Source organism: Lotus japonicus, chromosome 6, assembly GCF_012489685.1.
Source record: "Lotus japonicus ecotype B-129 chromosome 6, LjGifu_v1.2".
Lineage (NCBI taxonomy): Eukaryota > Viridiplantae > Streptophyta > Magnoliopsida > Fabales > Fabaceae > Lotus > Lotus japonicus.
Genome location: NC_080046.1, coordinates 43,400,438 through 43,472,160, shown reverse-complemented (window position 1 = coordinate 43,472,160; position 71,723 = coordinate 43,400,438). Strand labels below are relative to the sequence as shown.

Genomic DNA, 71,723 nt, shown 5'->3' with positions numbered 1-71,723 from the left:
ATAGGCGTCGATAAATTCGACTTGTACATTGCTTTGATATTGAATATGATGATGAATTATTGCTATGCTGTTTTCATAACTTATGATATTGATGTTGTATTAAATTGTGCGCCTTGACGCGATTTCGGAGCGAAGAATCACTGAACTGATTCCTTTTAATCTTTCGGGTTGGATGAACAACCCTAGGCAAGTCCAAACCCGAGGTTTGAGACCTATCCATCGTTTGTATACTTAGACTTTCCCCGGGGTTACAATTGGTGGGATTTTGGCAAACTTAGAATGAATAGAATCTTAAAACTAGAGACCCTAGAGAACTTAGTCTTCAAGAATTAAACTCATAACCTGACTAATTCAATTTGAAACGTTTTCATTAACGAATAAACCGTAGGGAACTTGAATGGATTATGATTGCGAAAGACGGGGAAATGTCGACAAGTCTTGTAGCTATTTGGGAATTGGTGGAAGCCACGGAGGCGATCCACGGTGACGAGAGAAGGCCACCGAGTACTCTAGTACTCTTCCGTTGGGGTTTATGTCGTCTTGGTCGACCTTAAACACTTGGGTTTTTACATTGGGATCTTCTCTTAGTTAAACATGTACGTGCGAGGACGATTCGTTGTTTGGCTAACCATATTGCATCATGCATACATTCGAGGTTGGTACGATCGAAAGATTGGGCCTCGGTGAAGTTGGGACGGCTTCACGAAGGTTGGGACGGCCTTCATCGAAGAACACTTGGGTGTATCTTCGGCATAGCGGGCAGAGTGGTACGACCTAGGGTGGTTGGGACTGATCTGACTATGCATGGGTTGTAAGCGACACCCGAGCAGAGTTGTCGACACTAGGCCGGTGTAGGGCAGACTCGTTGGTGCCCATCCCAAACAACTATCCGAATCATATTGAACTGCATTTCACGCATACATTCACCCTGACTGGAATTGTATGTTGTTTGCATTATCGAATTATTGTTAGAGCCGATAACATGCTAGGAATATATTTATATATATAATAACATATATATATATATATCCCCCAATCACATGTTGTTTGTATATCTACTCTATTCCGTGAGTTGACCCTAGCGCCTTGGCTTTGGTTTCATGTTTGTGTTTGGGCGGTCGTCCTACTGCCAGATGGCGATGGCGGATTGGTTTTCGATGGTCTCTCCCTCGGGGGGGATCAGGTTTGAGCTGGGTGACCGACATACCCCCACTGCTTGGGTGATCGATCCTGTGGATCATCGGGCGACGTACCGGGGAAGGGTCATGGAGGTCCGTACTGACGAGCGTGGACGTCTGACGAGGGGAGTTCTATGACGCATGGAGCTGAGCTTCAACTTGCCGCCTTCAGTTCGTTGTGGACCGGGCACTGGTCGAGGACCACCTGCACCACCTTCATCTTCATCGGACGAGGAGGACCCATCCGAGATCGAGGCTGGTATTGACGCACATGTCGCGCCACTTCCTGCTACTGTTGTCGATCCTACCGACGCTGCGTCGTCCTCGAGGCTCGTGGAGCCGAAGAGGGAGCCTGTTGTTCCATCTGCCTCTCGTCGTTTTCCGTTTACTCCATCACGCGGCTACCGTGTGGAACCCCTGGTTCGTATGGTGGAGGAGGATGTCCTTTCTGAGGAGGTAGATGTTGAGATGAGCTCGACTAGGTTTGTTCGCATTTTAGTTAGGAAGGAGGTCGTGGACTTGGATACTGAGATGATCACGGTGGACTCTGACTCCAACACCGACGTTGACAGCTACTCGCCGAGCGACAAGGAGGAGGAGGAGCTTTGAGCGGTACTGGGAGGGTAGGTTTAGGCAAGCGTCATATTTTGTGTAGAGCTCTGATTCGTTTGTTTTGGGACAGGGTAGGTTTCTGACGCATGGCTTTTGTGTGGTTCTCTTGCTGGAGGATCACAGAGAGTCAGTCGGACCATAGGGGTCTTTGCTTAGGCCATTTTGAGGCCGACTTTCTCGTGGAGGATTGTATTTATAACTTTTTCACTCACGTTTCTGGATCTGTACATATTTGCCTACGGGCACACTACTTGGGAGTCACTGCGAGTGCGCGTGACGCTGGAGTGCAGCTGAGGCTGTACCTGTTTATATGATGTACATCGGTTAGTTTTAGTTTGCTGGGTTATGTCTTTATTTTCTATATCTTTATTAAAAAGAGGAAAAAGAATCAAACGAAAAAAAAAATACATATTTTCCTCTTAAGGTTTATTTTTGAGTTACTAAAGTGACACCTGGAAATCGGGGTGTTACACGCCACATTCAAGAAGGTGAGAACGTCGCAAATAAATGGAGAGAAGGGAAGTTTCATGAAGATGTCAATGAAAAGGATGTCATGAACATAAAAGAAGTCAGGCGACCCGTCCGATTCGGATTTTCGAAGAGTAATAAAATCTTCGTCGTCGCAACGTTTAGTAAAAGGTCATCATTATGGTCAGTATCAGCGTTCAATTTGGTGAACCCTTGGGCGTTAAGGCGATGATTACTTAAAGCTTCAACGCTTGCCCAAATGGAGTGGAGAAGACATTTTTCATCTACCCACTCGTCGTGAGTAGGCCAGTCCGGCGACGGAGGATGAGTGTTATTGGAAATACGGGAAGTGATGGAACAAGTTTGACTCGAAGCCGGGCTTGGACCAGAGAGTGACTCGGAAGAGGAAGAAATAACAACGACGCCTTGGGTAGATGAAGTGTCGTTGTCTAGAGAAGGAGAGGAAAATTAAAAACTCGAAATACTCTCGTCCTTAGTGGACATTCTGGATAATTTCATGAATTGCTTAAACGAGGGAAGATGAACTTACAGAAGATAAAGAGAGAAGAAAAACTGACCAGTGAACGGAGGACTTGAGGGCTGACCGGAGTAGTGTGAGGAGTAGGGTAAGCACCGAGCAATGGCGGATGATCGAAGAAAAGGAGATGCTGGAAGGAAAGAGAGAAGAGGCTTGGGTAGTCACCGAAGATGCAGCGGTAGGGTTTTTGGCAGTGGAGGAAAAGTTCAAATGATGAAAGAGAGGGAAGCTTTTATAGGCAAGAGAAAAGAGAGAGATAGAGTGGGTTTCATGGGGTGACGCGTGGGTTGGAAGAAAGAGAATGAGTGGGGAAGTGCGAAACGACACCCCCAAACCCTAGGGCTTTCACCAAATGAGGCAATCCCTCAAAGAGCGCGTGAAAAGACAGCTGCTTTGAATGCCAATGATGGCAACTTTTTGAAATCCGTGAAGCATGTGTCAGTAAGCAAAAAGTGACGTTTGATTGATGGCGGCGATGAGCTTGCCGCTTGACTTTCTACATTCCCAGGCTGTTTCAAATTTTGATCACGTAGGCGAGGTAGGCAACGTATAAGGGGAGCACAGTGAAATTTAAAGCTAGGCAAGCGCCTAGAGACTTCGAAATCAGGAAAATATCATCTTAAGTCAGCATCAGAAGACATATTCGCTCCCAAACCTCAAGCCTCATGTCTTGTGGGATTGTGGGCTAGGCGAGCGCCTAGAGACTTCGAAGCCAATGAATTCATCTTAACTTGGAAGACATTTCAGCTCTCTAAACCTCAAGCCTCATATCTTGTGGGCTTGTGGGCTGGGCGGGCTTCGCACAAGCCTATGCCCGCCCAAGCGTTAGACAGAGGAACAGTTAAGGCTCCAGATAGGGCAGGGTGACCATCAGGGCAGCGAATAGACGCTCGCCCGATACGTGGACTTGTGCCTATCTTGTCTTATTTGCATTGGGAGTTGGGCCTCGTTTTTTAGGCCCAATCCTATAAACTTCTAGATAAGGACAACACCCACTATAAAAGGGGGTCCCTCATTGTATTAGACACATTTTTTATCATTAATAAAAGAACATTCTTATTTTACATCATGTATCCTTTAATGCTCTGCTAGGGTTTACTAGAATATTCAAATATTCCCTAAAGTAGGCCTTGGTACGGAACAATTATATTTAAAATTTAATAATTAAATGACACAAAAGCCCATCTGCAACTTCCTTCATCCTCCCTCTGCAACACAAGATGCAGATACAGAATGCGAGAGAGAGAGAGAGAGAGAGAAAGAGAGAGAGAGGTGTTGGAGCATCAGAGGTAAGCCATCATCGATCTCGCCACCACCACCGCCGAACCACTGTGTCGCTCGTAGAAAGCTCGTCGCCACCAGCCAGGGTCATGGAGGATATCTTTTCTAGGAGAAGAGAGTAGCGCCGTCGTGGAGTAGAGGAGGAAGAAGGTGGGTAGTGCAGGATTGTGTTTTGGAGAGAAGGGATTTTGATAGTGAAAGAAAGGTCAATTTGTTGATGGTGGTGGATTTGTCTTGAGGGAACAAGACTAGTAGTAGTAGCATACTCATTCTAGTATTGGAATCAGTGGTGGTGGAGGATTTTGGTTTGAGACTGAGACCAAACATGTATTGTTGATAAATTGGTTTGGTGAATGGTGTGTGAGATTCACAACAGTGGTGGAAGTTACGTGTGGTGGTGGTAGTGGGAGTGAGGGGGTTGAGTATCTAACTATCTCCACTCCAAGATCTAGCTTACAGGTGAATGAGATCTGGGTTTAAATGAGGATAGTGGGAAGGAGATCTGTGTTTGGAGGAGGGTATTTTTGTAATCAAATGTTTTTTTTCTCTCAGCAGGTAACCTTGCCTGTTATAACAGGTCAAATGTGCTCTTGTATGGTGTAAGTCCTATAATGCACTTACACCTTAACAACACCCACTTATTTTCTACTAACTTATACAGCAACCTTTTAATAGTCTCTTCAAGCTTTCTCTCTTGACAAGGTCTATATCCAGTGTTCACTCACTCTCTCTCTCTCTCTCCCTCCCTCCCTCCCTCTCCGTCTCTCTCTCTCTCTCTCTCTCACACACACACACACACACACACACACACACAATGTTGACCTTAGAGATTTGACCTTGTTGGAATCAAGTGTTAGAGTCAAGTCCCACATCTGAGAAGTCAAGGAAAGAGGGAGAGTTTATAAGGAGATGTGACCCATAAACCTAATGCCTTAAGATTTTGGATTAAGATGTGGTGTCCAAGATCTCCTTGGTGTCTCCTCTCGGCCTTGGCCCATGGGTCCTCGCCGTGACTCTCCCAACAAGTGGTATCAGAGCCGATGGTTCGTGGGACCATGACGGCTCATTGTGTCGAAAGTCTTCCTAGCAGTGTGGCTAGGCAGCGAGTTCTGTTGGCAGCGAACGGTGGTGCAAGGGTGGATAGCTTCCGTAGACGGGAGGATCATGGTTGATGTGGTTGAGGGACTCACACTTGAGGGGGAGATTGTTGGAATCAAGTGTTAGAGTCAAGTCTCACATCAGAGAAGTCAAGGCAAGATGGAGAGTTTATAAGGAGATGTGACTCATAAACCTAATGTCTTAAGGTTTTGGGTTAAGATGTGGTGTCCAAGATCTCCTTGGTGTCTCCCCTAGGCCTTGACTCATGGGTACTCGCCGTGACTCTCCCCAACAAACCTTACTCCTTTGACATTAGCGACATCCTTGTCATTGTCGGAGTCTTCATTCACCCTCATCCCTTATTGCAATACAAAATCTCTCTATTTGCACTGATATCTGTGAGCACCGAAGTCTCCCGGTGACAGACACCGGTGTGAAACCAACATTGTACCAACAACTCACACCCTACGATACATGTCCGACACTCATAGGTGTCCAAATAAAAATTTGTTCTTTTACGGCTCAAACACAACTCAACATGGTTCAAACACTTCTAATGAGATAAGACTCTTTCATGACTAGAGACACCTTTAAATAGGGGTGAACATGGGTCGGGTAGATACAATGAACCCGTCCAACACAATCCGATCCAATAGAAAAAATGCGGGTTGGATCAGACAATCGGGTTAATCAGATGGATTTTACTACAATTCAACCAAGTTCGGATCGGATTTCGGATTCAGTTCAAATCCATCCAACCCAATCCAGAATCCATACATATAATAATATTTTTTTATAATTTTACTCATACTTGGAGTGCTAGTGTCGGAGTGATGGCTTTTGAAACTTTGAGACTTAAGTATTTGTAGTTATTTGTCATATTTGAACTTAGAGTATTTGTTCGTAGTTATTTGTTACATGTTTATATATAGTTATTTGACATTTTGGAGATATCTAAATTTTAAGTGTCATGCCATGACATTTAGTGTTGTTTTTCACTTTTTAGGTACTATTTATGTTAGATTGTTTCATGTCATTTGGTAATGAAGTTTTATGTTTTCATGATATTTGGCTATATGTCATTTATGTGGTATTATTTCATGCTAGATTTTTTAATATTTCAGATATATTATTATTTTAATATAGTAACCCATCAATCCATCCAACCTAATCCGAACTTCGTCGGGTTGGTTCGGATCGGGTCCGAAGAAGAAATTCGTGAAATCTAACCCAACCCAACCCATACAATTTTGATCGGTTCGGATTTTATTTTGACCAAAATTCATCCAACCAAACTCATGTGCACCCCTACCTTTAAGACCCCGACATCATTAAAAAAAAAAATACTAAATTTTTAATAATATCTTAAAGTTAAAATCTTTCTTTGAAAGGTTAAACCCCCACGTGAAAACCAGCCGATTTCAATTTTCGCCTCTATGACTAACTTTGATTTCCATGGATAGTATTCGAAAACAAGCTAAAGGTGTGGTGAGGCGAAATCGATTCAACACAAAACAAATCAGCAACCACCACCACCATCCTTCCACCGTCGACGGCGCCGCCACCCGGTGGCATCAACAGTTGGGTGTCTCTGTTCAGTGTTCACTCACGACGACACCACCACCTTCTTTCTCTCCGTGTCGACACCTTCGGGACTGAGGTTTTGCAAAAACCCCACGATGAGAGGTTGGCAAAGTTGAAAACTTTTCTTGGTTTCAATGGAGGACGCTGAATTGGGTACCTCAAAATCCTCCTCCCAGTTCCGAATGCCTTTCCCTCCTTACCGTCGATCACACTTACGCAGCCAAACTGTGCACACCCTCCATCACATTCTCTCCCACCTTTCTGCTGCTTCCACCGCCCCTACTAGCTCCCTCAATACTCCTGGTACGTCTTTTTTCTTGTGCTATTTTTATTATACTGTTTTGGATTGGAAGTTCAAGTTTAAGCTTTGGTTATGGTTATGTCTATGGATTAACTTGATGTTTGTTTTGAATTTTATTGCCCATTTTTCATATTATTTGTTTATCTGTTGTATTAGTCCAGTTAATCTGAATTATTGGTAAATTGAAATAAAAAGGCACCCCCTTGTTTTGCAACAAAGTTATTGGATTTGGAATTGAAGTTTATGATTAGGTTGTGGTTATGGATCAATTTGCTGTTAGTTTTAATTTACTTGTGCACTTCTCATTTGTTTGCCACTTAAAAGAAAAATTTATATATTTTTGTTCCTGTTTTAAGAGAATGGCGACGGTAGAATGGGGCAAGAAAACGAGGAAAGGGAGCGTGAGTGCGCTGAATTTGTTGCTTCTGATTTAACGGATCCCAAGGCTTCTGTATCCCAGAAGGAAATATTGGAGGTTCATGAGAACATTGAAGGGAATGGAGATAGGGGAAAGGATTTTAGTGCTAATGAGATGGTCCTAGATGATATAGAACTTCTGTTGGGAATGGAGGAAACTTCCACACAAGCAAATGATTTTAATGACGAACAGAAGGTAATGGCTGAGTTGGAGATGGTTGTGAATGGCATTGATGATCTTGTTCAGGATATTGGTTTAATCCCCTTGAACTCGGGGTTAGGTGAGAAACAGAATGATAGCAATGAAGTTGAGCTGATGGATTACCAAGTAGAGCATGTTGAATTTCTACATCCTGATGTGGACACATCTGGAAATGCAAGTAAGTTGCAAGTATCAGGTGATAATAATCAACTTACCTCAGAAGGCTTTCATCCACCTTTGATTTTTCATGCACCTGCATCAACAGTTGTACAAGCCTCGCCAATTAGTACATCACGTTTCAATAATGGAAGTCAACAACAGGAAACAGAATTGGTGGAATCAGTTTGTGCTGTAGTGAACTCTCTCCCCAGTACTGAAGAGGGTGGTCAGTTTGAGAAGGAAGAACATGATGGTCTAGAGGTTGCTGAAGCAACACACATTTCTTTAGATCTAGATATGAACAACGAAGAACTGAATATCAGTGAAGATGGTGGATTAATGGATTCTACTATTTTGGAGGGTAAACACGAAGTGCAGAATGAAGGAGAGAAATTAGATGTATTAACTAGTGTGAACAATGTGACAAACTCTTCCAATGTTCTTATTGAAAAGGGAAATGTAGAACAGGGAGAAATTTATGGGGAACAAGAAATGCAGAATGAAGGAGAGACATTAGAAAGATTAATGAGTATGAAAAATGCCACAAGTCCTTCCAATATTCTGATTGAAAATGGAGATATGGAAGAGGGAGAAATTTCAGGAGACTTTGAAATGGATGGCAATTCATTTGATATTTCTTCTGCTGACATGCCGACTGATTTAACTCAAAATAAAGTCTTTCTCAAAGGTTTCTTGGAAGAAAGTCAAGAAACCACTGCCAAAGAACATGGGAACTCATCTGCAGTGAAGGTATGATTTCCACCTAAACGTTGTAGCAAAATATTCAAAAAACGTTTTTCATCTTCTCCTGGTTAAGGAAGTAATGATATGATTTTATCTTTTTTATGTTAGTCATTTTCAAATTTTTTTACTATGCACCACCAATGATGAATGGAAGACTTTGATTCCATTACAGTTCTTCCTTTTGTTATTTTTAGGTACATTTTAAGTTACTTTAGGCTTAGGTTGTGATATTTTACAGTCTTCCATCCTCCTCCGAAACAATAAAAATAAGTGCGTTCTCATTTGTGTTTGACCTATACCTGGTAGTCTTTATGTGGTTTTTGGCTCCCTCTTATTTTGCCAATTTTTTTGACCTACTTGAGTAAAAGAAGTTAAAGATCTAAATTTGTGAAGAATTATTTTATTGTCAACCTTATCTTTTGGCATCCAAAGTAGAGTGCCCTAATGTGAACCAACTATTGAATAGTATGTTGATTTGTCTTCGGTTGATTATTGATCATCTGTAACAGATAGTCGGTGCTAGTAGAAAGAGAGAAGGTAGTTCTGATTCTGAAGAGAAGAAAGATAAAAAGAAGGTATTCATCTGATGTTGTAACTTTTTTTCTTGAAGTGTGTGTTCTTAACTTTTGATATGGATTTTGAAGCTAGTTTGTTCAACATGCTTTGAAGTCATTATTTATATATCTTTTATTTGTTAAGATTATTCCAGAAATCTATATGTTTTCAATGAACCTGGTTTCTCTGTTTTACAAACTTTATTTTGTAGATAAGTCATTATCTGGTTTTCTGTTCCATTTATTTGCCCTATTTGAGTTTCTTGGAAAATTAATGAAAGATCGGAATCATGTTAAGAATTGTTTTATGGTCAACCTTTGGGCATCATATGTGTAAAGTATCATAAAATGGACCAACTACTTATGATTTTAAGATTAGTGATGTTGATTTTTCTTTGATTAATTATTGACCACCTCCAGCAGATGCCTGGTCCCGATAGTAAGGAGAAGTGTGGCCCTGGTGCTGATGAGGAGAAGAAAGATAAAGAGAAGGTACTTTCTTATGGTATTTGTATGAAATTTTCTTTCTTGATGTTATGTTATTGTTCTTCAGTTGTGATATGAATTCTCAAGCTAGTTAATTCAACATTTTTTGAGGTGATTTCAAGATTAGTTAATTATTTATCTGTTATTTGTAAAGAATAATCCATCAGTTCATTTGTTTTCAACATGTGACTGCTTATTTTGTGTACAAGTTTTCATATGGTTTTCAATTCCCATTTATACTGCCCTATATGAGTTCTTTTAGTGAAAAATGATTAAACATATGGGTTATGTTGATAATTATCTTATGGTTGACCGTATCTTTGGGCATGGTATGTAGAGTTCCACCCCATAGTGGGGGCCAACTATATAATGATTGTAAGACTAGTGTGTTGATTTTTCTTTGGTTAATTGTCAATCATCTGCAGCAGCTGAGTGATGCTAGTACGAATAAAAAACGCGGTCCTAGTTCCAAGGAGAAGAAAGTTAGAAAAAAGGTATTCGTCTGATGTTGCAGTTCTCTCTTGACTATGTATTATGATTTATGATTCTAAGCTTGTAATATGGATCTTGAAGCTAGTTTATTCGATCTACTATGAAGTTATTTCAACATCATTTTATTTTATTATTGATTTTCTATTTGCAAAGAATAACTCAGTGATTTCTTTATTTCATAAACTTCATTTTGTAGAGAAAGAGGCAAGCAAAAAAGAACAGAGAACTAGGTGTGAAAAGGTTGAAGTTGCTTCCAGTACAGAAAGAGAAAGCTATCTCATATTGCCGCCATTATCTCAACGGAAGGTGCAATGAGGTTGTCATATAGCTCAATCATATTAAACCATAAAATATTTTTCACGTTATACATATATGGAACATGTCATCTTTATTCTGATTGTATTTTAAATTTTGTGATTATTTTACATTGGATCTTTACACAATGCTCAAAGACAAATGGTTATTCTGGTGTTGATGCTTCATTAAACTATGCAATTTAAGAAGGTAACTGATATATTAGTTTATTCTAGCTTAGAACCTACATAAAGATCATTTATATGTGGATTGATTGTACAACTCATCTCTTCGAAAAAACATGATAGTGAAATCCAGAGGTTGATATATGATTGTAATGCAAGAAAAATTCATCTGAAAGTTCGATTAAGAATCAGTTCTTCATTCTAAAGTTAGATTACCTGAAACCTTTTTTGTGTGGTTGTGTGAAAAGTAGCCCATCCAAGTCATCATTGTAAGACCAATGCATTTTTGCAATTTGTGAGTTAAATATATATATAGTATCCAAAAATCAAAAATATCATATCATTGTTACTTCCTTTTCTCTTGTCTCATCCAAAATAAATTTTGTAGGGCGACAAATGCCATTTTTCACATGATACGGTCCCGAAGACAAAATCCAAGGTATCTTTCATTTTAAAAATTTACTCCCTATTATTTGTATAGCAGGTTGTAACAAGAACCAATAGAAATTTACTGAACCTTGTATTGATTTTGAAATTGCAGGCATGTCATCACTTTGCTCGTCACTCTTGCATGAAAGGAGATGATTGCCCATATGATCATGAGCTCTCCAAGTATCCTTGTAACAATTTTGTTTCCAGCGGCTCTTGTTCGAGAGGTGATACTTGTATGTTTTCACACCAGGTATGCCATCAACTAGTTGTAAATGACTTTGTTTCACTGAACCTAGTACAAAATCAGTATCAACCCTAATGTTTATATCCATGTATCTATATTGTCTAATTACTCACTTAGGTTAAACTGGGCTTTCCTGATTCAGGTACCTACCAACCAAGATATACCTACACCTTCAAATGTTTGCAAACCACAGCCGGCATCTCTGCTTAACAATCACGGGTTTAAGTCTATCCAGCAAAACCACTTGAAAAGAATCAATTCTCTCATCAATCCAGTCCATCATATGGTGGCAGATACGTCACAGAAACAGCCTACCCCAGCACCAAAAGGAATTAGGTTCATCAATGCTGCAAAATTATCACCCAGCCCTAGCACACTGAAACAAGGCATGTTGACACCAAACACGGAAAGTCTTGTTCAACATGGGACCCTTGCAGATCGAAGTGCATCTGGCACTAGCACTACTCAAAGCATAGTGGAAATTTCTAAGAAATTGCCTGCTGTGGCACCTAAGGGAATTAATTTTCTTTCATTTGGCAAAGGTCCTGTCTGCAGTTTTAAAAGTTCCATGAGCTTCCATGTAAATCGTGAAAATGGTATCAAGTTGCCTCAGGTTTTCAATTTTGGTTTGCCCTACCAAGCAAGTCCGTCTATAGATAAGGATGGCTCTGGCAAAGTTAGTGATGGAACCAAAAATGTACCACAAACTGATCTGTCCTCAAATGAGATTTTAAACAAAGTTCTATCTGTGGCAGAAGAAATGAAATCCAAGTTTCCAGGGAAAGCTTCAAAAGATGATTCTGCAAAGGATAACAGCCGTAGTAAATCAGTTCAAGAGGGAAAGAAGGTATCTAATAATTCTTCAGAATGCCTTGTATCCGGGTATCATAAACTTGCATCAAGGTCAAGTAAAAAGGCACTGTCATCAACTTTAGCTTTTGCAGCGGAGCATGAATCAGATATTAAAATGAAATTAATAGTTGGTGGTTCATCTGTATGATTAAAGGAGAATAGATAAAACAGTAGCAGTTCGGACTTCAGTGTTTGAAAGAATATTCTGTGTTAAACTTAGAGGTTTCAGACCGTGAAGCTCTTGGTGATTGGAATCAAGCAATAACCAGAGGGGTGTTAGTGCTTTGTTGTGCTGTATAGTCTTTCAACAGCTATCTTCTTTTTGTTTTCTTACAAGATGATTGCCAGGTATAATAGCACTTGTTGCTAATGTCAGTTGTTTCTCATTTGACATCTGAAGTTATTACATTTTGCCTCAGGCTGTCAGTGTGTTTGGTTTACCAATAGAAAGTACGCAAATAGGAAAATAACACATCCCGAGGCACTTGCTACTTAAACAAAAAGTGGCTCGGGACGTGTTATTTTTCCGTTTTCATACTTTCTAACAGTAAATCGAACGGGCTCAAGTGGATTTGCTGGTGTAGTGGTGTTACAACTCAACTTTATTGCTGACATTGTAGGTAATGCATTCATGCTGGTCTACATGACAACAAAATTGCATAGGTGTTCATAAAGTGGATTTCTCCCTCTACATTGCCACTCCTGCAATATCCGCATTATTTCTGAAAGTGATTCAAAGTGATTTGTTGAATTTAATTCTATGGACCTATCATTAATATGCCTATCCAATCTTATCCTCTGCTGCTTCCGCAGGTAAACTTGAGTGAAATTGGTTGTACCCTGAAATGTTTTGCATGAGAAGCTGTTGAAAGTGGTTGCTTAATTTTTGTTCTTTTAATTCTGCAGGCATTTAAAACAATGATAGACTTCAATATAAGTATGGAAGAAATCCTGATAAAGTTTGAAGCTTTATACTGCAGAAAGAGGCATTGGTCTTTCTGCTTCATCCCCTGTAATTAATATGAATTTCGCATTTTGTACCGCATCTATTGTGGTTTACAATTGTTTATCGATCTTGATTCATTAATTGTGCATGCTTAGCATCTTAGTTTTTTTTTTCCTTCTTTGCAAACCCATAAAATGAAGAATCTCATATTGGTATCAGCTCAAGGGTGATTTTTTTTTTATCATTTTTTTGGACCTACGATGATGAAATTCATTTTCACTTGACTAATTTATCCAATATATTTACTTTCAAAATAAAATGTATCAATCATATTTCACACTTTAGCATTTTATAAATTTTATTAAATTAAAGGTTATAAAATAATTTTTTGATAACCTTTAATTTAATAAAATAGATAAAATAATGTGATATTTATTTGCTTGTATTTTCCTTTTTTATTGGATAATACAAAAAATAATCACTTTTTCTTTTCCTCTGTTATACCCACCAAAGCCTAGTGGTATTCAAGTTTTTTTTTTTTTGTCAACAGTGGTATTCAAGTTTGTGTTAGAAGGGGATTGAGATGCTCTCAAGTGAATTGAAAATGTTAGGTGAAATATTGTGTCTATCGCATTCTTTATATGGAGAGAGTGTGATAGATATAAAGTTTCAACGAAGGAAAGATCCGGATGCTATAGAAAGAGAGGAAAGCTAGCTTGGAAATTATTGATATTTTTGGTACGATAATAAATAACCGAATTGGATGACAATGAAATAGAAAATGAAAGCGAATAAATATGATAAAAAAAAATAAAAGAAAGAATACAAATATGGTCCATTTGCGAATACAAATATGGTCCATTTGCTCTGTATCATACTATCATAGTATCATTCATAAACAAGGAATTGATACTTCACTTTTTTATTTTACTTTAATAAAAAATGCTTGTAATTTTATATGGTGAGTCCACCGAATTTTACTTTTCTTTTCACTCCTTTGTCTTTCTTTCTATCATCCCAAGAGGAAGCTGATGAGAAAGTAGCGATACCATCGAAAAAAGTATTCCTTCAATGCTCAAATTAACTATAGCATCTCTAATGCAAGGTTCTTAGTTCTTAGCACTATTTATGTTGACTCGTACTATCACATGTGCTTAAGTAACTCTTTGCAGATTTTACTCTAACCATGAGTTATTAGTTCTTAGCACTATTCATTTAGTCTCACAATACCATTATATTAATATTTTTTATTTCAATATAATTTTGATTTAAATTTAAATGTTAATTCAATTAAACTAAATATAACCACAAGTGGTGAATGTGCATTTTCTTAAGGGATTTTGCTTAGGTTTCTGGCTCGGGTTCGATCCCCTCTGAGGTAAAAAATAATACATTTGTGACCAGGGACATCACTATCGTATCCCGAGCCAGATTAGTCACGTGGGGCCCCTTTCCCCCGTGGAGACGGGTGGCCAAAGGACAAAAAAAAAATTTAAATATTAGTTGATGAATGAGAGAGAAAGAATTAACTTTTAATACTAAAAACTCAAGAAGTAAAACTTATTATATAAGAACTAGTTCTTATTTTTAAGAACTAAGAACTCCGTGTCAGCTCCCTCCAATGGTTAAGAACTCAGTTCTTAGTTCTTAACTAAGAAATAAGAACTAAGAACCTTGCATTGGAGATGCTCTTAGAATGACTAATTAAATTTAATGAATATTACGAAATTAAATAAGTAGATTTTTACCTTTTTTTCTCCAGTTATTGTCAAAGCCTGCCATGAGACTCCTTCGAGACTCAAAGATCACATTAAGTGAGTAAATCTCTTCCAACAAATGGTTCTTCATACGCATCATCCAGAGATCAAATACTGAACTGAACTGAATTTTTACCCTTTAAATACGTGCGAATTCAAAATATGAGTAATTGGGAGAATAAAATTTGAATATTGGCTCGCCAAATTTTAATTCAATTTTTTAGTGAAAATGTTTTTTATCTTTAATCCTTATAATTTTTTTTATTTGTCTACTTACAATTCCCAAAAACAATTTATGTTTTTTCCAAATAATGTTATTGTTATAAGAATAAATGTGAGATACATTTTTAAAGGGTAAAATAGAAAAAGAAAAATAATACTTTTATAAAAGCTAACAATATCAATTGCATTTTTAAATATATGTGTTTCTTCTCTTTTTGGACAATTAATAAGTAATGAATGCTAACAAATTATTTATATATATATATTGGATTTAAAATAGAGCATGTGTAAACAATTTTACACATGCATCCATGTAAAATCTCTCCATTTTTATTTTAAATATTTTTTACTTCAAATTTAGGTATGACATGATATACCAACGGGTGATTGGTTCAAGTGGTACATTCTTTTGAGATTCAAGTGGTACGTTCTTGATTTCCCTTAAGCAAGGTTTCGGGTTTGAGTCTTGTTGATGGAAAAAACCCTGCTGAGAGAATTAGCTTCACCATTATGTGGATGTTTCCGGCTCAAACAGGATTGCCTCTGAAAGAAAGAGGGCATCTATCTCAAACAAAAAAGGCATACATATGGATTTTACTTGGATGACCTTATAAATTTTTATACACAGTTTCGTGCATAAACTCATTTTTTTCCTAGTCTAAACGGATAAACACAATAAAAGACAAATATTTTCAAAATCCATATATCCTAAACCCTAAACATTCACATTATAATGGAACAAGCTCTCATAACATATTGTTCTTTACATCTATGAACTTAAGAAGTTCCGTCAGCATGAACAAATCACCTATTGATTTCCTCGTAAAAATATAATACACACACTAATTAATATCAATCAATATATATTAGAAAAGAAGAACTTCTATAGTGACGTGTCAGCACCAGATTAATTCTTAGTGACGTGTCAGCACCAGATTAATTCTCATAAAAATTATTCCACGTGTCAATTTGTTAGAAGATATAATTTTCAATTGATATATGTTTTAATTTTATATATTCTAACCTAATTAATTGATATTATTTTAGAAGATATAATTTTCTATTGATATATGTTTTAATTTTATATATTCTAAAATAATTGATTGATATTATTTTAAAAGATAAGATTTGGTCTTTTAATTTATTTTAAGAATATATTGATTAATTTTTATTTAATTTTCGAATTTTTTATTAATTCGGGATTTTATGAGTGTTTATTGTGATTTGCTATATTTTGTTAGTTTTTATCTATCTTTATTTAATATCATTTTTAATATTAGATTTGATTAAGATTTAGGTTGTTTATTTCTTAATTTTATTTTAATTTATCTTATTATTTATTTTTAATCCAGAAAATACTTTATTTTATTTTAGATTTACTTTTAGAGTATATTCATTAAATTTTCGGATTTTTAATTAATTCAGGATTTTATGAGTTTTTATTGTGATTTGCTAGACTTGGTAGTTTTTATCTATCTTTATTTAGTACTTTTTTAAATTTTAGATTTGATTAGAATTTAGGTTGTTTATTTCTTAATTTTATCTTATTATTTATTTAATTTTACTTCCAGGAAATATTTTACTTTATTTTACATTTATTTATAGAGTATAATAATTAATTTTTATTGAATTTTCGGATTTTTAATTAATGCAGGATTTTATGAGTTTTTATTGTGATTTGCTAGATTTTGATAGTTTTTATCTATCCTTATTTATTATTTATTTAATTTTAATTTCATGAAATATTTTATTTTATTTTTGAGTTACATTTAGAGTATAAATGAATTTTTATGGTATTTTTATTGAATTTTCATATTTTTATTTAATTCAGGATTTTATGAGTTTTTTATTGTGATTTGCTAGATTTTGGTAGTTTTTATCTATCTTTATTTAGTACTTTTTTAAAGTTTAGATTTGATTAAGATTTATGCTGTTTATTTCTTGATTTTATCTTAATTTATCTTATTATTTATTTAATGCTAATTCTAAGAAAAGGGAGTTGATTTGGTGCTGAGGGTCCACAAAGCTACCATGGACACGCAGAGATTTGATAGCTGCTATTTCTACCTCTGCCACGTGTCGCGATCAGGATAGAGGTATGTCGTAAGATGATGTTACGTGAAGAAGAGTTTATCATGTTGTGATTGATTGTTTGTGTCATTTCAGTTTATCCTTTGTTCGTAATTCAATCATGGATTCTTAAATTTCACATATTTTGTGTGTTTTGATCCAAAAGTTTACAAATTTTTGCATAGACCCTTTAACGAATCATTGTTGAAGACGTAATGTTTTGATTCTGATGTAATGTTTTTTTTTATTGTTCTTCTTCAGCTTTTGTATTTTTTAAAACTAGATTTTAGTATAGTTTGTAGAAATTCATGCGTGTGAAGCCATTCTAAACCAGATTTTGGTATAACTTATAGAAATTTACGAAACTTAGGATAACCTGAATTTATATTCATTTCTCAAATTTTGCACGTTTTTATTCATCATGTTTGACCTGTGTGTATAAGCATACTATTTGCACTGTATGTGAATGATGCACAACTTACTAATTTTTTTTTTAATGATGCACATGTCAGTCAAATTGATGAAAGCATATGAAGAGCTCACATTTAATCTTCATGAGTATGTTTAGCCCATTCTTAATTAAGGTTGGTTCATGTTTTCCTCAAACTTATTAGTTTTGCATATACTCATGTTTTATTATGCCAATTGGGTGACTTATCTTACTTTGCTCTATATATTTCCTTAAGTTCAATTTAAATCGATTGTTAGTATAAGTTTATTGGTGAAGTAACCACAATTATTTTGGGTGGGAGAATTATTTTGTTTTTTTCTCACATATATAGATAATTTGCTGGGGTGCGCACATATGGGGCAATACACCATTTTTTGTTTCTCTTGACTGAAATGTTCCTTTGATTTTTTGTTTCACAAGGGTTCCACCCCAAGATTCACAAATACACTAAATACAATTCTTTCACCACAGTCCTTTCAAATTGGTGAAGGAGGGTATTTTGTTCTTCAAGACTTCATTTTGAGTTTTTGTTTCAATCTTCTTCATGAATTGATTTTGTTCTTCAACTAATTGTAAGATGTCATATGCTTCAAGGATTCCTGCTTTTCTCTTCTTAATCAAAAGTAAAAGGATTGAGGAAAAGAAAATCTCCTAGGGTGCAGAATATGCACTAATTGGAAAAAAAATAACATGTGTCATTCTCAGATTAATTCTCATAAAAAAATACATTTTAAAATTTTATATTTGATTAGGATTTATGTTGTTTATTTCTTGATTTTATCTTAATTTATTTTTGATTTATTTTTAGAGTAAAAAAATACATTTTTAAATTTTAGATTTGATTAGGATTTAGGTGGTTTATTTCTTGATTTTATCTTAATTTATTTATTATTTATTTTTAGAGTATTAATTAATATATCCCAAACTTTTTTTAAAAAAGAGTGAGTTTGAAAGCTATAGCTTAAGTTAATTTGTTAATATATTCCCAAATAATAATAATAATAATAATAATAATAATATAATAATAATAATAATAATAATAATAATAATAATAATAACATGTGTGTGCGGATATAGGCCGGTTGGGTACTATAGTGCCCATACCCGCACCCATACCCTCTATTTTTTGGGGGTAATTATCTATACTCAACCTCATACCCATTTAGCAGTTTTTTACCCTACCCATAGTGGGTATTGTTTGCGGATACCCTATGATTTTGAGACCCATTGTCATTCATAGATTTAGATTTTGGCAAAGATGGATAGCTTCCTGTAATGACATTGAATTGTCTAAAGGTCTCAGCTTCGAGTTGCTACCCACGTGAGTATGGAGACGGGTACATGTAATTTTTAAAAACGCGGGTATGGAGATGGTACTATAGTACCTACCCATTGTCATCCCTACTTAGTTGAAATAAACACAATAATATTATACTTTATGATATATCTTACACAATCCTGATTTGTGCTACTATCACATTAATTTTTTTTAAGATTAATATGTTAATAATTCCTTATATCTATGATTTGTGTTATCGTCTTCATATTTACGAAGAATGTGCGAGTTACTCTTGGTCTCAATCGGGCTTAGAAGAGAAGTCTTTATGTCCACTTTACTCATCAATTCTGACTTTTCTATTTCATTTGTTGTTTAATATATTTTTAATAATCAAAGTATTAATTAATGTATCAAATACAATAGACATATTTCCCGTGCAAAGCGCGGGTAAAAAACACTAGTTTATTGATAATTTACATTAGTGTGATGGATTTTTTTTTCTTGGTATATCGGAAAGATAAATTACACCCGTCATGAATTGAACCCTGAACCTCTCCATTCCCAACCCATATGTCTCCAAGCTCCTACCACTTGAGTTATTTTAAATTTTTAGGTGAAGTATCTACATGAAAAAATCATCATCCATATCCTCTTAACTAAATATTTCACATTTATGTTTATCTAAAGTCCAACCATCACGATTGATCATTAATGTAGCAACACTCATTTTAATAATTTCTTTTCAGCAGTTAAATTCACTTGATCTCATTAAAGATATGAGACCCTCTCCTAATTTATCTAAACTCACAAGATGTTAATCAATCAATGATAGAAGTTTGAAGATAAGTCTAATCGGCCGTGTGCAAGTTTGTCTTAGGGTTGAATGACGTGTAGCCGGTCAAGGAAACCACGTGCCTATAACTACCTTCCACCTGGTGACACGTCCCCACTCTCCCAAATGCAGTGATTCCATAGTTATAGCCTCATCCTTCTCAAACTAACATTTTGCCTTTGCCTTTTCAGAGGCACTGAACCACTTAATACTATGGCTGGTCCCAAATTCCTAACCCTTCTTCATGCCTCCTCAAGATCTTCCTTGGTCAAGCCCTCTAGGCCATTTTTTTACAACCCTATCAAGGTACCCTTCACCTATCATTAATGGTCTTTTATATTTTTTTATGATGTTTTTATTTTCTCTAAATTTTGTGCCAAAAAATGTATGACTATTTGCTTATTTGTTGTGGAGTTTCTAATTTTGTATAAGGTAATTGCTGTGAAAGTTTTTTCTTGTATAAAAATGATCCCAGTAGGAAAATTTATTTGGAGAAAGCAAATGTGGGAATTTGATTGTTTTAGGTTTATCCTGGTTCAAATTTTGATTTAATTGGAAAATTTTCTGTGATCCTGTTGTTGGAAGTGGAAATTTAAGGGCTAGTGAAGTGGATCTAAAACCCCACTTTGAAAGTACAGATTTTTCGTTGTTGGATTTAAGAATGCAATCTCCTCTCAGATGGGTTTGCAACAAAAGTAATCAAATTGTTCAAATTTTGTGTCATGATTCATAAAATTTGAAACTTTACAATTTGTTATTGAATTCATCATCAATGAATGAACTGTGAACATGCATAATATTATCAGAATTACGGGCAAGAAAACAAGGGGAAAAATGGGCGTTTGATGGAAGAGAGGGCACCTTCCACTGCTGAAGAATTCCTGAGAGTTGCAGAGGAGAAGGCCAAGGAAAGCCAACAAGGGGTGGCAAGTCAGACTGTGGAAAAGGCTGTTGATGGAGCTGAAGAGGCTATTTTGGGTGACTCAAAGGTTGAATCAGCTAAGAACAGGAACAAAGAGCATGAACCTGGCTCTGATTACCACAAAAAGGTTGATTAGGAACCTTCTGAGTGTATGCAGCCAGAATAAGGGACATGTCTTGTGTTTTGTTTTGCAGCAGAAAGAGACCAAACAATTGAGAAACTTTGAATTGAGTCTATATTTAGTTAAAATCATGTCAGCTATTGTATCTTAAAAAGTATCGTAATTTAATGGGATGGGAACTCATGAGTCATGAATATGCATTTAATTGAAATTCTGGATTTGGAAGGCTAGACTCCATTGTTTGGTTGATTGATAGAGGTCATCTTTGTATTTCTGTCAGGCACACACTAAATGTTGTTTTAGTAAATACATGTCTCTTTGTGTTATTGGAGTGAAGATTTAAGTACTTCTTGATTCGTTAACCATTTATTTATGTGTTTGGTGCAATTATTTTTACTACTCCTATTTTATAAAAGAAAAGGACACTATGGTGGAAGGTTTGACTTTGTCTCTTAGATTATCGTTTGCTTGTTTGGTTGCGTATGTTATGTTGTATGTCACTCATGTCTAAATTAAGCGACCAAATACATCAACCGAGTTCTTGCCTTAATGCAGTTAACTTTTTCTTTTTGTGTTTGTGTTATTGGGATCAACCAGTGTCGGCCGGATTGAGTGGTCAAGAAATGTTTTAAATACTCGTCTTATAAATCAAAGCAGCTTCTTCGAGTGAACCACTTGCCTAAAATTGATTATGATAAAATTGATTCGGGCCCCGTTTGAAAGAGCTTATTTGAGCTTATCTAATAGCATAAGCGCTTATGCCAGTGTTTGGGAGAGCTTATGCAAACTGCTTATGACCTACCATAAGCTGTTATGAGCTTATTTTCATAAGCTATTCAGAATAGCTTATGAAAAAGAGCTTATGCTTATATATAGCTTATTATCAATTTCTTTCAATAAACATTATAAAAAAGCTTATGAATAAGCGCTTATGATCATAAGCGCTTAATTAAGCTGTTTTTCCAAATGTGGCCTGATTTATCAGAAAAGTGGATTTTGTAGAGTGATGTGAAATTCATTTGTAAAACATGAAAATTATTAGGTCCAAGACAAAAGCCAAAAGCCACTATCTCTGGCTTTCAGTAAAATTGATTTTGGGCTTGAATCTAATTGAATAAAATGACTCCCAATTGATTTTACCCCATTTAAATTGAGCTTGAATCTAATTGAATAAAATGACTCCCAATTGATTTTACCCCATTTAAATTGATTTAAAGGTTCGCCAACACAAAACCAAACAAACACATTATGTGAACAAATCCTGTTAAATGGAATTTTTTTCTCAATTACCAATCCTGATAGGTGAGAGACTAATTTTTCGGGTGTTATCAAACACTAAAGTATGTGAAGGAAATTAATTATGTACTCATTATTGATAATAGACATGTTATTTATATAAAATACAGTTGACTAAATAATAATGACTAAACTTAATTACACGCGTAATTACAGTAAAGAGAATAAATAAATTATTCCTATTATTCTATTCTATCATACTCCTGCAGTCGAAGCGGGGAGTTCATTGACGCTGAGACTGGAACGAAAATCATCAAAGAGGACCCGAGGAAGGCCCTTGGTAAAAATGTCCGCAAACTGATGACGGGAAGGAACATGAAGGATGCGAGCCTGGCCACGCGCGACCTTTTTCTGAACAAAGTGGATATCCATCTCTATATGTTTGGTACGCTGATGGTGCACTCGATTTCCAGAGAGGTAGATGACACTAACATTGTCACAGTGGACGAATGTTGCCTGAGAGCGAGGAAAGTGAAGCTCCATAAGTAAATTGCGGATCCAATAGGACTCGGAGACAACATTAGCAACACCCCGGTATTCAGCTTCAGCACTAGAGCGAGATAGGTTGGGTTGCCGCTTAGATGACCAAGAAATAAGATTGTCACCGAGGAAAAAACAGTAGCCAGAAGTAGAGCGTCTGGTGTCAGGACATCCCCCCAGTCAGCATCCGTATAAGAAACAGTTTTCTCAATAGGGGAGGAATACAAGTGAAGAGCGTAAGTCAGAGTGCCACGAACATAGCGTAAGACACGCTTGAGAGAAGCATATGCCCGGTGTGGGGAGCATGTATGTGTAAGCACACCTGCTGAACAACATAGGAAATGTCAAGACGAGTGAAGGTGAGGTACTGTAAGGCACAAGCAAGACTCTGATACAAAGTGGCATCCTCACAAGGAGTCCTAGAAGAAGAACCGAGCTTCTGCTTGGTGTCAACCGGTGTAGCAAAATGGTTGCACGACACCATGCCGACGCGAGCAATGATCTCATTAGCATAAGTGCTCTAACTGAGGAAAAGGCCACCGACATGCCGAGTGACAGCGATGCCAAGGAAATAACTCAGAGGACCCAGATCCTTCATATCAAATTCAGATGCAAGAAGTGCCATAAAGGATTTGCGGAGATCATGAGATGAAGCAACGAGGATGATGTCATCAACATATAGTAGAATATAGGCAATGTCAGTACCCCGCCGGAAGATAAAAAGGGAATGATCTGAACTGATGTGTTGGAAGCCAATAGAGGAAACATAGTCAGCAAACCGCTGATACCAAGCACGAGGCGCCTGTTTCAGACCATAAAGAGACTTCTTTAGACGACAGACGTACTCCGGGTGCTGAGAGACGCGGAAACCCAATGGCTGATGCATGTAGACAGTCTCGGCGGGGTACTGACATTACCAAGCACGAGGCGCCTGTTCTTTACTTCGCATATGTTTGTGTTTGTTTTGTTGTTAGAATTTTTTTTATAAGTCAATGGATTGTATTCAACCTTAGCACAAGGGGTGTCAAACCCAAATACAAAGAGGAATAAAAAATAATAAATAATACAAATAACATGGTCAAAAGCCACCTTTACAACACAACAAACGGATGAAACCAAGGCCACAAAACTATACCACAAACATGACAAAATTCAATAAAATCACAACACCCACCCCACAAGCTTTCAGACAAAGTTACAAAACTTGAGACACGCCATTGGATTCCTCCCCCATTCAAATAATGAGTTGTGAAAGCCTCACACCTTTGCCTTAATTCAATGCCAGGAATGAGTCTGAATTAATTCTATTTTGGCTGCATTTGGAGAAACAATCACCTAATTTTAGAACTTAAGGAATTTGAACTAAAAGCTTATCTTTTTGCCAGCTTGTTTAAAATTTATACACTGGATGTGTTTAGCTCTTAAATGGTTTTATTTATGTTGCCAAAGATATGTCAAAAAATACTTAATTTGATTAAACAAAATTCAAGGGATTCAATTTGTTGCGAAAATTTTTTAGAGACCCAATTTGATTCACTTTACAATTTCAAGGACCAAAATCTTATTTAAGCCTAAAAAAATTGGGTGAAATATGCACCCATAGTAATGTATATATTGTTATCAACCCAATGTTCCTCACAGACTGAACCATATACTATCTCACAAAATCCAACTCAAACAAAACCGAAATTCCATTGATTCTCCTCAGCCATCAATTTCTCATAATGACACACAAAAACAAGAAGATGATGGCCAAGGAGAGGAAGACTCGTAAGGAGAGTCAACCCTCCAAGGAGCAAACAGAACCTCATATATAAATGCACGACATGCAACAATCGTGCAAGATGGTTCTCTACTTACATGGAGTTACGGGATCATAATGAAACCTTCCACAAGGTAAAGAAGGAGGAGAAGAAGAAGGTGGGTGGAGATGAAGGTTCTCCATCCTCGGGTTATGGTGTTGAGTCTAATTCCTTTCATGTGTTTCATTGTTGAGTCTTTTTTCTTGAATTAGTCTAAATCGTGAGTGTATATTCCTCGGGTTAGGGTGTTGAGTCTAAGTCCTTTCATGCGTTTCACTGTAGTCTTTTTTCTTGAATTTGTCTAAGTCATGAGTGTATATTCATCAGGTTAGGGTGTTAAGTCTAAGTCCTTTCATGTGTTTCATTGCTGAGTCTTTTTTCTTTAATTTGTTTAAGTCATGAGTGTATATTCTTTACTGTGTGTCTTGTTACATGATTGATGTGACTCTCCTATGAGAGTTTGAGTCTATTCTTGTGTCAGTGTCATTACTTCTTTTTTACATTGTTTTCTTGGGGTTCGTGGGGTGTATTGTGAATTTGTGATGTTCATAGCGGTAACAATGTCAATGTGATCAATGAATAAAGATTGATTAGAATAATATTCATGTATTTTGCCTTTGTTAGTTCAATTTTGCAAGAAAGAATAAAATATTCAATGTTTTCTATTTATTTATTTTTTAATTATTATGCGTTCGATTGATAATGCGGTAGAAAAAAAAGAATTTATTATCAAAAAAATCAAAAAGAGTTTATCTCACTATTTAAGTGTTTCCAAATTTCTGCTTGTTAGCTTATTTCTGAACGTTTTAAGGTTTGTTTTGTTGATGAATAGTTCAAGAAATTTAGGGATCAAGTCGAAGTTTTCAAATTTGAAGAGATTTATGTGATATTCATGGTGGGTAAGGTGCAGAAAGATGAAGGCTGAGAGGTTTTGCTTTTGTGAGAACAAAGAAGACTAGGCTAAGTTGGAACCTGTGATGGGTGCTGAAGCTGTTACATTGTTGAGGTTTCCAGTGTAATTATGCCATTTGGTGGCAGGTTGCTGGCTTGAAATTCGGTGGCTATGTCTTGAAATGGGGTGAAGGGCACTATCAGGATCGAAAACCGGGTCAGGGGAGTGAGCTGGAGGAGGAGGAGAAGGATGGTGCCAAGAAGCAGGTGTTGCATAAGGTCAATGCTTGTTGTGGTGGGTCATATGAATTAAGCAAGTGTTCCATGCTTACAAAAATGCTTAGCTTAACTAAAGTGATTGATAATATAAGCGTTGTGCATTTCACTTTCAGTTTTCAAGTTTAGGTTTCACAAAGCTTAGGTTTAAAAATCAAAGGCTTAATTGAACATTTGGTCCCCCAACTTTGCCCTTCCTGCGAAAATCGTCCCCCAACTATGAAATTAGCAAAAACCGTCCTGGAAATTTACACCCCACCGTTATCTTTCTGCGAAAGTCGTCCCCCAAAAGGACGGTTTTTGCTAATTTCGTAGTTGGGGGACGATTTTCACAGGAAGGACAAAGTTGGGGATCAAATGTGCAATTAAGCCAAAATCAAATGATTTTAGAAGATATCGTGCTTTCTTTTAACTCAGACAGTCTTCCTCCAATCTCTCTATTTTGGCTGCATTTGGAGAAACAATCACCTAATTTTAGAACTTAAGGAATTTGAGCTAAGAGCTTATCTTTTTGCCAGCTTGTTTAAAATTTACACACTGGATGTGTTTATCTCTTAAATTGTTTTATTTATTGTTCTGTACTAGAGCAGCTTACGTAAGAAGAAGTAATAAAGCTAACCCTAGCAGAGCATTAAAAATGGTAAGATGTCATAAAAGGTAAATTCTCATTAATGTTGAAAAGTTGTCTCGTACAAGCTGATGACTTCCCCTTTTATAGAGGGTGTGGTCATGACATGGACTTTTCCTATATTTGGGCCTGACAATCAGGGCCCAAATCCCTATACATATAAGACAAATCCAAAGGAATCTTCCAGCTGGCTCGTGGGTCCACCTAAGGAAGGACAAAGATGCTCGTTGTGTCATTGTTCCCGCCATGGCTGTCTTCGGTCGGTTGATTGTTCATTTTGGGCGGGCATAATCATCCTTTATGTCCCGCCCAGTCCACATGCCCCCAAGACATGAGGCTTGGGTAACTTGAGTCGAAATGTCTTTAATATGCTACTTCGTCGCCCGCCTTTATTGTTTATTCATTCATCGCCATTTCGTTGTTCGTTGATATGGCGCCACTTTTATGTTTCGCCATCTTCATTTCCATTTTCGTAGATATATCGCCACTGTCATAACCGTCAATCACGTCTTTTCAACTGACGCACGTAATCCTTGTTTTCCGGGATTTCGTCATCATTTGCCATGAATGCGGTTGTGCGTCTCGAGGAGTTACATCTTTTCAGTTCATACCTTTTCAAATTTCAAATCCCACGACTCTTCACGATCTTCCCCCACTCATTCTCTCTCCTCCTTTTCCCTCTATAAAAACCCTTTTTACCTTTTACTTTTTCACTTTTCTGAAACTCTTTTCCTGAAACTTTCTCTGCAATTCTCACTTTCTCCTCTTTGAACTCCGGCAAACCTCCGTCACTCCGGCCGTCGTCATTGCGCGGTGCTCTCCCATAGCCGACATCCTCCTTACTCACTCCTCCACTTCTTCCTCCGGTGAGTCCTTTCTCTTTCTTGAAACTGTTCGTCTTTCTCTTTTTTCTTTTTGAACATGTTCATCTTCTTCTTTTTTCTTTTTATGAAATTACCCAGTATGTCATTGCAAAATATTAGTATTTCTTCCTTGGAACTTTCTTCACCCTCTACGGAGGGGGAAGTTTCTGCCCCCACTGTTATTGAAATTCACTCCTCGCCTTCTACTCACGAGGATTCCGGTCCCGCCGGCTCTGTAGATTCTATTCTCTCTTCTAATGGAGATTTGTCTTCACCCGAATGGCGTTCAAACGCACATTTGGTTGAAGATAAGTGTATTTGGCTTTCCATCTGGGGCAGTATTGGGATCATTAACTCGCTTCGAATATCTGCCCAAGGGTTCACGAAGATAAATCCCGCCACCTCTAATAATGAAGATCTTCAGTTGAATGTTCTTCCATGTGGCGAGGGTGACTGTGTTCTGTTGCGCAAAGAGCCATCCGATGAATCACCCGATTTCTTTTTTGTTTATGGTTATTTTTTCTTAGACTTGAATATCAAACTTCCATTCTCGCCTTTTATATGTCACGTTCTTTCCTTTCTGAACGTGGCGCCTTGTCAACTCCAACCCAACGCCTGGGGTTTTATCCGCTGCTTTGAAATTCTTTGCGAACATTTGAGTTTCACTCCTACCTACCCCTTGTTTTTCCTTTTCTATAAGTCAGTCACCACTAAGCCTACATCTGTTAAGTGGGTTCCCCTTTTAGCCCGCAAGAACATGAGCCGATTCATCGCCCTTAAAAGCCATTACAAAGTATGGCAGAAAAAATACTTCAAAGTTATGGAGTCGCCCGAAATAAAGAATTTGTTCCGAGATTCCGACAATAATCCTCTCTTCCCCTTTTACTGGACAAAAAACCCTCGCCGAAAAATATCCGTTTCATATGACGCCTTGGATGATTCTGAGCAAGGTATCGCCGATTATCTTCGCACACTACCAGTAATCTCTGGTCATGACTTGATTGAGGCGTCGAAATCCGGCACTTTAGATCAATTTTTTAGTAAGTTTATAATCTTTGCACATAACTTGTTTTTCTTTTTGTTCATGTGTCTTGTCTAACTGATACTTTCCATGTAGCTACAATGGGAAAAAGCAAGGTCGACGCTAACCCATTGAAGATGAAGGAATACCTCGCCCAGTCTGCTGCGGCGGCGAAGAAAAGGGCCGCCGAGACTGAACAAAAGAAGAAGAATGAAAGTGCTTCGGGCTCTGATAACGTCAGGGACCCTAAGCGCCAAGGAACTTCAGGCGCTGCTGGTGGTAAACCTCTTCACCAGCCAACTCTCAATCCAACCGGTTTGGCTTCCAAGAGTCAACCCGCGGAAAAAAAAGAAGGGACATGACAATGTCCCGCCACCCCACCAGGATTCAAGTATGCTGATCAACCGTCCACCAACTCCATTTAGCCATGCTGGCACTAGCTCAGCCATTGGTGGCGAGGCTCCTCCCCCTTTGCTGAGCTTATCTGATCCTCACTTCAACGGGTTGGACTTCATGACCCGAACTTTTGACAACCGGATTCACAAAGATATTTTCGGTCAAGGCCCCCCCAACATTGCTTCCCAGGCCATCTTCCATGCACTTTCTGCCGCCAGCACTGTGGCGGGAATGGCTCAGTGTGTGAAGGAATTGATATCGGCCAAGAATCGTTTTGAGAAGAAGGCGGCTGATTATAAGACTGCCTATGAGCGAGCCAAGGTCGATGCTGAGATAGCCAACAAGCACTTGAAGTCTGCTGAAGAAAAATGTGCTAAGTTAACTGATGACTTGGCTGCTTCTAACCTGCTCCTTCAGAAGACCAAGTCCCTGAAAGAAGCCATTAATGACAAACACACTGTTGTTCAGGCTAAGTGCCAAAAGCTGGAGAAGAAGTATGAACGCCTGAATGCTTCCAATTTAGGGCGTGTCTCCCTCCAATTTGCTCAAGGCTTTCTGGCGGCCAAAGAGCAAATAAGTGTTGTTGAACTGAGCTTTGATCTTTCCCACATCGGGTATCTGAAGGAGATCAAGGATGGTCAAGTGGTTGGCGATGATGACATTGGCCTCGACCTTCTTCCTCAGTTTGATTCTGATAGTGAGCCCGAGGAAGGGAATGGCGAAGTTGGGAATGACCAGAACAAGAATGAGGGTCAAGGGAAGGAAGACCCTCAAGTTGTTGCAAGCCAGGACAACAACGCCAACAATGAGAACCTGGCTAGAATTTAGATTGTTTTTATTTTGTTAAGTCAAAATTTTACCTTTGGGCTTTGCCCTTTTGCTCTTTTGTTCATTGTTGTTTCAAGTCATGTATGGGCTTCGCCCCTTTTCTCCTTTTCAATACAATTTGTTTAAGTTCAATCGTTGTTACCTTTAAACTGTTGTTTACTAAATTTTCTTTTTATTTGGCTTCATATACCTTAGCCGATTTTTCGACGAGGCTTGGTTTCTAGTGGCCACTAGAATTGCCAAGGCTTTTAACATTTGATGGCGATACTTTCTTATTCCGAAAGGTTTATTCGCGGTATTGTATACCTTGGTACGATTTGCACCGCATAAACTCGTAATATAAATCAAAAAATAAGCAATTCTGTTGAAATGATCTTTTCATTACTTTTTCATACATGGGAACAATTGTCCCTTCATTCTTACATATGTCGCCTCATTAAAAACCTCTCCAAAAGAAAGGGAAAAAGAGTGCGGCTTCATTCACCTTTGTTGTTTCTTTTAACTAAAATACTGCTTTAGATGTGAGGCGTTCCATGCTCGTGGAACCTTTTGACCGTTAAGTTGTTCCAATTTATAAGCTCCTCCTCCCACGTCGCCTATAATTCTGTAGGGCCCGCCCCAGTTGGGCGACAGTTTGTTGTGTTTGTCAGGTATGGTATTTTTTCGGAGCACTAAGTCTCCTACCCTCATCGTTCTTGGCACCACTTTTGTTGAAAACTTTCGTGCAACCTTCACTTTTCCCGCCTCATTCCTTATGTGCGTCTCCCGTTGTTCCTCAGGCAACATGACTAGATTTGCTATCAGATTTTCCCCATTGTCATACTCATTAAACCGAGCCACTCGCCAGCTTTGGTTGGCAATCTCCACAGGGAGCATGGCACCAGTTCCATAAGTTAAACGATATGGGGTTTCCCTCGTGCTTGACTGTTCAGTGGTGTTGTATGCCCATAGGACGCCTGGTAATTCTTCCGCCCAAAGTCCTTTCGCTTCATCCAGCTTCTTCTTTAAGCCTTTCAAAATAACCTTGTTAGCTGACTCAGCCTGTCCATTGGTTTGTGGATGTTCTACCGAGGCAAATCACATTTCAATTCCCATTTCCGCGCAAAATTCCCGGGTAACATTACTTGTAAATTGGGTTCCATTGTCCATTACCAACGTCATGGGAACCCCAAACCTGCAAACAATCCTTCGCCACAGAAAATTCCTGACCTTGGCGGCTGTGATAGTCGCCACTGCTTCAGCTTCTATCCATTTGGTGAAGTAATCAACCGCCACGATGATATACTTCATTTGTGCCTTCGCTACTGGGAATGGTCCTAAAATGTCAGTCCCCCACATAGCGAATGGCCAAGGCGCCATCATGGTTGTTAATTCTTCCGGTGGAGCCTTATGTAGGTCAGAAAAGACTTGACATTTTTCACATTTCTTAACATATTCCAGACAATCCTTCTTCATTGTCGGCCAATAAAATCCTGCTCTTAAAACCTTTATTGCCAAAGATCGCCCACCGATATGACTAGAGCACACTCCTTCGTGAACTTCCGCCATTATTCCTGGGGCATCCTTAGAATCAACACATTTGAGCATAGGAGACATAATTCCCCGCCGATACAACTCACCATCCACCAGTGTGTAAAATATGGCCTCCCTGTGTTTTGCCCTCGTGTTCAGATCATCATCCTTTGGAGGGTTCTCTAGGAAGATCTTGATTGGCTCCATCCAGGAAGGTTCGCCTTCAATCACCGACTTTACTGCTTTTAACTTTATTTCTACCAAATCAATGCTTGGGCGAGGCAAGGTTTCTTGAATGACTGTTTGATAGTTGCCCAATCGCCCGGTACTCGCCAATTTTGCTAGCACATCAGCCCTCTCATTTTGACTTCTCGGAACATGTTCTATCCTAACATTTTTTATCTCCATCATTAATCTGCGCACCACTTCCAAGTATTTAGAGAGTTGCGGATCTTTCACTTGATACTCGCCTTTCACCTGTTTAACCACCAACTGTGAATCTCCTTTGATGAATAACTTCTGGACGCCTAACTCAATGGCTAGCCTTAAGCCGGCGATCAAAGCCTCATATTCGGATTGATTGTTGCTCGCCTTGAACTCGAATTTCATAGATTGTTCGATGATCGTTTTATCTGTACTTTCAATAGTTATCCCAGCCCCACTTCCAGTGTCATTGGAGGATCCATCCACCGATAGGACCCATTCTCCTTGCGTTTTCTCGCCTTCCGTGGGTGTTAATTCCGCCACGAAGTCGATCAAACTTTGGATTGTAACTTGGCCCCTTAGCTCATATTGTATATCATATTCTGATAACTCAACTGACCAGCTGACCAATCGCCCTGATAAATCAGGCTTCTGGAGTACCTGCCTTAAGGGAACATCGGTTTTAACCTTGACTTGGAAACTTTGAAAATAAGGCCTGAGGCGCCTTGCTGTTTTCAGAATTGCCAAAGCCGCCTTTTCAATTTTTTGGTACCACAATTCCGCCCCCTGCAAAGTATGGCTCACAAAATATATAACCTTCTGCTTATTTCCTTCTTCCTGGAGCAACACCGTACTCACCGCCTTGTCAGTAACTGCTAAGTAGAGTATCAAAGGAACGCTTGACGTTGGCTTGGAGAGTACTTGTAGCGTTGCTAATGTTTCTTTTAACTTGGTAAAAGCTTGTTCGCATGCCTCAGTCCATTGAAACTTCGTATTCTTTTTTAAACAGGTGAAGAATGGGGCCGCTTTGTCACCCGCCATTGGCAAAAAACGTGACAAGGCGGCCATCCGTCCTGTTAAGCGCGGAACCTCCTTTACACTTGTTGGGCTTTTCATTTCCAAGATCGCCATCCCCTTATCAGGATTCACTTTTATTCCCCTTGATGTTAACATGAAACCTAGGAATTTTCCCCCTGAATCCCAAAAGAACACTTCTCGGGATTTAACTTCATTCTATATGTTCTTAATTGAGCAAACACTTCCTTTAGACCATCGTCGTGGTCACCAGCCCTGGCCGACTTCACGATCATGTCATCCACATATACTTCCATATTCCTGCCTACTTGTCTGGAAAATTTTTTATCCATGAGCCGTTGGTACGTAGCTCCTGCGTTCTTCAAACCAAAAGACATTGTCTTGTAACAATAGTTCGCCTGATTGGTCATGAACGCTGTACTTTCCTCGTCAGAAGGATGCATCATAATCTGATTGTAGCCTGAGTAAGCATCCATGAGACTTAAAAGTTCATTTCCGGAAGCTCCATCCACAAGCTTATCAACATTAGGAAGTGGATACGAATCTTTGGGACACACTTTGTTCAAGCTTGTGTAGTCCGTGCACATTCGCCATTTCCCATTGGCCTTTTTGACCATCACAACATTGGCGAGCCAAGTTGGGTACTGCACCTCACGGATGAATCGAGCCTTGATTAGTTTCTCAGTCTCTAGTTGCACGGCCTTATTCTTTTCATCACTCATTCGTCGCCTTGGCTGGGTAACTAGTGTCGCCCCTGATCGTATGGCCAGTTTATGGGTGATCACATTGGGGTCAATCCCTGGTACATCATTGATGGTCCATGCAAAGAGGTCCAAATTATCACCTAAAAGGGTGATCAATCTTTTCTCTTGCTCCTTCGTTAAACTACTACCAATCTTTAAAAACTTATCCTTGACTTGCACCTGCTTGGTTTCTTCCAGAGGTTGTGGGCGAAAATCATCAGCATCGTCTCTTGGGTCTAAACTAAATCCCTCTTGTGGAAAGATTTCTGTAATTCGATGGTTTTCCTTGGCGGCCTTTCGCCCATAGAGCGCCACACTTCTTAGATAACACTCTCTTGCTGCGTTCTGATCTACACGCAGTATCCCGACCTTCCCATTGCAGGCTGGATATTTGACAGTTAAGTGAGCAGTTGAAATGACCGCACATAACTTGTTGAGGGTGTCTCTCCCCAAGAGTACATTGTAATTGGCTCTACACGCCAAGACTAAGTACTTCACTTGAAATTTCTTAACGAACTCTCCTTCTCCAAAGGCAGTTGGTATTTCCACGTATCCCCGCACATTGACACGGTCCCCAGTAAATCCCACCAAGGTTCCTTTATATGGCTTCAAGTCTGATTCCTTTAACCCCAAGCGATCAAAGGCATCTCCATAAATGATGTCCACCGAAGATCCCTGGTCTAAAAACATTTTTTTCGTCATGTAATTGTTAACCCTGATTGTTACTACAATTGAGTCGTTGTCATGGGGAATAACATGCGCAAAATCCTGAGGGGTAAATATAATAGGAGAGTGGTTCACCGAACACTCGCCTTCGTACGCCTCATGTACTGAGTGTACTGCCGCCACATAACGCTTTCTAGCCTTGCTTGAAATTGCACCCCCTCCAAATCCTCCTGCAATGGATGAGCATTCCCCAACAGGATCGCCCAACTCTTCAATTATCTCCTTTCATTTGCCTTTGTCCCCTTGTGTTATCTTAGCGGCCTCTGGTGTTGTTGCGTCTTTTACAAAATTTGCTAAATGTCCAGCCTTGATCAGGCGATCAATTTCCCGCCTCAAGTTCCAACAATTATTCGTGGTATGCCCCAACGCTTTGTGGTACTCGCACCATCTATTTGTATCCACATTAGCTGGCGGCCGCCGTGGAGGCGGTGGATATTGCACAACATTTGTCTGCCCAACTGCTTTTAAAATGGTACTTAAGGGAGCATTCAACTTAATAAGTGGAACTGGAGCTGGCGAGGCACCATGCTGACCAGTTGAGGCTGCAGTGGGACCTTGGGAATTTCTGTGCCATGTATTTTGAAATCCGGGTTTGGAGTTTTGATATGGTCCCGGTCTTGGTATACGCGGAGTTTGTGCTACCCTGGTTTCCTTCCCCGCCTTGAGTTTTTCCTGTGGAACACCGCCAGATTGGACCTGCTTGCGCCCCTCCTCCCTCTCTTGTTTTTTCTAATCATCTTGTTCAATTAGGATGAATTCCTGAACGCGAAGATCCATCATGTCCCTCGCTGGTCGCCTCGTTAAGTCCCGATTCAGATCTCCCGCCCTAAGGCCATTTTTAAAAGACGCCAAGCATACATCCGGGTTATCCTCCTCCAACTGAACCGCCATCTTACTGAAGCGTGCCATGTAGGTTTTCAACTTCTCCCCTGGCTGCCGATGTATGCTGATTAGATCAAACATTGTTGCTTTTGTAGTTTTGTTGGCGGAGAATTGAGTCAGGAACTTGGTAGACAGATCGGTAAAATTGTCAATGGAGAAAGGCGGTTGTCTGATGAACCACTGCATCGCCATTCCTTTGAATGTGGAAGGCAATAATCTGCACTTCACCGCATCTGTTGCCCCACCAATTACCATTTTGGTGTTAAAATATCTCAGATGTTCCATGGGATCAGAGTCGCCTGAAAAGGCGTCTAATGCCATTGTTTGTAGATGCTTTGGTATGTCTACCTTGGTGATGGCTGGAACGAAAGGTTGAAATTCTACTACGTCCTCTGCCTCAAGACGTTGTCCTTGCTTAAAATCCTGCCTCTGAGTTAGATACTCGACTTGGGCTTGTAACTGTTCATTTTGGGATTGCACCTTCTGCAAAGTATCTAACATTTGTTGCAGAGCCGCAGGCGTGATACCCGTCACTGCCTCCTGCGTTCTCCGTGGAGCACTGGTTTTGAGGTCTTCTAAGTTCACATAGTCAGGCGGCGTTGATCGCCGCCTAACGCCTGGATTTGATTTAGCTATCAAATCTGAAGGTCTTCTTGGAGCTGCGTTCACCAGCGACGCTGGCGACGGCGACACTGAGTGGACCCCCTCCGAGGAAGCCTCCTGTTCTTACTCGTGCAGTATAGGACGATTGTTGTCCCGTCCGCCGCCGCGGCCGCCGTGACGACCACCACCGCGCCGGCGATGATCACGGCGGCCCACGCCGCATGAACGAGTCTCCATGGCTCGTAACTTCTACCTTCTACGGCACTGGAAGATCTAGGTCAGAGCCACAGACGACGCCAATGTTCTGTACTAGAGCAGCTTACGTAAGAAGAAGTAATAAAGCTAACCCTAGCAGAGCACTAAAAATGGTAAGATGTCATAAAAGGTAAATTCTCATTAATGTTGAAAAGTTGTCTCGTACAAGCTGATGACTTCCCCTTTTATAGAGGGTGTGGTCATGACATGGACTTTTCCTATATTTGGGCCTGACAATCAGGGCCCAAATCCCTATACATATAAGACAAATCCAAAGGAATCTTCCAGCTGGCTCGTGGGTCCACCTAAGGAAGGGCAAAGATGCTCGTTGTGTCATTGTTCCCGCCATGGCTGTCTTCGGTCGGTTGATTGTTCATTTTGGGCGGGCATAATCATCCTTTATGTCCCGCCCAGTCCATTTATGTTTCCAAAGATATTGTTAGGAAGTAATACAAAATAGACTTTTAGGGTTAGCCTTTGTGATGTGTGATTAAGTCATTAATCATTAGCATTAAAGTTGTAATATAGTGTTGACTATATAAAGAGTAATTAGTGCTTGTAACACACACAGAAAACAATAAAGATTTTTACTCCACTTTTGACTCTTCTCTCTCTCAGCATTAACTCTCTCTCTCTCTCTCTTAGTTAGTTTCCTTCCGTTAATCAAATCCCAACAAACTGGTATTCAGAGCTTGAAGATTCTTGGCCCGTGAGCGACGACGCACCACCTTGAGCAACGGTTCCGGCGAACCTCTCCATCTTCTTCGTTTCGCCTCTTCATCACGCCAGCGACCTAGAATCTGGAATTGTAGCCACAAGATGACTACGACGAACACCGGCATCCCTACGAATCTTCCAGTCCTCAATGGGAAGAATTGGAATCGCTGGAGTGTTCAGATGAAAGCGATCATGAGTTTTCAAGAAGTATTGGAGATTGTTGAGTCTGGGTTTCCTGTTCTTGGAGAAGCACCCACAGAGGCTCAAACTGCAGCTCACAAGGAGAACAAGCAAAAGTATTTCAAAGCACTATGTCTTCTTCATCAAGGTGTTGATGAAGCCCACTTCGAGAAGATCTCTTCTGCGAAATCTTCAAAGGAAGCATGGACGATTCTTGAAACTTGCAACGAAGGGGATGAGCAATTGAAGAAGGTTCGGTTGCAAACGATGCGGAGACAATTCGAATTGATGCAGATGGATACGAATGAGAAGATTCCTCAGTTCTTCAATCGGGTGATTACGCATACAAATGCTATGAAACAGAATGGAGAAACGATCACCGACCAAACAATTGTAGAAAAGATTCTAAGAACTCTAACCCCGAAGTTTGATCATATCGTGGTTGCCATAGAGGAATCGAGGAAGCTTGACACTCTGAAAATAGAGGACCTTCAAGGTTCTCTAGAAGCACATGAGCAAAGGCTCATGGAGAGATCCACAGACAAGCCTCAAGACCAAGCGTTACAGGCTCAAACCTCCAAGAAAGGAGGATATTACTCAAGAGGTGGATACAAGTCTCAGCTTTCTCCCCTGCTTCTGCCATGGTGCTTTTGCACCTCTGTTGTTGAAAACCTTGAAGCAGATTTGTGATTCTGCAGACGGCAGAGCCGCCAAGGTTAAGAAGAAGCGTTTCTTATTTGCAAGATTTTTTTTTCGCCTTTGTATGCAGCTGACCAAGTCCTTGAAGCTTTGTTTTGGAGCCGCCGTCGTTCCCCTCGCCATCGTTCTGCCGCCCAGTTCCTGAAGTTGGCTAGGGTTTGGAGAACCCAAAGGTTTAGGTTTGGCTGATCCATGTCCTGTTGGGCTTGTGTTTTGGGCCTCTTTCCTTTGGTGTGTTTTGCAAGTAGTTTTACTGAAATCTCACTTAGTTCTAACGTTGTTTAGATATACTAAGTAGTCATGGACTTAATTGTTATTGAACTATCTTGTAAGTTGTTTTGGGCTAAGGCCCAATTCCTTTCATTCGATGTATAAACATCTGTTGTAAGTGCCTTCAGGCAACTCTTTATTGAATGAATTATGAACCTTCGACCAAAATAAAAAATAAAAAAAGGGTGGTCGAGGAAAAGGAAAGGATTCCAGAAGTGATGACAAAGGTGGCAATTCCAAGAATCAGTCACAGGATCAGGACAAGTCTGATAACAATGGTGATGATTCAATGGGAGGTTCAAGCAATTGGCGAGGGGGTAGAAGAAAGTTTGATAGGAAGATGATCAAGTGCTTCAACTGTGGAAAGATTGGTCACTTTTCCTCTGAATGTAAAGCTCCACCTGGTTCCAGTGACAAGAGTGACAAGAAGTAAGCTGAAGCAAATCTTGCCAGGGAAGACCATGAGGTAAACTCTAATGAAACACCACTTTTGTTGATGATGGTAACTAGTAATGTGCTAGATGGTGATGATAGATGGTGTTTAGATTCTGGTCGCTCAAATCACATGACTGGTTATAGAGATTGGTTGATAAATTTTGATGAGAATAAGAAAAGTAGTGTTAGATTTGCTGATGGTAGAATGTTGAATGCTAAGGGTATGGGTGATATAATGTTCAGTGATAAAAAGGGTCAACAAGTGTTGTTAGTTGAAGTCTGGTATGTTCCTAGCATGACTAGCAACCAAGGAATGCTTTCAGCAATCATACCTATTCCAGAGCAAAGGATATACTTCACATAGTATACTCAGATTGGTGTGGTGATTTGGTGGATAGGAAGAGTACCATGGGCTACTTATTTGAGTTTGTTGGAGCTCCTATTTCATGGAGTTCAAAGAAACAATCAGTAGTGGCTCTCTCAACTTGTGAAGCAGAATATATCTCTGCTTGTACTGTTGCCTGCCAAGCACTTTGGCTTCATACTGTGTTGTTGGAGCTGAAGATTGATGTTGGTGACTATGTGGACTTACTTGTGGACAACAGGTCTGCAATTGACCTCTCTAAGAATCCTGTAGCACATGGTCGCAGTAAACATATAGAGACCAATTTTCATTTTCTTAGAGATCAAGTCTCAAAAGGGAAGATCAAGATCAAGCATTGCAGAACAGAACTTCAACTGGCTGATATCATGACCAAACCTCTGAGAGCTGACAGGTTTAAGGAGCTAAGGAAGCTGATTGGTGTTACTTCCATTCAGTGAGAAATCTTATAGCTAAGATGGTGAAGTAGTGGATAGTGATGGCGGGTTTTTTTAAGCATGTTTCATGCTGTTTTTTTACTGCTTGAACGGTTAGCTATTTTGCATTATGGGGGGTGTTAGGAAGTAATACAAAATAGGCTTTTAGGGTTAGCCTTTGTGATGTGTGATTAAGTCATTAATCATTAGCATTAAAGTTGTAATATAGTGTTGACTATATAAAGAGTAATTAGTGCCTGCTTGTAACACACAGAAAGCAATAAAGATTTTTACCCCACTTTTGACTCTTCTCTCTCTCAGCATTAACTCTCTCTCTCTCTCTTAGTTAGTTTCCTTCCGTTAATCAAATCCCAACAGATATGTCATGAATATATCATCGCAGTAGGAAATTCATCAGATTTGCAATTTGAATCTGAATAATGAGTGGGAACTATGATTTATTTATAATTGTAATGGTAGGCAAGGTGGTTGGATCTTACCATTTACTGTTAAAAACATCAGTACGGTCTTCTTTAAACTTGTCTTCTCTATTTTCTTAGTATCTGTTTTAATGTCCTACTCAAAATGACTGTCCCTTGGTGCTTATTGAATTTATTTTTGAAATTTTGCTAGTGGTTTGCTATATTTGAAGCAAGAAATGCTCATAAAAAGATGATAAGGTGTTCTCCAATTACATATTTTGTAACCTGTCATGCGAAAGAATGGTTAGTGGATGGATTATTTGCATTCCCGTCATGTTATATATATATAAATTTATTGAATAAACTTCAGATCATGCTAATTTGAGCTCCCCTGCCCTGGTTTTTCTTGCAGGAATTACTAAACCATTACTAAACCTTTACGACTTACACAGCAAAATAACTGTTATATTAACTTCTATTTTCATTTTATGTTCAGTTTTCAAGCGTGAGTTCTCTTCTTCGGTTTATTTTCTTTCATCTGATATTGGGAGTAGCTTTTGTAAAATTACAACCCGCATGTTATTTAGTTAGTTTCAATTTATGGAGTGTTTTTAAAGTTAGTGGCAGTTGCTTTTGGTTGAGCAGGGTTGGTACAAGCTTTGACAATTAGATTTTGTATACCCTGTTAAGCTTTTCGATTGTTTATAAGATGCCTGAACTAGGCTCATATATGGTTTAATAAGCTAAAGGTAGCACTACGTCAACTTACATAGTTAGTACTTAGTAGGCACTGGTTTTCATGATGTTTATGTCCCAAATCCTTGCTATGGTTACACTTTTGTTCTGAATCTAAGTTTATGAAATAAGTCATTTATTTTGTTATCTGTGTTAATTCATTCTCTGCACTAAAAACTGTCTTGACAAACTCATCACTAAAGGCACAACCAAGAAAGACAACCCCGCATGTAAAGAGTGGGAGACCAATGATCAACTGTTAGGATGGAAAGGGGGGAGGGGTAAAGGTGGGGGGAGGGAGGGAGGAGAGGGATGCTGGGGGTTGGTGGGGGAGAGTGAAATCTACATGAACACTAAAATGAAGGGCAAAAGACTAGATAATAGTGTTAAATTCCCATGTAGGATACTTAATGGAGTGTTCATGTGTCACTTAAAGTGTCATCACTTAACGTGCAACATAAACATTTCTGTTATGTCTCACTCAGATGTGAGCTCGGTGAAGAATGTAACAGACTACTGCACTTTTATTGTTTAAACCATTGTCTTCGAGAGAGACCAAATCTCGTGTGCAACCTGAACTTTCAAGGATAATATTACCTCTTTACTCTTTTACAATCAAAGGTGCCCTGACAACATTATCAGACTCCTAATTTGGGAATCACAAAATTTAAAATCATATGCCAGTTCTAATTTAAGGAGGACATGGGTTAAACATCCAATACATTATTAGAGTTTGTCACAAGTAGAAATTGTGATCCATCCATTATCATCATATTAACAAAGCACAGCACTTACAAAGTACAGCTGCAAGCCAGCAGCGATTGTATAGCATAATAGCAGAAAACAGAAGATGCATCATATGCATTAGCCTACTAGCCCTATGCTAAACTCATTCTACTTATAACGCGGTAGAAACCTCATCACACATCCCTCAGACAACAGCACCACCTGTCTGATGAAGCATCGCATCTATCTCATCCCCATCCTCCATTTCAAGCTGCAGCAAAGTCATAAACCAAGAATGGAGTCAGCAATTATCACTATCAGAACCAATAACACGTGATGAAATGATACACAGTAAGTAAAGATACCTCATCTGGAGTCTGCTCTGCTCGAAGGCGACGCCCATCAAACAGAAAAGCTATTGAGTTAAAATCCACAGACTGCCGGTCACAGTATGCGTTCATTAGCTTTTTCAGTTGCGTGCTTCTCTTGATCCTGAAGAAAACTTCATTCCCATCCTACAACAGCCAAATGATAAATTAGCATACATGATCCAATTTTATGCTGGTAACCAAGACTAACTATATGTCAAATTATAACCCTTTAAACAATTTAGAGTACTTAATTTCCATTTGAGAAAATCTGTAAACAACACTTTCAATGGCCTCCAGCCTACAAAGTAAAAAGTCTGGCCAGAAAATTCAGTTCATTTTAAAAAGTATGGTATGACCACTGAATGATAATGGAACCATAATTCATCTAAAGGCAAACCCAAAGCTGTTAAAATTGACAACAAAAACTTACAAAATACATTACTTTAAGACAAGAGAATCATCGGTAGAATTTGAGATTTGAGAATGTCTCAACCACGGGAAAAGAGATGAGCATCTTAATGGAAATCAACTACCAAAAAATAGTTCCTTGAGTAGCGTTTGAGACTTGAATATATATTACTAACTTTTTTTGTTTGAGCCACATGTATCTTCTAAGTTAGAACATCCTCGTGCTAGTTGGTCTATGTGTTTGGTGGTAATATATATTACAAACTTAAATACACATAGAAGCCAGATAAACATAGTATTTCTCTTTTACAAGACGAAAAAGCTCATCTCCTTCCGTCAAAACATATATTAACATTCCAGAGAATACAACAATATCTTGGATACCTGACTCTGCCAGGCCAAAGAACGAACTAGAAATTGTCACAAACATCCCATCAAACATAACACAGAAAGCAACACTAATTTTGCACTCTGAAGCTTCTTACCTAAACTAGTCCACCCATCCGGAAGACATCAAACTCATTTATATTGTATAAACACTCGAATATAAACTATAAAAAAAAAATTCAATCCAAAGAATCAAAATATAAGATAACAGGAACTTCAAAGCAACACATCAGCAACTTATTTAAGTTACTCATGGAAGATAAAATCATCTAATAAAACTCCTGACGATTATGAGTAAAAATTCTGCAGAGCACTAATTCTAAAAACCATAATCACACAATAAAGAGTCAACCCCTATTATAAAATCAAATTCCCAGATGAAAACAATAACCAACAAAATAATTGATGTTAAGCAATTTTATTCCTTTTCTAAAAAACAAAAAAGGAAACTGTTAAGTAAAATCTTCAATTTTAAAAAAGCGATAAACACAATCAAATCCCCAAAAAGTTCAACAAAAAATAAACAAGGAAACCCCTCATGCAAGCTCACAATCATAAACCCCAAGGACACAAAATTCTACAAATCAAGTGATCAGTGTAACGAATCGATGATCAAAGGCATCCCAAAAAAACATGATCGAACAAAAACTAGCCCTAAGGGAACAAATCGAAGGCATAAACCCTAGAAATTGAAGGGGAAGAAACAACGAACCTGGCCCTTGACCTTGAGATTGATGTGTGCGCCGCCCTGATCGGTGGGCTTCTTGTCTTCCTCGTTGTTGGTAACGCCGCCGCCGGATGACATCTTCGAACACTGCGATGCGATGCGACGGAGCACAAAATCAACACTTCTGCTTCTGTCACCGCCGACAAAAATTATGCTATGTGCGTGGTCATGGCGCCGTGAAGGGTCTTTTATAGGATTGGGAAATGGACGGTCCAGATTTTCTGGATGTTGCATACAATGTAATACAGGCTTTGTCTTGGGCCCAGGCCCAAACCAAACATTTTCAAAATCTGAATTTTTTGATATATAGATTGTTTTGGTAAATATGTAAATGTGCTCTGAACTGGAATTATTTTGATCAACAATCTAATCCAATTAGATAGATAATTATTATTTATTCAAAAAAAAGATAATAATTATTATTTATTCGTTACATTAAGGTTTTACACTAACTATTTTTAGCGGTTTTTTAATTGTAAATTAAAAAGTAACATTATTTTTAATGAAATTGTAGTTTTATTTTTTATTATACCATTTATATTTTTATTATTTAATTTTGTGATAAGTGTGTAAAATATTTCATAATTAGATCATGAATATTATCATGAACCTCTATATTGTGTTTGGTTGGAAATGAAAAGTGGGTAGAAAGAAAGTAGAAAGAAGGAAAGGGAAAAGAAAGAAGAATAGAAATTGAGTTGATTTTTTAAATTGTTTGGTTGGAGATAAAGTGAAAAGGAAAATGAAAGAAAAAAAATTAAGTATGAAATATGATTAATATATTATTTTTAGAGTTAATAGTCAAATTAGTTATTAAATTTCTAAGCGAGTTTGATTTTAGTCACTCTAAGAAAAAATGAAGTTTACTGGCGGTTTTAATCATCAAAATGACCGCCACTAAACGTCATTTTTTCTTAGAGGGACCAAATCAAACTTACTTACAAACTAAGAGACTAATTTGGCCATTAACCCTTATTTTTATATAACTTTTTATAAATTATTTATGTCACATCATATAGCAAATGAATATGGGCACGGAATCTTTTGGACCTTGTTCTCGTTTTATGGGATCGGCATAAAGTTTTCTTTCATGTACATTTTCTCATTTTCTACCCTCTATTTCCAAATCACCAACTACCGTTTGCAGGGTATTTTTTGGGGGTAACTACTCCTAACCTTTCAAAGATGATGGGCTTTTGTCTGATGCCATATGTCATATTCAAGTTTTGGCCCAAATTAAAAAACATCATCACCCTTATAGCTTAACGTCTTTCTCCGTTGCTTCTTCCTCTTCGTCATCACCTTCGCCCGCATACCCTCACAGTTGTGTTCAGTGGCCATGGTAGTCCTAATGTATACGTCAGTGGTGTAGAGTGACGTGTTTTGCTTGGCTTCTTCTGCAGGAGTCTCGAAGAAAGGGCATCATATAACCTCCAGACTACAATTTTGTGGGATGCTCGGTGGTCATCATCTGACCTCATGATGCCAGATCCAGCTGTTTCGTTTTATTTACAGATTGGTTCCAACCTCTGTGCATTTTGAAGGCTCCCCCTTTCACCTGTAAGCAACTTTCGCCTCCTGTAAATTTACCCATGTAGTGAGTATGTTTGCATGCCAGTCTTTGTGTCCTTGCTGATTTCTCATATACAATTTCCCTTACCTTAATAGATCTTAATCTTGTTAAACCTGTTATTTCAATTTTGAGATGCATGGGCGTTTGAACCAAATAAGTAGCTTGCGTTCTGGTATAAGTAATTCGACAATTAGGGTTAAGATCATTCGTATGTGGGAAAGTTGCCCGGTGAATCAACCTATGAAGCCTTATTCTCTTCACATTTTTCTTATTGATGCTTAGGTTGTGGACCACTCTATCAAGTTATTAATGCCTATATTGTCATCTCTCTTTTTTTTTTTCCTTTTTTATGAACTTGAGTATTTTTCAACTGCATCAGAAGGTTTAATATGTGTAAAGAGTAGGTTTAGTTTTATCATCTATTCAGCTGATTGTATTCATCTGATCGGTTCCCCTGACTTTTTTGTAGGGAGATAAGATTGAATTCAGTGCCAAAAATAATCTAATAACCAAATTTAAGAAGGATCTAACTGAAGGGAAAGTATACCGAATCTCGCATTTTGCAGTTGCAACCAATAGTGGCTTTTTCATGGCTTCTAACAATGAGTTCAATATAAATTTTGTGGAAAGAACGAAGGTTGTTCTTGAAGAAGCGTCGTTGATTCCAATGAGCATCTTCACCATCAAGAATTCGGAAGAAATCAGATCCATTGGCGGTGATTATAACTATCTGATTGGTATTGTATTACTTTATTTTCTAAATTTCTTATTTCCTATATATACAAATTGAGTTGAGGCTCATGCACTTGACTTCAAATCCATATATTAATTTGCCCGTAAATTTTTTGTTATAAATTCTTCTTACTCCCTGAATTTGTAGACATGATTGGGCTGGTAACTAATGTCTCCAAGGAAAAACAGTACAGTAAGGGCGGCTATGTTACTAGAATGATTGAACTTGAGTTGACTGATGATAGGTAAGATTTATTTACCATCCATTGGACTCACTGCATCTGTTTTCAGTAAAATTAAAATAATTTTAAATTTATTTTAATCTATTTCATATGGGTCGGTTGAGTTATTTTGTTTTCAATTTGCTGTGATAGGGGAAAAAATCAGTGTGCTTTATTTGGCAACTATGTTGATGTTGTCAAAGGCTTCCTTTCTTCAGACGGTTATCGCATGACGGTTGTGATTGTTCAATTTGTCAAGATCAAGACATTCATGGGTGAGCTAAATAAGTGAATGCTTTGTAATCCAAATCGAGATTGTCCACTATAAGCATGTTTTTGATGTAGGAATAATCTGTTCATATTTGTTTTATAGGTGATGTTGTAATTCAAAATGTAATGAATGCTACCAATGTTATTTCGAACTCGGATACAGAGGAGACTGCTTCCTTTCGTGATGGATGAGTTAAAGGAATTTTGACAGTTTACATGACATATTATCCTATGGGCTGAGATTATTTGATTTGCATAATTTTTCTAAACAATTGCATTATTGATAAGTGCCAATTTTACCATGTTTGCTAGTGTGTTTTAGGCACTTATCTTGTAGAATTATTTGAAAAAAGCTTGTAGATTAACTCTCTTCATGTTTAGAACTTATAAACTTGTCAAAAAAAAACTTAGATTGATTTTAATGTATATTTTAGTTCAAATCTAATTGCAGGGTGAAGATCTAGAATGAATGTGGATTTTTTGGAATATCCTTAGTTTCCCGGCTCAGCCTATTCATTTTTCCGCTCAGCCCTCAAAGCTCATAACCCTGACTACTCAGGGCTGAGCACCCAACTTGAGGGGCGGAGCCCTCAAAGCTGAATTCACTGACCACCCAAGGTTGAGTGCCCAAAAGGAGGGGCTGAGCGCCCCATGCACAGAAGAGGAAACCCAGGTCTGAAGTAACTGGGGGCTGAGCGCCCATTTTAGGGGGATGAGCGCCCTATTCGTAAAAACACTATATATAGGGCGGTTTCAGCTGAAAGAAAAGAAAGCGGAGTTAGAAAATCAGATTGAGACAGAGAGAAAGATAAGAGAACGACTAGAGCTCATTCTAAGGAGAAAAGGAAGAAGTTTTGAGGCCGGTTTATCGTCAGTTGAGCTGGAGACACGCCGAGGACGTCGCACCGCCGCCGATTATCATCTCCTTCATCGTTTTTCGTTGTAAGCTTTTGAGCATCCATGAAAATGGATAGCTAAGCTCTTTTTGTTGGGATTGGTTGTAGCCTTTTTCCTTTGATGCACTCACTTTGATATATATATATATATATATATATATATATATATATATATATATATATATATATCTTTGTTTCTATGGATAGTTTCAATGATTTTACTTTGTTCTTAATGCTTGTTTTGTCTTGATCATCTAAGACATGAAAATGGATTTGATGAGTTTAGTGAGAACTAGCTAATTGAATCTGATCTAGGTAAATATCATCTAATGAATCTAAGGACTAGAGATAGGATTGGATCATTAGTCAAACTAACATATATGCTTAATCCTTCTTGCTTTGTTAATTAATCAAGAGATTGAGGGGTAACTTAGTAAGATGATAATCTTTGCATAAGGAGACCGTGTAGTAAGATAAGATATGTTGTGATGGAACCAATCATAGGACAAGATTTATGTGTGAAGTCTTAGAGTGCGTAAAGTCAATCGGTGAATTCCAATTCCAACAGTTTTCCCTAATTGTTTTCAATCCGTTTAAACTCTCGCTTATTCGCTTTTACATGTGCTATTAGTTGCTAGTTAAGAACAATCTCTAAACAAAAATTGTGAATCTATTGCTTAAGAGATTTTGCTAAAGAACAACGTTGTATTTCCAATTCCCTATTGATACGATATAACTATTTGCTATACTACACTTGAATCTTGAAAAGGATTCAAGAGTAGAGTGGTAAAAACCTTTTCAACAAAATGGCGTTGTTGCCGAGGAATTGTGTCAATACATTTGCATTGGTTTAGCTTTATTATATTTAGTGATTGTGAATATTGTATATAGTTTTTCTTTTCCTTTTACTTTCTATTTGTCTTGTTATTATCACATCTTGACACAAAATATGCTCTTGCAACAAAAACTGGAGGAGATGACAAAGCAGTTGGCCAATCTTCTCAAGCAAATCGTGGAAATGCAAGAATCATCCTCCAATCAAAAGGGAATGAGATGAGAATTGTGTTTTGGAACTCATCCTACTGGATGTGTGCTTCACGGGAAGAACAGATGGATTACATATGGAGGCCAAAACCAAAACCTTTCGTTTGGCCACCACCATCACACCAACCATATCAACTACCATAATAAGATAGAATTGCTAAGTTGGAAGATACCTTGATTCAGTTCACACAAGTATCAATGATAAATCAAAAGAATACTGAGGCTTCTATTAAGAACTTGGAGATTCAAATGGAGAAGTTGACTGAGCAACAACAAAGTAAATTAGAAGCCAATGATGAAGAGGTTGATGGTGAGAAAATAGAGCAAAGTGAGGTTAGTGGAAAAGAAAATGAGGAAAAAGCAGAGGATGAGGTAAACTCTAAAATTTCTGCTAATCACCAAAATACCGGTATGGATTCTTGTGTTGAACATGTTGCTTTTGTGTTTGGTGATATGTTGGATAAATATGACACTTCACCTAATTCTTTTAGTGCTTTCAGGGAAAAATTGCAAAAGAAATCATTTCACGTATTTGCATATAATAACCAATTCATATTTGATTTTGAAGTGATTACAAGAATTGAAAGTGACTTACGGTGGAGCGGTACGAAATTGAAGAAAATTAGGGTAAAAAAAATGAAGATGCCAAATAAAATGAAGGGAATGTATTTCCTTTCTCATTTGTGGGCACCTTGATAACTCTTTTGCGTCAAGCTAACGACGTTAGACAAGCGCTTCCTGGGAGACAACCCAGTGATCGATTAGATTTTTCAGCTTTTAACTAGTTTTAGTAAGTGACATGGCAATTTTGTGAAGTTTGAGCTAAATGTGTATTTTTACGTGTTTCACATTTTTTGACTACCATATTGAGCGTGTCTAAAGGCTTAGGAGTCAATGGTTTCATGAATTTGAAAAAATAAGGTCATGGCTTGTGTTTTGCTTGAGAACTTGAGTGAAATTTGGACTTTGCAAAAATTCTGTGAAAAATATGCATTTGAGTGTTGCATCAGGTCCAAACAAGGTTATGTTATGAATATGAGTGATTAGTTTGCATGAATTGTGGGTTTCGCAAAAATTGGGTTTTGCGGTTGTGAATTCCGAGTGAAAAACTAGTCTATCACAGCCCTTTTATGCATAAATAGTGAAAAGTGACTTCCAATCCTTTAGACAAGCTCAATCTTGTGTTTTAGTATTAATATGTGTTAAAATAGTTTCAAGTTGCATTGGGTGAGTTTTGAACTCAATTTGATCTCCAATTCATAATTTAGCACTTGTTGGAACTCAATAAGTGATTTGGAGAATTTGTGTATAAATGAGTGTGTTAAAGTTCTTAACAAGTTTTGAATGGTATTTGTGGATTCTCTTGAAGCCTAACTTGAGAGGAGGATGGTAATGACAAGAATTGACATGTTGTGTTGTGAAATAATAAAGTTTTGCTCTTAAATGCAACCTCAAAGTGACTTTTGTGCTAAATGTTTGTGAATGGTCAACTTTAAGCTTTGCAAAAGTTTCATATGACATTTAGATGTGTATGACCAATTGGCATGTCTTAGAATTGAGAATATCAAATTTTAGCCTATTGAATTGTGAGAATGCATGAAAATTGTCTTTGGAGTCTTGGATTGTGATCATTTATAAATTGTGCTTGAGTGTTGGATTTTAATTCTTGGACATGTTTAAAATGGTATATGAAGGTGATTGAAGCCATGGACAAGCTCTGACAGTGAAGAAATTAAAATTTGATATGTTCACTTGTGATTTTAGAGAGTGAGTTCATGATCAAAATTATCAATTTAATGTCTTGATTTTGAAGATTGAAATGAAATGATGATTGGAATGCATGTGAACAAGTTATAAGGTGTGTGTAAAGGATTTTGTGAAGTTGAGATGAGTACAGGGTGCTTAAAAGTCAAATTGAATGAGAAATTTTTGTAAATAGAATGCTGTCAAAGAATTCCGCGGACATGGAGGCCCAACGGTCCTCAAAGGGGTGCTCAGCGCCAGAACCTGATTTTACTGAGCATGAGGAGCTGAGCGTGTAGTTCAGGGAGCTGAGTGCCCTATCTAGTAAAAAAAAGAATTGGAAAATTAAAAATATAATCACGTTGAGAACACATACACACACCTTTTTCTTTTCTTTTCTCTCAAATGTATAAAACCCACTCAATGTAACTTTATCCTTCTTTTCTAATTCACGTAACTTGTCTTCTTCTTCTCCTCCTCCTTCTTTCAAGTTTTTTCTACTCTCTCACTCAAGGAACTACTTACACCAACTTATTCTTCTTCTCCATCCAATTGCGTTTTCATCTCTCCTTTACCATGTAAGTTTCTTTTTCTCCTCTTTCTTCATGCTACTCGAGCCCTAGGTTAGAATTTCAACAGTTCTCAAAATTTTACTTGTTCTTGAGTTATTATTAATTGGGTTTTCATGCTTAATGATTAATTCCATGGTACCTCTTGATTTGAAGGTCATTGTTGCATGTTGGGTCTGAACCCTAAATTTCTAAATTGGGGTTCTTGAACTTTAAGTTTGATACATGTTCTTGGGTGATTATAGTTTGGATACTACTGTGATATGATGGATTACATGCTTATTCTTGTAAAGAGCATTGGTGAATTAATTTGTTTTGGTTTATGGCCATCTTAAGCAAGTAAATCTTAAAGAAGAGATCATATCCAAAGTTTGTGCTTACAAGGCGTTTATTAAAATGTTTGAAAGAAGAAAAATGAACAAAATGATTTGGATATGGTTGAAACTCAAAGTTTATGACTCTTTTGTTTAAAAGTTGGATGTTTAGAGTGATGAAATGAATTAAGCTCTTATGGCATTATTTATGGACAGCAAGGGAAATGTAAATATTGTTTTGTTCCCTTATTTATTATTTGTGTCATTTTAGTGTGTAGTACATATAGATGAGCATGAGAAGTAATTTGGAAATAAATTATAGGCTCTTTATCTCTGAGTTATATTGCTAACTAATTATTTCCAAGGCTAGGAAAGGGAAAGACTTAGCAAAGATGGCCTAGGTTGCTTCACGTTCAAGGACACCTGAATCAAAATCAGATTTTGAGGATGAACTGGAGGAGCAAGAAATGGACCAAGAAATGGAGGAATTTGAATAAGACATTGAGTCAGGTCTTCGTTTCAAATCTGTTGCCACTGCAAAAATATACAAGAAACTAACCAAGTTCTTTCCTGAATGGCGAGTTGAGTTGAATAAAGGTTAGCATTCGGATTTCATGAGCACAATTGCAAAAAAAACTGGATGAACCTAGCCAAACCAAACATGAACTTCAATTCCATTATAGTCAGACAATTCTATGCCAATGCCTTCTACTCAAAGGAAGCTCAAAAACAAAGAATCACATGCGTGAATAATGTTCGAGTCTGTTATGGCCGAGATAAAATCAATGAATATCTAGGGAAGCCATGGGACCCAACATATCCAACTGAGAGGAGCAGGTTTCACAAGTTGATAACTCTAGACAAGTTGTCCGATTTAGAAGGGTACTGTGAAGAGGAAATGAGAAGGTTGTTTTGTGTTAAAGGCCTTGTGGACTAAGAGGAGAACTTTGATCAAACAAGAGTTGTGCCAATTCTTAAACTTCATATGACTCAAAAAGCTCAATGGACTACACTCATCCTTCACATCATTTGGTCATCATCTCATGTCTCTAACTTGCCACTCAACAAATGCAAGTTGCTCTATTCCATCTACAAGGGCTTCACAGTAGACATTGTTGCAGTTGTCTCAGATGTTATCGTTGAATGTGTCCAAAAGAATGCCACACCCATGACATTACCATCTTTTATCACTGATTTTTGCAGGTTTTGTAAGGTTCCTATCTCGCTTGGGCATGATACATTGCCAACAAAAATTTATAAAGCTTACATTGCACGAAATTGCAAAGAGAACAAATTGGATGTAATACTGAAAAAGCTGCAAGAGAAGAAACAAAAGGAACAACAGAACCAGCCACCACCTTCCCAGGAGTATCCACCTTCACAAATGGAGCTTCTTGTGGCCCAAATCCAGAAATTGCAAGCACAGTTAGCAGATATGCAAGTACAACAAGCTGAGGACAAAGCTTTACTTCGAAAGATGGATACACGCATGTCACAGATGCAGGCTACACAAAGGATTCAGGGTCTGCAGCACCGAGCAGGCTATGATGCTACCATTGCATTATCTACTCAATGATGAAGTTGTAAAAGTTGTGTTGGAAAATTCTCCATATAGTTCCAAATATATTTCACCAAAAATTCAAAAGGAGATCTTGCATATTCTTGCTAGTAAAGTGAAAAACCATATCCGTGTGGAAATTGGGGATTCCAAATTTTGCATAATTGTTGATGAAACTCGTGATGAATCAAAAAAGGAACAAATGGCGCTTGTTTTTAGATTTGTTGATAGAAATGGTTTCATACAAGAGAGGTTTTTTGATATTTTGCATGTGAAAGACACTACATCATTAACTCTTAAGGAAGAATTATGTGCTATACTTTCTCTGCATGATCTTAATGTTACCAACATTCGTGGTCAAGGTTATGCTGGTGGTAGTAATATGAGAGGAGAATGCAATGGACTTCAAGCATTATTTTAGAATGATTGCCCTTATGCATATTATGTTCATTGTTTTGCTCATCGATTACAACTTGCCTTGGTTTCTGCATCAAGAGAAAGCTATTTCAATTCATCAATTTTTTCAAAATTGACTTTCATTGTCAATATTGTTTGCTCTTCTAGTAAGCGCCATGATGAGTTGCAAGCTGTTGTGTTAGATGAAATTGCACATTTGTTAGAGTTTGATGAGCTTGAAACTGGTAAAGGGGCAAATCAAGTTGGTACTTTGAAACGAGCTTGTGATACTCGTTGGAGTTCTCATTTCTCTTCCATTTTTAGTTTGATAAAAATTTATGGTGCAACTTATTCTGTTCTTGAAAAAAATTATTCTCAATGTGGTGATGCTGATAGTGCTCATTGTAGCTTGACCTCATTTGAGTTTATACTCATCTTGCATTTGATGAAAGAGATTATGGGGATAACTGATGTTCTTTGTAAAGCTTGAACAGGAATTGTGAGTTCAGGTTCAAGAGTAAGAGGTTCAGATTCTGGATTGTATTGAATGGTAATAGGTGAGGTTGGATCAGAGGGTCCGGTAGGTTGGTTCTGAAGCATATTCCAGAGAGGTGCTTCGTTTGGAGAAGGTTGGAAAAATGAAGACCGGGGTGAATTAGGTTGAGAGGTGGTTTGTGCAGCTGGTTGGGATTCAGGAATGGGAGTGAGTGGGTTTGTGGATCGTTTGAGCATAGCAGAGATGGGGCAATTTTCTTCTGGACTAAACCCATCTTCTTCAGAGAATTGGCAGTGAAGACATCACTGACAATGGTGGTCAAGTCCTCTACGCATCCCGCATTGACCAGATCTTGCACAAGGTTGCTCTCAATGAAGAGATCGGAGAACAATCTCCCAAAAGGGATATACTTGATTGCTGACTTGATGGAGGCAATTGTTCTTGATTTCCTGATACATTCCTTCAGGTATGAGAACAGGAAGAAAGGGAGACAGATCTTCGTCTTGTCTTGGATGAAGAACAACATCGCCTTCTGGCTGAAGTTGATGTAATCTGGGGAACTGCCCTTTGGCCTCTGGTTGATACAGTGCAGCAGAATCTTGTGCCAGATTCTGAGCTTGGGATGAAGATCCACCACCTTGTAATCAGTCTTGCCCGGTTTGTATGTGGTGTACAGGGCCTTGTTGGTCTCATCCTTCGTTTTGGGTTTCAGCTTCGACTCAGTGAGTTGGAATCGATACCCATGTGCAGTCTCTGCACCCAGCAGATTCACGAAAGACTTCTCAGTAATTATGATCCTCCTACCAGCAATGTGGGAGACCACCTGAGTGTCATCGCAGTCAGCGTGCTTCCATAATTCCTTGACCAATTTGTCGTACACCGGTCCTCGAAGCCTGTTGAAGTAATTTTCCCAGCCTTGAACACGGACTTCAGGACGAAGATCATACCCATTTGCAGCAAGATTGTCGAGGTCGAATCTCCATTCTGCCAGTACTTGAAGTTCTTCAGGAGCGTAAACACAATGAACGGCACAGCCCCGTTCTGCAATCGGAATTACTTGCTCTTGACCTTGACCTTGAGCAGGAGCTTCAGGACCCAATTGGTCTGTAGCTTGACCCACTACCATGTGAGAGAACCTGGTTGCTTCGGCAGCTTCGTTTCTAGTTTGTCTCACCATTGTTGGAGCGGTTGAAGGTTTTGGGGTAGAAGATGAAGTTGAAAGATGAATAGAGAGCGAGAGAGAGATCGTGGGTAAGCGGTTTTTTGAAAATGCAGAAGAAAGAGAGTAAAAACCGAAAGTGTAGGAGATCGTGTGTGTATAGTGGGTTTTGACAAATAACCGTTGTTGATTCAAAAAGCAAATTAAAATCAACGGTTAAAAATTAAAGACATCATAGTAACAGTAAATACACGTATCACACACAGGAGAGAAGCACATCTACACACATTATGACAGACTGTCACACGGGCACAAGGAACTATGCATCAGAGATACTGATACACGTGTTAATGTCTCAGCTTCAGAGTCAGCACCAATGGGTACATACACTCTGATGGAGTTACCTTCTGGACTAGACATCTTCTGATCAAGAAGTATCATAGTCAGAGGTTCTGATCCATCTTCACTCTGGACAAAAGTCCATATTCAGATTTTTCAGAATAAAATTAAATATATCCTCTGCTAAGGGCTTTGTAAAGATATCTGCCCATTGATGGTCAGTATCAACAAACTTCAGAAGAAGTACGCCCTTCTGTACATAATCTCTAATAAAGTGATACTTTACCTCAATGTGCTTTGCCCTTGAATGTAAGATAGGATTCTTACTCAATGAAATTGCAGCAGTGTTATCACAATAGATTGGGATATTGCTCTCAAAGATCTGATAGTCCTCCAGCTGATGTTTCATCCAGAGCATCTGGGTGCTGCATATTGCTGCTGAGATATATTCTGCCTCTGCAGTGGATAGTGCAATGGTTGATTGCCTCTTGCTTGCCCATGAGACTAGATTACTTCCCAGAAATTGACAATTTCCAGAAGTACTTTTTCTCTCTGTTCTATCTCCAGCATAATCAGCATCACAATAACCTGAAAGCTTATACTCTGATGTTTTCTTATACATCAAGCCAAGGTTAGTGGTGCCTTTCAGATACCTTAGGATCCTCTTAACAGCAGTTAAGTGGGTTTCCCGTGGATCTGATTGGAAACGAGCACATAAGTGAACACTAAATAATATATCTGGCCTAGATGCAGTTAAATATAGAAGAGATCCTATCATACCACGATAAAGCTTCTGACAAACTTTACCACTTGCATCTTCTTTCTCCAGAATGCATGTAGGATGCATTGAAGTCTTGGCCACTGTAGATTCCAGCATGTTGAACTTCTTCAGAAGTTCTTTAGTGTACTTGCTCTGATGGATATATGTTCCTTCTGGTGTTTGATCAACTTGTATTCCCATAAAGTACTTTAGTTCTCCCATCATACTCATCTCAAATTCAGCCTACATCATCTCAGAAAATTCTTTGCATAGAGATTGATTAGCATAACCAAATATAATATCATCAACATAGATTTGCACAATTAAGATATCATCTTTATAAGTTTTTCAAAAGAGAGTTGTATCTACTTTACCCCTTACAAACTTATTCTCCAGAAGGAATGAGCTGAGTCTCTCATACCATGCTCTGGAAGCTTGCTTCAGACCATAGAGTGATTTCTTCAATTTGAACACATGGTCTGGTTTCTTTTCATCTTCAAAACCTGGGGGTTGATGAACATAGACTTCCTCTAAAATATAATCATTTAGGAAGGCACTCTTCACATCCATCTGATGAAGAACTATGTTGTGATTCACTGAGAAGGAGATCAACAATCTGATTGCTTCTAGTCTTGCTACAGGAGCAAACGTTTCTGTGTAGTCTATTCCTTCCTGCTGGCTGTAGCCTTGTGCAACTAGCCTTGCCTTGTTTCTGACTACATCTCCTTTCTCATTCAGCTTGTTTCTGAACACCCATTTTGTTCCAATTACATGGACACTCTCCGGCTTCTTCACTAAGCTCCAAACATCGTTCTTGGATAATTGATTCAATTCTTCTTCCATGGCCAGAATCCAATCCTTGTCCTGAAGAGCTTCATCTATGGACTTGGGTTCAATTAAGGACACCAATCCTTTCAGACTGAGCAGAGACTCTTCAGAGGGTCTGAAGGCTGATCTGGTTCTGACTGGTTCATCTTTGTTGCCCAGAATCAATTCCTTAGGGTGAGCTGCAGTGATTCTGCTCTTCTTCAGAGTTTGTGAATCAGAGGGACCAGCTTCTTCTTCTGGTTCATCTTCCTCTGGCTCAGCTTCCTCTGGAGCTTTGCCTTTGTCAGAAACATTTATACTTAAATCTGCAAATTTCTCAAGGACCTTTTCATTTCCTCCAAAGCCAACTTCGCCTCCAGGCTTAAGTTTTAGCTCTTGGAACATACGCCTTTCTCCCGTCATGTGACGCGAGCATCCACTGTCCAGATACCATGATTGGTGTTTCAGTGGAGCTATCAAGAATATCTGCAACATAGATAATCTTGTCCTTAGGTACCCACTTTCTGGGTCCTCTCTTGTTAGTTACCCCAGAGGTTCTGATCACCTTGGGTTTCTCAACATGATAATGTAAAGGAATTTTTGCATGATATTTAGACATGGAGAAAGATCCCTTTTTAAGAGGGGTTTTAACAACTTTAGCAGGTAAAGGGTCAGGCAATATGGTACCAGAGGGAACAAAGCATTCATACAAAGATTTAGCTTTAGACACAGAGGGCTCATTTCTAATTGGTTTAGAATAGCCAATGTCATGCATTCCATTTCTGCTTACGCCATAGATCATTGAAGCCATTAAGCTTCTATCTACGCTCTTAGCCAGGAATCTTTGAAAAGACTTTTCATACTTAGATTCATTTCTACTATCAGAGGCATCACAAGCAACTATTTCTTCTAACTTAGCGATCTGGTTCTTAAGCACAGAGTTAGAATTGATCAAAGCATGATTATCATTTTTCAAATCAGAAATAATTTTCTCATGTTCAGAAGGAGTCTTGGAAACAGCAGATAAGTTCTTTTTCAGCTTCTTATGCTTAGACAATAAAGAGTTATACTTATCCATGATATCAGACAAGGCATGTTTCAGTTCAGAGGTAGAGAAAGAAGAGAATACCTCATTTTCATCGTCTGAGTTAGGATCTCCTTCTGATTCTGAGTCAGAGTCAACAGCTTCCTTTGACTCTGCTCCTTTGTCTTTGACAATAGCCATGAGTCCTTGGACTTCACCATCAGAGTCAACATCCTCTGACTCTGATTCATCAAATGTCACCATCAGACTCTTCTTTGTCTTGAAGTGCTTCTTTGGCTTCTTGTCCTTCTTCAACTTTGGACAGTCACTTTTGTAGTGCCCTGATTATTTGCACTCAAAGCATGTGACTTCCTTAATTGATGACTTCTTCTGGCCTGAGGATTCAGACTTTCCTTTTGCCTTTCCAGAGCCTTTGTACTTGCTCTGCCTGTGCTTCCAGATGCGGTTGAGTCTCTTGGAGATCAGAGTCAGCTCATCTTCATCAGAATCTTCTAATGTTTCTTCAGATTCTTCTGCTTCAGCTTGCAGAGCCTTTGACTTCTCAGTCTTAGCCTTTTCAGATTTGGATTTCAAGGCTATAGACTTTTTCCTCAGATCTTGCATCTCAGAACGCTTCAGCTCGTGGCATTTCAGAATGATAATGAGTTCTTCTAAACTCATATGCTCAACATCTCTTGTGAGCTCAATTGATGTCACTAAAGGCATCCAGCTTTCAGGAAGACACCTGATGACCCTTATGACATGATCTTTTGTTGTGTAGCTTTTGTTGAGAGGTCGTATTCCAGCTACAAGCAACTGAAATCTGGAGAACATTTCTTCAATGGTCTCATTTGGCTCCATGATGAAGGATTCATACTTTTGGATCAAAGACAATGCCTTTGATTCTTTAACTTTCTTGTTTCCTTCATGAGACATCTTCAGAGATTCAAAAATGTCTTTTGCAAACTCACGATCTGTAATCTTCTGGTACTCTTCATAAGAAATAGTGCTTAGAAGAATTGCTCTTGCTTTGTGATGTTGTGAGTACAGCTTCTTTTGATCTGCAGTCATCTCTGACCTTGGAATCTTCTTGCCATCTGCATCGACTGGACGCTCATAGCAATCCACAATAATATCCCAGAGATCTGCATCAAAACCCAGAAAGAAACTTTCGAGTCTATCTTTCCAATACTCGAACCTTTGACCGTCGAACATAGGAGGCTTTGCGTTGTATCCATCTTTCTGTGTTTCACTGGTGGTAGCCATTGTTTTTCACACCGGCCCGGATCACTGAACACTGTTAGGTGTGGTAATCAGAACTTGCGCTCTAATACCAATTGAAGGTATGAAAAACGGTAGAAAGGGGGGGTTTGAATAACGTTTTCAAGATAAAACTTCCACCTTGAAGATTTTAACAAATCTTTTCGAGAACAAAGTGCTAAAGACGAGAGATAGAAAAGCACACAAGGATTTTATCCTGGTTCACTTGATAAATCACTCAAGCTACTCCAGTCCACCCGTTAAGGTGATTTCTTCCTTCTTAGAATGAAGGCAATCCACTAATCAGGTATGTGTTACAACTGCACTTGAAACCTACAAGTGACTAACAATACACTGACTTAGCTCACACTAAGATTCACTCTCTTAGTCTTCTCTAGGATCCGATCAACCTTGATCTCCTAAAGGAAAACTATACAACTGTATATGAAGTTCTTGTTTACAAAGAAAGTGCTTCTAAAAAGCTTATAGTAAACACAATGAAATTCAGGATGAAAGAAAGCTTAGAAGAATTTGAATATTTCTTGCGCGTATGTGAATGCTTCTAGCCGCTTCTTTCAATCTTCAGTCACTATTTATACTCCAAGGATTAGGGTTGAACGTTGCATGGAAATGCTACCGTTGGAGGGCAGTTCTGGAAATTCCAGCTTCTGCTGTGGCTGAGAACGTTAGGTAGGTCGTTAGGAAAGTACATTCGCTTTTGTACTTGGATAGCGACTTGACCTTTAAACCTAGGAGACTTCTGATCAGGGGAATGCTTCATGTTGGAACTTGTGAAGCCGGTTGATCAGAGTCAGAGGGAAAGCACAGATCCTCTGACCGTTGTATCTTCTGATTCTGAACTCAGAGGGAAGTACATGGTCTTCAGAGTTTCTTGCTTCTGGACATCAGAGTTTCCACTGTTCAGCTTCTGGATCTTCAGAGTCTTCTACACCATCAGAACATCTGAACCTTCAGAGTTTCTTGGTTGTCAGAACTTCTGGATCTTCAGAACTTCTAGTGGCTGAGTCTGTATCAGAGCTTGTATAACTTCATATCTTCTGAAGCGTTTCTACTGTTCATAGTGAACATAGATGTTGCGAAAGCGTTGCTTGGGTCACTCTTTATGCACAATGCTTCTGATTTGTGTGAGACTGAATCAAGATCAGAGCCTGTAAATAGCACACTCAGAAAAACACGTTAGAGTACCACAATTGTTCATATCAAAAGGTTAACTTGTAATCATCAAAACATAGAGTTGTACTACTAGATCAAAACTTGATCTTACAAGGGTGACTTCAATATGGAGGATTGCATTTGAGGCTAACAACTCAGCTCCATTTTATCTAGACATGGTCTTAATTGATAGAATGGTAATTGTGAAAACTTTGACTCTTTTCATTTCAAATAGCAATCACAAAACAATGTCACATATCACTTTTTTCTTATATTGTACAATGGTCATGAATGCCTTTAATTGATTATTTTAAACATATTGCTACAAAGGACTAAGATTCAAGCATCTACTTGTATGAAACATCTATTGACCTGCGGCATTCAAGCTGGGAAGGTTTATAGGTTCACCAATTTCAGGGTTGTTTCTAACAATTCCATTCGTTTCACCACCCATGATTTCAAGCTAATCTTCCACACTTGCACCTAAATTCAAGCTGGGAAGGTTTATATGTTCACCAATTTCAGGGTTGTTGGTAACAATTCCATTCATTTCACCACCCATGATTTCAAGCTAATAATCTTCCACACTTGCACCCAAATTGTTCAATCATTTTATGTATGCACCCGCCGACATGGTTGATCCTTTGTCAATACCCCCTTCATTGCTGCTCAAAGGGATACTATTAATCACTTTATTGGTAAGTTGTTATTGTCTTCCAAACATCATATTCATGGTCATAAAGGAACTTATATTTTTCAGCACTTATGTTGCAGAATGTGTTGGAGTTGTCTATGATGTCTCAAATGTAAATCTCTTCATTCCTGATGGCACAATAATCAAGATGTTAATCATTCAACTCCAGGATTCATGGTACTGTGGTTTCTCACCCAATACTCCATTCATTTCTTTTTTCATGTGTATTTATTTATATATGTTGTACTTATGCATGTCTGCATATCTTGATACTTTACTCTATAGTCTACATATGTTTCTTTAATTCATTCATGCAACACATTTACATCATTATCCTATAATCCTTATTATATTATGAATTATCATAATTATTTTTCTGAACTGATTGCATTCCATTTGTCCTTTTTATATATTTTTTTTGTCATAATTTCATCTGGTATTTGGTTTAATTTACAGGGGAATGATTGGATGCTTTTTGGTTTGAAACATTGTTGACACACTTGTTGAATATCTTGCTTCAAACTGGACTAGAAAACATGTGATTGTTTTACATTTTGTGAAAGTGAGGAGCTTTAGAGGTTAGTACTCTTTCCATTTTGTATTTTAATTTTCTAAGTGTCATTATATCAGCTCATTATATTTGACTTTGTCTCTCTAATTATTATTACTTTTTTTTGTAGACAACATCCTTATCCAGAGTATCCCTATTGCATCTAAGCTTCTCATCGACCCAAACATGAAGGAAGTAGCTTCCTTAACCGAAAGGTCATTTTTTATTACAATTTCTTTAGGTAAGTTGTCGTGACCTTTATTGGCTGGTACAATTAGAACTTTGAATAATATCAGCACCTGAAATATAAGTTAGCTATTTCTAATTGTAGGATGCGGAGGTTTGGAATTAACTACCATGAGCTTGTAGGGTATATCCGGCCTAACCAACCTGTCAATATAAGACATGACATGCTTGTCAATGATCCTAAGAAAACAATCATGCAACTCCTTGACACAAAACGGGTAGTTTTATACAATTCCAGATTTTTGAAGTAATTGTGAGTTCATTAATTGAAGAATCATTTAATCTGAAATTGTTGTATTCTTGAGCAGGGTGTTGGAGGACTTCGGGATGGATATTGGTCTTATCCATCATGTCGCTGCTATACTGAACTTAGGGTCAATGGTGATAAGTATGAATGCACCAAATGCGGACGATCAATTGAGCAACTGATTAATCGGTTTGATATGCCAACTCTCTTCATATTTAAATGCATTGTGTTGTTATTTATGTCTTTAGTACACAAAGAGATTAAATATCAGCAGTGGCAAGTGATAACAACAATGGTTATTATTTTACTTTTCACTATACATAGGTTCAGACTCAAACTTGAGGTTTTCGATGGGATCGATAGCGTTGTATTTGTTATACGCGATCTTCATGCGGAACAACTAACTAGGTTCTTATGTGAAGAGCTACTCAACTCTATTGTAGTAAGGTTATTTAATTGATTCTGGTTCCATATCATATTATCTAAGTACATAAGAGATTAAGCAAGCTTTAAGATTTTGTTCTCACATTAGTATTCGATCCATAATAGCTGGAGAAAAAAGTGATCCCTCCCGGTGAGGTCCCATATGAAATTGAAGAACATCTTGCGGGCAAGGAGATGTTGTTCAAAGTTTGTAACAAAGTTGGTGTTACGTTTGAGAGGGATGATTGCTTTGAGGTCATGAACATTTGCACTGATGTAGACATAATTGCAATGTTTCATGAACATGATGTTGTTGTCACATCCAATAAGGTTGAATTCCTTCCTCATCAATAATTCCAACCTCATCAATAATGAAAACAAGTTCTCAATTCAAATTTCTATTCTTATTGTTGTATTATACTTAAGTAAGTAGGTGGCTTTTGTAGTTGGCACATGCAACTCACACTAATTACATTTATGGTTCATTTACTACATGAGCTATTTTTAGCATCATTCACCAAATTTGAAGATGTTGCAAAGGCTAAGGATAAAAGTGTGTACCCGAATGCTGAATCTTCTGCTCTAGGTGGAAGGGAATTACCACTGAGAACTAGTTGTTACCTACGAAGGAAGTTGTTGGCTGATTTCAAATCAGATGAAGAAGAAGAAGTTCTCCCTTCTATTAAAACTAATGGTGGCGAGGTTGAGATGCAATCTGATGTTATCTCTACTGGAATGGATGTAGATGAAGGCCCTATTCATCAAGATACTAAATCTGCCATGAAGCAGATCACAAGCATGATATATGTAGCTGCTGGTGGAGGAAACTCAATCAATGTCTGCAATTTTGGTGGCATGGCTGTTGGAGGAGTGGTTATGAAATCAGAAGTGCTGTCTTATGAGGAGAATAACAACAAATTGGATTGTGAATATGTTGGCAAGGCGAATGACATCAATCATGTGATCAATTTGGAGGAAGATATGCCTCAGGTTACTGTTGAAGTTGTACCCATTAAGCGTGCTGAAATTGTTCAGCTAACTACTGATGTTCTTGATGTGAATAAACCTCTAAAGTCTGAAGTTATCCATGAGGATGATTTTCATGTTGATGAGATTAAAGTGGGTCATGATTCCGAGATCATTCTTATCTCGGATGATGACATTGTAGCATGAGGTTTACCATGACTTAATAGAGGAAGCTGCAGGCACTGTCAAGCCTGCACTGGATTGCACGATGAAGGTTGTCTTATAAACAAGAGCCTCCACATTTTTTCTGTTTTTATTATGGTTACCTATGTGATATTTGTATTTCTACTTCTATTATCTACTATAATTAGGGTTTTTTGATGTATGAATTGGAAGTTGTCATTGTGCTTGTAGCAGAGTTACACACTCCAATTTAGTGTTGGATTATGGATGCATCCTTTATCATTTTCATTAGAAGTTTGCGGTTTGTTGGTGTTATTGTAAGATCAAGTTTTGATCGAGTAGTACAACTCTATGTTTTGATGATTACAAGTTAACCTTTTGATATGAACAATTGTGGTACTCTAACGTGTTTTTCTGAGTGTGCTATTTACAGGCTCTGACCTCAACTCAATCTCACACAAATCAGAAGCACTGTGTATAAAGAGTAACCCAAGCAACGCTTTCGCATTCACCATGTTCAGTATGAACAGTGGAAAAGCTTCAGAAGTTCTGAAGCTATACAAACTCTGATGTGGACTCAGTCGCTAGAAGCTCTGAAGATCCAGAAGTTCTGATAACCAAGAAACACTGAAGGTTCAGATGTTCTGATGGTGTAGAAGACTCTAAAGATCCAGAAGCTGATTAGTGGAAACTCTGAAGTCCAGAAGCAAGAAACTCTGAAGGCCATGTTCTTCCCTCTGAGTTCAGAATCAGAAGATACAATGGTCAGAGGATCTGTGCTTTCCCTCCGACTCTGATCAACCGGCTTCACAAGTTCCAATACGAAGCATTCCTCTGATCAGAAGTCTCCTAGGTTAAAAGGTCAAGTCGCTATCCAAGTACAAAAGCAAGTGTACCTTCCTGACGACCTACCTAACGTTCTCAGCCACAGCAGAAGCTGGATTTTCCAGAACTGCCCTCCAACGGTAGCATTTCCCATGCAACGCTCAACCTTAATCCTTGGAGTATATATAGAGGCTGAAGATTGAAAGAAGCGGAGAAGAGAAGAAGTAACACATACGCGCAAGACATATTCAAAATATTCTAAGCTTTCTTTCATCTGAAATTCATTGAGTTTACTATTAGCTTTTTAGAAGCAAATCTCTTGTAAACATTTCTTTGATAAACAGTTTGTTTAGTTCCTTTAGGAGATCAAGGTTGATCGGATCCTAGAGAAGACTAAGAGAGTGAATCTTAGTGTGAGCTAAGTCAGTGTAATTGTTAGTCACTTGTAGGTTTCAAGTGCAGTTGTAACTCTTACCTGATTAGTGGATTGCCTTCATTCTAAGAAGGAAGAAATCACCTTAACGGGTGGACTGGAGTAGCTTGAGTGATTTATCAAGTGAACCAGGATAAAATCCTTGTGTGCTTCTCTATCTCTTATCTTTAGCACTTAAGTTCTCGAAAGATTTGTCAAAATCTTTAAGGTGGAAGTTTTGTACTGAAAACGTTATTCAAACCCCCCCTTTCTACCGTTTTTCATACCTTCAATTGGTATCAGAGCGCAAGTTCTGATTACCACACCTAACAGTGTTCAGTGATCCGGGCCGGTGTGAAAAACAATGGCTGCCACCACCAGTGAAACTCAAAGAGATGGTTACAATGCAAAGCCTCCTATGTTCGACGGTCAAAGGTTCGAATATTGGAAAGATAGACTGGAAAGTTTCTTTCTGGGTTTCGATGCAGATCTCTGGGATATTATTGTGGATGGCTACGAGCGTCCAGTTGATGCAGATGGCAAGAAGATCCCAAGGTCAGAGATGACTGCAGATCAAAAGAAGCTGTACTCACAACATCACAAAGCAAGAGCAATTCTTCTAAGTGCTATTTCCTATGAAGAGTACCAGAAGATTACAGATCGTGAGTTTGCTAAAGGCATTTTTGAATCTCTGAAGATGTCTCATGAAGGAAACAAGAAAGTCAAAGAATCAAAGGCATTGTCTTTGATCCAAAAGTATGAATCCTTCATCATGGAGCCAAATGAGTCCATTGAAGAAATGTTCTCCAGATTTCAATTGCTTGTAGCTGGCATACGACCTCTCAACAAGAGCTACACAACAAAAGATCATGTCATAAGGGTCATCAGGTGTCTTCCTGAAAGTTGGATGCCCTTGGTGACTTCAATAGAGCTCACGAGAGACGTTGAGAATATGAGTTTAGAAGAACTCATCAGCATTTTGAAATGCCATGAGCTGAAGCGCACAGAGATGCAAGATCTGAGGAAAAAGTCCATAGCCTTGAAATCCAAATCTGAAAAGGCTAAGGTTGAGAAGTCAAAGGCTCTTCAAGCTGAAGAAGAAGAATCTGAAGAAGCATCAGAAGATTCTGATGAAGATGAGCTGACTCTGATCTCCAAGAGACTCAACCGCATCTGGAAGCACAGGCAGAGCAAGTTCAAAGGCTCTGGAAAGGCAAAAGGAAAGTATGAGTCCTCAGGCCAGAAGAAGTATTCAATCAAGGAAGTCACATGTTTTGAGTGCAAAGAATCTGGGCACTACAAAAGTAATTGTCCAAAGTTGAAGAAAGACAAGAAGCCAAAGAAGCACTTCAAGACCAAGAAGAGTCTGATGGTGACATTCGATGAATCAGAGTCAGAGGATGTTGACTCTGATGGTGAAGTCCAAGGACTCATGGCCATTGTCAAAGACAAAGGAGCAGAGTCAAAGGAAGCTGTTGACTCTGACTCAGAATCAGAAGGAGATCCTAACTCAGACGATGAAAATGAGGTATTTGCTTCTTTCTCTACCTCTGAACTGAAACATGCTTTGTCTGATATCATGGATAAGTATAACTCCTTATTGTCTAAGCATAAAAAGTTGAAAAAGAACTTATCTGCTGTCTCCAAGACTCCTTCTGAACATGAGAAAATTATTTCTGATTTGAAAAATGAAAATCATGCTTTGGTAAATTCTAACTCTGTGCTTAAGAACCAGATTGCTAAGTTAGAAGAAATTGTTGCCTGTGATGCCTCTGATTGTAGAAATGAATCTAAGTATGAAAAGTCTTTTCAAAGATTCCTAGCTAAAAGCGTGGATAGAAGCTTAATGGCTTCAATGATCTATGGCGTAAGCAGAAATGGAATGCATGGCATTGGCTATTCTAAACCAATTAGAAATGAGCCTTTTGTGTCTAAAGCTAAATCCTTGTATGAATGCTTTGTTCCCTCTGGAACCATATTGCCTGATCCTGTACCTGCTAAAGTTGCTAAACATCCTCTTAAAAAAGGATCTTTCTCTATGACTAAATATCATGCAAATATTCCTTTAAAATATTATGTTGAGACACCCAAGGTGATCATAACCTCTGGGGTAACTAACAAAAGAGGACCCAGAAAGTGGGTACCTAAGGACAAGATTATCTATGTTGCAGATATCCTTGATAGCTCCACTGAAACACCAATCATGGTATCTGGACAGTGGATGCTCGCGTCACATGACGGGAGAAAAGCGTATGTTCCGAGAGCTGAAACTTAAGCCTGGAGGCGAAGTTGGCTTCGGAGGAAATGAAAAGGGTAAAATTGTTGGTACTGGTACTATTTGTGTAGATAGTAGCCCATGCATTGATAATGTTTTATTGGTAGACGGCTTAACACATAACTTATTGTCTATAAGTCAATTAGCTGACAAGGGTTATGATGTTATATTCAATCAAAAGTCCTGCCGGGCTGTAAGTCAGATCGATGGCTCTGTTCTATTTAACAGCAAGAGGAAGAACAACATCTATAAGATCAGATTATCTGAGTTGGAGGCTCAGAATGTGAAGTGCCTTATGTCTGTTAATGAAGAGCAGTGGGTATGGCATAGACGGTTAGGGCATGCCAGTATGAGAAAGATTTCTCAGCTGAGCAAGCTAAACCTTGTCAGGGGCTTACCCAATCTGAAGTTCGCTTCAGACGCTCTTTGTGAAGCATGTCAGAAAGGCAAATTCACAAAAGTCCCTTTCAAGGCAAAGAATGTTGTCTCAACCTCAAGGCCGTTGGAACTTCTGCATATCGACCTTTTTGGACCAGTGAAAACTGAGTCTATAGGTGGCAAGAGATATGGGATGGTTATCGTTGATGACTATAGCCGCTGGACATGGGTAAAGTTTCTAACCCGCAAGGATGAGTCTCATGCTGTGTTCTCTACCTTCATTGCTCAAGTGCAAAACGAGAAGGCTTGTAGGATTGTACGTGTCAGAAGTGACCATGGTGGAGAGTTTGAGAATGACAAGTTTGAGAGTCTGTTTGATTCCTATGGAATTGCACATGATTTCTCTTGTCCCAGAACTCCTCAACAAAATGGTGTTGTTGAGAGGAAGAACAGAACTCTTCAGGAGATGGCTAGAACCATGCTCCAAGAAACTGGCATGGCTAAGCATTTTTGGGCAGAGGCAGTAAATACAGCATGTTACATTCAGAACAGAATCTCTGTGAGACCAATTCTGAATAAGACTCCTTATGAATTGTGGAAGAACATAAAACCCAACATTTCTTATTTTCATCCTTTTGGCTGTGTTTGTTATGTTCTCAATACTAAGGATAGATTGCATAAATTTGATGCTAAGTCTTCTAAGTGTCTATTACTTGGTTATTCTGATAGATCTAAAGGTTTTAGATTTTATAATACTGATGCTAAGACTATTGAAGAATCTATTCATGTTAGATTTGATGATAAGCTTGACTCTGACCAGTCAAAGCTAGTTGAAAAGTTTGCAGATTTAAGCATTAATGTTTCTGACAAAGGCAAAGCTCCAGAGGAAGTTGAGCCAGAGGAAGATGAACCAGAGGAAGAAGCTGGTCCCTCTAACTCACAAACTCTGAAGAAGAGCAGAATCACTGCAGCTCACCCTAAGGAATTGATTCTAGGCAACAAAGACGAACCAGTCAGAACCAGATCTGCCTTCAGACCTTCTGAAGAGACCTTGCTGAGTCTGAAAGGATTGGTGTCCTTAATTGAACCCAAGTCCATAGATGAAGCTCTTCAGGACAAGGATTGGATTCTGGCCATGGAAGAAGAATTGAATCAATTTTCCAAGAACGATGTTTGGAGCTTAGTGAAGAAGCCTGAGAGTGTCCATGTTATTGGAACGAAATGGGTATTCAGAAACAAGCTGAATGAGAAAGGAGATGTAGTCACAAACAAGGCAAGGCTAGTTGCTCAAGGCTACAGCCAGCAGGAAGGAATAGACTACACTGAAACATTTGCTCCAGTAGCAAGACTGGAAGCAATCAGACTGTTGATCTCTTTCTCAGTAAATCACAACATTGTTCTACATCAGATGGACGTAAAGAGTGCCTTCCTAAATGGTTATATCTCAGAGGAAGTCTATGTTCATCAACCCCCAGGTTTTGAAGATGAAAAGAAACCAGACCATGTGTTCAAATTGAAGAAATCACTCTACGGTCTGAAGCAAGCTCCCAGAGCATGGTATGAGAGACTTAGCTCATTCCTTCTGGAGAATGAGTTTGTAAGGGGTAAAGTAGATACAACTCTTTTTTGCAAGACTTATAAAGATGATATCTTAATTGTGCAAATTTATGTTGATGATATTATATTTGGTTCTGCTAATCAATCTCTATGCAAAGAATTTTCTGAGATGATGCAGGCTGAATTTGAGATGAGTATGATGGGAGAATTAAAGTACTTTCTGGGAATACAAGTTGATCAAACACCAGAAGGAACATATATCCATCAGAGCAAGTACACTAAAGAACTTCTGAAGAAGTTCAATATGCTGGAATCTACAGTGGCCAAGACTCCAATGCATCCAACATGCATTCTGGAGAAAGAAGATATAAGTGGTAAAGTATGTCAGAAGCTCTATCGTGGCATGATAGGTTCACTTCTATACTTAACTGCATCTAGGCCAGACATATTATTTAGTGTTCACTTATGTGCTCGCTTCCAATCAGATCCAAGGGAAACCCACTTAACTGCTGTTAAGAGGATCCTAAGGTATCTGAAAGGCACCACTAACCTTGGCTTGATGTATAAGAAAACATCAGAGTATAAGCTTTCAGGTTATTGTGATGCTGATTATGCTGGAGATAGAACAGAGAGAAAAAGTACTTCCGGAAATTGTCAATTTCTGGGAAGCAATTTAGTCTCATGGGCAAGCAAGAGGCAATCAACCATTGCACTATCAACTGCAGAAGCAGAATATATCTCAGCAGCAATATGCAGCACTCAGATGCTCTGGATGAAACATCAGCTGGAGGATTATCAGATCCTTGAGAGCAATATCCCAATCTATTGTGATAACACTGCTGCAATCTCATTGAGTAAGAATCCTATCTTGCATTCAAGGGCAAAGCACATTGAGGTAAAGTATCACTTTATTAGAGATTACGTACAGAAGGGTGTACTTCTTCTGAAGTTTGTTGATACTGACCATCAATGGGCAGATATCTTTACAAAGCCCTTAGCAGAGGATAGATTTAATTTTATTCTGAAAAATCTAAACATGGACTTTTGTCCAGAGTGAAGATGGATCAGAACCTCTGACTATGATACTTCTTGATCAGAAGATGTCTAGTCCAGAAGGTAACTCAATCAGAGTGTGTGTACCCACTGGTACTGACTCTGAAGCTGAGACAACAACACGTGTGTCAGTATTTCTGATGCATAGTTCCTTGTGCCCGTGTGACAGTCTGTTATGATTGCGTGTAGATATGCTTATCTCTTGTGTGTGATTTGTGTATTTTACTGTTACTATCTATCTTTAATTTTCAGCCGTTGATCTTAAAGTGCTTTTTGAATCAACAACGGTTATTTGATAAAACCCACTATACACACACGTTCTCTCTCACTTCCGGTTTTTACTCTCTGCTTTTCAAAACCGCTTTTTCTCGATTTCTCTCTCGATCTCTCTTCATTTTTTACCTTCATCTTCTACCTCAAACCTTCAACCTCTTCAAAATGGTGAGACAAACCAGAAGATCTAATGCAGATGCACCTCAGTTCCCTCACATGGTAGTTGGTCTAGCAACGGGTCAAAGGGGCTCTGAGAACCCGGCACAAGAACAAGTTCAAGCGCAAGAGCAGATTGTTCCAATTGCAGAACGGGGCTGTGCCGTTCACTGCGTATTTGCTCCTGAGGAACTCCAAGTCCTGGCAGAATGGAGATTCAACCTCGACAATCTGGCTACAAATGGGTATGATCTTCGTCCTGAAGTCCAAGCTCAAGGTTGGGGAAATTACTTCAACAGACTTCGAGGACCAGTGTATGAGAAACTGGTAAAGGAATTTTGGAAGCACGCCGACTGCGATGATACTCAGGTGGTCTCTCATATTCTTGGAAGAAAGATCACCATCACTGAGAAGTCATTCGTGCACTTGCTGGGTGCAGATACTGCTTATGGGTTTCGTTTCCAACTCACGGAATCGAAGCTGAAACCTAGCACCAAGGACAAAATCAACCAGGCCCTGTACACCACTTTCAAACCGGGCAAGACGAGTTACAAGGTGATGGACCTTCATCCCAAACTCAGAATTTGGCACAAGATCCTGCTTCACTGCATAAACCAGAGACCGAAGGGCAGTTCTCCAGACTACATCAACTTCAACCAGAAGGTGATGTTGTTCTTCATCCAAGATCAGAAGAAGATCTGCCTTCCCTACTTCCTGTTCTCCTACTTGAAGGAATGCATCCGGAAGTCTCGCACCACCGCCTCCATCAAGTCTGCAATCAAATATATCCCTTTTGGGAGGCTGCTCTCAGACTTTCTCATTGAAAGCAACTTGGTGCAAGATTTGATCAATGCTGGATGTGTAGAGGATCTAAGCACAATTGTCAGTGATGTCTTCACTGCAAACTCCCTGAAGAAGATGGGTTTGGTCCAGAAGAAGATTGCTCCTGCTCATGAAGACACATCTTCTGAAATCAGAGGAAGAAGAATGCCTCTGAATGACTACCCTCTGTGGACACAAGCGGACAATCCTGACGCCATCAGATGCTATGTTGAAGACCTCAGGGCTCAAGGTTTCGAAATTGACCTTGATGATTTCGTCAGCAGACTGCCACCAGCTCCAGAGTTTCCTTCTCCTCCCAAGAGGAAAGCTCAGAGGAAGATGGTTCTGGACGAATCTTCTGAGGAATCTGATGTCCCTCTGGTCAAGAAGACGAAGAGAAAGCCTGATGATGGTGATGATAGTGATAGTGAGGATGGTCCTCCAAAGAAGAAGAAGAAGAAAGTCAGAATCGTGGTGAAGCCTACTCGGGTGGAACCAGCTGCTGAAGTGGTCAGAAGGACTGAACCTCCTGTCAGAGTGACTAGATCATCAGCACATTCAAGTAAGCCTGCACTTGCTTCTGATGATGATTTGAATTTATTTGATGCACTCCCTATTTCTGCTATGCTCAAACACTCCTCAAATCCCCTCACTCCTATTCCTGAATCCCAGCCAGCCGAACAAACCACCACTCCACCACATTCCCCAAGATCTTCCTTCTTTCAACCTTCTCCTACTGAAGCACCTCTCTGGAATTTGCTTCAGAATCAACCCTCTAGGTCAGAAGAACCAACCTCTCTCCTCACCATTCCGTACGACCCATTACTTTCTGAACCAATCATCCATGACCAACCCGAGCCAAACCAAACAGAACCACAACCCAGAACGTCTGATCACTCTGCTCCCATAGCATCAGAACGTCCTGCTGCCAGAACCACGGATACAGACTCATCAACAGCCTTTACACCTGTATCCTTCCCAATCAATGTTGCTGATTCTTCTCCCTCCAATAACTCTGAATCCATTAGAAAATTCATGGAGGTTAGAAAAGAAAAGGTGTCTGCCTTGGAAGAATATTACCTAACTTGTCCAAGCCCTAGGAGATATCCTGGCCCTAGACCTGAACGTCTAGTAGACCCAGATGAACCTATCTTGGCTAATCCTTTACAAGAGGCAGACCCCTTGGTTCAACAAGCTCACCATGTCCCTGACCAACAAGAGCCTATTCAACCAGAACCTGAACCCGAACATTCAGTGTCTAACCAATCCTCGGTTAGATCACCTCATCCTCTGGTTGAAACTTCAGACCCCCACCTTGGAACCTCTGAACCCAATGCTCCCATGATTAACATTGGTTCTCCACAAGGTGTCTCTGAAGCTCATAGCAGCAATCACCCAGCCTCTCCTGAAACCAACCTCTCCATAATTCCCTATACTCACCTTCAACCCACATCTCTCTCTGAGTGCATCAATATTTTCTATCATGAAGCCTCCTTGAGGCTCCGCAATGTGCACGGTCAGACTGACCTCAGTGAGAACGCTGAAAGTGTGGCTGATGAGTGGAACAATCTGAGCACTTGGCTAGTGGCTCAAGTTCCAATTATGATGCAGCTCCTGCATGCAGAGGGAAGTCAGAGCATTGAGGCTGCAAAGCAAATGTTTGCTAGAAGGGTGGCTCTTCATGAACTAGAACAGAGAAATAAGCTTCTTGAAGCTATTGAAGAAGCCAAGAGAAAGAAAGAACAAGCAGAAGAAGCTGCACGTCTTGCAGCAGCTCAAGCTGAACAAGCCAGACTTGAGGCAGAGCGACTTGAAGCTGAGGCTGAAGCTCTTAAATGCCAAGCACTTGCACTAGTTGTGTTTACTCCTGCTGCTTCTGCTTCCATTCCAGATCCTCAAGCTGCTCAGAATGTTCCTTCCAGTTCTACTCAGACAAGCTCATCCAGACTCGACATCATGGAACAACGTCTTGACACTCATGAATCCATGCTGATTGAGATGAAGCACATGATGATGGAACTTCTGCGACGCACTGACAAACCTTAGTTTTAGGATCTCTTATTTTTCTTCTTTTTCGTTAACTTTGTTTTCCTTTTGTTAAACTCTGTTTCTTTTTTATTTACTTATTCTATTTTATTCGTTTGTGATTATATATGCATATCTATATACTTGTGTCTCATATGTTTGCTAAACTCGTTTTATTCATAATCTTTTTGTGTTTACATCATACATTACTTCCCTAAAAAGTCTAGAATGGAGGATCTCTCCTCATTCTTCTGCACTCCTGGCGCT

At 38.7% G+C, this 71,723-nt stretch overlaps 4 protein-coding genes across 7 annotated transcripts; 3 read left to right on the top strand and 1 right to left on the bottom strand.

The window, feature by feature from the left end:
* Positions 1–6,590: 6,590 nt before the first annotated feature.
* LOC130723225 (zinc finger CCCH domain-containing protein 65-like) lies at positions 6,591–13,285 on the top strand. 4 transcript variants are annotated; one of them, XM_057574195.1, is made up of 11 exons: positions 6,591–7,062; positions 7,417–8,588; positions 9,092–9,157; positions 9,560–9,628; positions 10,051–10,116; positions 10,311–10,430; positions 10,982–11,032; positions 11,135–11,275; positions 11,412–12,469; positions 12,742–12,934; positions 13,028–13,285. In XM_057574195.1, the coding sequence occupies exons 1-9, from the start codon at positions 6,894–6,896 to the stop codon at positions 12,267–12,269; spliced, it is 2,712 nt and encodes a 903-aa protein (XP_057430178.1). In that variant the 5' UTR covers positions 6,591–6,893; the 3' UTR covers positions 12,270–12,469; positions 12,742–12,934; positions 13,028–13,285. The 4 variants fall into 4 exon arrangements, with proteins under 4 accessions (XP_057430178.1, XP_057430176.1, XP_057430177.1 ...); XM_057574193.1 differs by having other exon boundaries at positions 10,048–10,116; XM_057574194.1 differs by having other exon boundaries at positions 9,557–9,628.
* Positions 13,286–19,790: 6,505 nt separating this feature from the next.
* On the top strand, positions 19,791–21,067 carry LOC130726489 (uncharacterized). The gene is made up of 2 exons (XM_057577766.1): positions 19,791–19,984; positions 20,485–21,067. The coding sequence occupies exons 1-2, from the start codon at positions 19,892–19,894 to the stop codon at positions 20,734–20,736; spliced, it is 345 nt and encodes a 114-aa protein (XP_057433749.1). The 5' UTR covers positions 19,791–19,891; the 3' UTR covers positions 20,737–21,067.
* Positions 21,068–40,084: 19,017 nt separating this feature from the next.
* LOC130725288 (small ubiquitin-related modifier 1) lies at positions 40,085–42,205 on the bottom strand. The gene is made up of 3 exons (XM_057576530.1): positions 42,023–42,205; positions 40,510–40,659; positions 40,085–40,415 (listed from the first exon to the last, which is right to left on the bottom strand). The coding sequence occupies exons 1-3, from the start codon at positions 42,113–42,115 to the stop codon at positions 40,350–40,352; spliced, it is 309 nt and encodes a 102-aa protein (XP_057432513.1). The 5' UTR covers positions 42,116–42,205; the 3' UTR covers positions 40,085–40,349.
* Positions 42,206–42,240: 35 nt separating this feature from the next.
* Positions 42,241–45,025, top strand: LOC130725360 (uncharacterized). Its single transcript, XM_057576598.1, has 5 exons — positions 42,241–42,276; positions 44,080–44,347; positions 44,491–44,587; positions 44,717–44,838; positions 44,937–45,025. The coding sequence occupies exons 1-5, from the start codon at positions 42,241–42,243 to the stop codon at positions 45,023–45,025; spliced, it is 612 nt and encodes a 203-aa protein (XP_057432581.1).
* Positions 45,026–71,723: the final 26,698 nt, after the last annotated feature.

Bases quoted from the DNA above. Each gene is read 5' to 3' on its own strand.
- LOC130725360 (XM_057576598.1), top strand. From the start codon at position 42,241: ATGGACGGTCCAGATTTTCTGGATGTTGCATACAAT. The intron at 42,277-44,079 runs GTAATACAGGCT...ACTTTTTTGTAG, and splicing joins TTCTGGATGTTGCATACAAT to GGAGATAAGATTGAATTCAG. The intron at 44,588-44,716 runs GTAAGATTTATT...TTGCTGTGATAG, and splicing joins CTTGAGTTGACTGATGATAG to GGGAAAAAATCAGTGTGCTT.
- LOC130725288 (XM_057576530.1), bottom strand. From the start codon at position 42,115: ATGTCATCCGGCGGCGGCGTTACCAACAACGAGGAAGACAAGAAGCCC. The intron at 40,660-42,022 runs GTTCGTTGTTTC...TGGCTGTTGTAG, and splicing joins ATCTCAAGGTCAAGGGCCAG to GATGGGAATGAAGTTTTCTT. The intron at 40,416-40,509 runs GTATCTTTACTT...ACTTTGCTGCAG, and splicing joins CAGAGCAGACTCCAGATGAG to CTTGAAATGGAGGATGGGGA.
- LOC130726489 (XM_057577766.1), top strand. From the start codon at position 19,892: ATGGCTGGTCCCAAATTCCTAACCCTTCTTCATGCCTCCTCAAGATCT. The intron at 19,985-20,484 runs GTACCCTTCACC...TAATATTATCAG, and splicing joins TTTTTTACAACCCTATCAAG to AATTACGGGCAAGAAAACAA.
- LOC130723225 (XM_057574192.1), top strand. From the start codon at position 6,894: ATGGAGGACGCTGAATTGGGTACCTCAAAATCCTCCTCCCAGTTCCGA. The intron at 9,158-9,556 runs GTATTCATCTGA...GACCACCTCCAG, and splicing joins AGAAGAAAGATAAAAAGAAG to CAGATGCCTGGTCCCGATAG. The intron at 10,431-10,981 runs GTTGTCATATAG...TAAATTTTGTAG, and splicing joins TCAACGGAAGGTGCAATGAG to GGCGACAAATGCCATTTTTC.